Genomic DNA, 72,089 nt, shown 5'->3' on the forward strand with positions numbered 1-72,089 from the left:
CCCCTTTCCATCTAATGCAACTGTGAAATCACCAGAGCAAAACGCAATAAATCTCTGCCTATAATTCCTCTTTGCACACAGAGTCATGTTTTCACATTAGGCACAAAACAAAATTTCTTTGCCAATTTGATAGCACACTTACTGCTCTTTTTTTTTGGCAAGTGAAAATCACTTTTACAGACTGACACATTATGAAACCACTTTTTTGATTTTCTTAAATGCACATGTCCAAACTTCTTTTTCAGACTACCACCATGTGTAACCTGGGTGGCTGCCTACACTCCAGCAAGGGCAACCAGCCTTAGTGATGCTGAATGTATTTGCATTACAGACTGAAATCTGAAAACCCCACTCGCTTGTAAATACTGTGCATGATTATACATGGCAAGCACATGGGTGTGTGATAAGAGTCTGCTTCTTCCCCCAAAAAATCGCTCCCCCTTTTTCCTACTAATGCAACTGTGAAATCACCAGAAAAAAACGCAATACATCTCTGCCTATAATTCCTCTTTGCACACAGAGTCATGTTTTCACATTAGTCCCAAAACGAAATTTCTTTGCCAATTTGAAAGCACACTTACTGCTCTTTTTTTTTTGGCAAGTGGAAATCACTTTTACAGACTGACACATTATGAAACCACTTTTTTTATTTTCTTCAATGCACATGTCCAAACTTCTTTTTCAGACTACCACCATGTGTAACCTGGGTGGCTGCCTACACTCCAGCAAGGGCAACCAGCCTTAGTGATGCTGAATGTATTTGCATTACAGACTGAAACCTGAAAACCCCACTCGCTTGTAAATACTGTGCATGATTATACATGGCAAGCACATGGGTGTGTGCTAAGAGTCTGCTTCTTGCCCCAAAAAATCGCTCCCCCTTTCCATCTAATGCAACTGTGAAATCACCAAATAAAAACGCAATAAATCTCTGCCTATAATTCCTCTTTGCACAGAGTCATGTTTTCACATTAGTCCCAAAACGAAATTTCTTTGCCAATTTGATAGCACACTTACTGCTCTTTTTTTTTGGCAAGTGAAAATCACTTTTACAGACTGACACATTATGAAACCACTTTTTTGATTTTCTTAAATGCACATGTCCAAACTTCTTTTTCAGACTACCACCATGTGTAACCTGGGTGGCTGCCTACACTCCAGCAAGGGCAACCAGCCTTAGTGATGCTGAATGTATTTGCATTACAGACTGAAACCTGAAAACCCCACTCGCTTGTAAATACTGTGCATGATTATACATGGCAAGCACATGGGTGTGTGCTAAGAGTCTGCTTCTTCCCCCAAAAAATCGCTCCCCCTTTTTCCTACTAATGCAACTGTGAAATCACCAGAAAAAAACGCAATACATCTCTGCCTATAATTCCTCTTTGCACACAGAGTCATGTTTTCACATTAGTCCCAAAACGAAATTTCTTTGCCAATTTGAAACCACACTTACTGCTCTTTTTTTTTGGGCAAGTGAAAATCACTTTTACAGACTGACACATTATGAAACCACTTTTTGGATTTTCTTAAATGCACATGCCCAAACTGCTTTTTCAGACCACCACCATGTGTAACCTGGGTGGCTGCCTACACTCCAGCAAGGGCAACCAGCCTTAGCGATGCTGAATGTATTTGCATTACAGACTGAAACCTGAAAACCCCACTCGCTTGTAAATACTGTGCATGATTATACATGGCAAGCACATGGGTGTGTGCTAAGAGTCTGCTTCTTCCCCCAAAAAATCGCTCCCCCTTTCCATCTAATGCAACTGTGAAATCACCAGAGCAAAACGCAATAAATCTCTGCCTATAATTCCTCTTTGCACACAGAGTCATGTTTTCACATTAGGCACAAAACAAAATTTCTTTGCCAATTTGATAGCACACTTACTGCTCTTTTTTTTTGGCAAGTGAAAATCACTTTTACAGACTGACACATTATGAAACCACTTTTTTGATTTTCTTAAATGCACATGTCCAAACTTCTTTTTCAGACTACCACCATGTGTAACCTGGGTGGCTGCCTACACTCCAGCAAGGGCAACCAGCCTTAGTGATGCTGAATGTATTTGCATTACAGACTGAAACCTGAAAACCCCACTCGCTTGTAAATACTGTGCATGATTATACATGGCAAGCACATGGGTGTGTGCTAAGAGTCTGCTTCTTCCCCCAAAAAATCGCTCCCCCTTTTTCCTACTAATGCAACTGTGAAATCACCAGAAAAAAACGCAATACATCTCTGCCTATAATTCCTCTTTGCACACAGAGTCATGTTTTCACATTAGTCCCAAAACGAAATTTCTTTGCCAATTTGAAAGCACACTTACTGCTCTTTTTTTTTTGGCAAGTGGAAATCACTTTTACAGACTGACACATTATGAAACCACTTTTTTTATTTTCTTCAATGCACATGTCCAAACTTCTTTTTCAGACTACCACCATGTGTAACCTGGGTGGCTGCCTACACTCCAGCAAGGGCAACCAGCCTTAGTGATGCTGAATGTATTTGCATTACAGACTGAAACCTGAAAACCCCACTCGCTTGTAAATACTGTGCATGATTATACATGGCAAGCACATGGGTGTGTGCTAAGAGTCTGCTTCTTGCCCCAAAAAATCGCTCCCCCTTTCCATCTAATGCAACTGTGAAATCACCAAATAAAAACGCAATAAATCTCTGCCTATAATTCCTCTTTGCACAGAGTCATGTTTTCACATTAGTCCCAAAACGAAATTTCTTTGCCAATTTGATAGCACACTTACTGCTCTTTTTTTTTGGCAAGTGAAAATCACTTTTACAGACTGACACATTATGAAACCACTTTTTTGATTTTCTTAAATGCACATGTCCAAACTTCTTTTTCAGACTACCACCATGTGAAACCTGGGTGGCTGCCTACACTCCAGCAAGGGCAACCAGCCTTAGTGATGCTGAATGTATTTGCATTACAGACTGAAACCTGAAAACCCCACTCGCTTGTAAATACTGTGCATGATTATACATGGCAAGCACATGGGTGTGTGCTAAGAGTCTGCTTCTTCCCCCAAAAAATCGCTCCCCCTTTTTCCTACTAATGCAACTGTGAAATCACCAGAAAAAAACGCAATAAATCTCTGCCTATAATTCCTCTTTGCACACAGAGTCATGTTTTCACATTAGTCCCAAAACGAAATTTCTTTGCCAATTTGAAAGCACACTTACTGCTCTTTTTTTTTGGGCAAGTGAAAATCACTTTTACAGACTGACACATTATGAAACCACTTTTTTGATTTTCTTAAATGCACATGTCCAAACTGCTTTTTCAGACCACCACCATGTGTAACCTGGGTGGCTGCCTACATTCCAGCGAGGGCAACCAGCCTTAGTGATGCTGAATGTATTTGCATTACTGAGTCCAACCTCAAACCCTTAAACTATTCTTTTTTTTTCCAGTACACCTTAATTTATTGTGAAAACATAGTCCATATTATTTTACATGTTCCTCACATTTAAATTTCTCCCAAAACAGAAAATGATAAACGCAACTTCAACAAAAAGAATTTCCATTTCTATTATTCATTTCTTAATTTACCATATACATCTCCTCTCAAACTCTATCCTCACCTTTAAAATTAGTTAGTTGTGAAAGAAATGTTGCACTCAAACAGCAGATTATCAGAGCCAGGATCTCTGTTGTGTTCACCTCTCTCCTCTCAGCAGAACCAGATAATGGCAAACTTTCCCTCTATTTTTCCACACATATACATGTAAGTTTCAAATCTCAGTGCTTCCCCCTTTTTTTCAAATGTAATCACACATTTCTATTGGTTGAAAACCAACCCTTTTCCAAAAGTACCCTGCCCCCAACTTGACTTCTGCCTAGTACCCTTCCCCCAACTTGACTTCTGCCTGCTACCATAGCAACAGCTCATGGAACACTGCTGTGTGGAGTTAGGTCAGAAGTTCGCCACACAATGTTTCAATTCCACAGAGCAAGAGTGCTTGACTTTTCAAACCTAACAGCAAATCCATAGTACTGTTCTTTGGTAACACATTTTTCTGTACCAATACAAAACATGCTTCTATTATTTTACACATACAGCCTAGTTTTTATTCTAGAATGGTATGAAACAGCCAATCAGTTCTTTTTGTTTTGAAAAAAATATGTATGCCTCCATTTCCAAACTGTCTTTCTTTTCATATTGCCATTCTACTGAAAGACACCTCCTGAGTGCAACCCGTTCTCCTTTGAAGATGTTCACAGTGTGGATTGTAGGGCACAGCTATGTCTTCTGGAGTGAAAAGTTTGCAGAGAAAACAGATATGGTGAGAGACCTTGCTTTGCCAAATGTAGACATTAAATGGATTGGTCAGAGAGGGTTAAAGTGGCACCAGTTGATGCCATTGGTGAAATCCTTCATGCAAATCCAACACCCTGACCTCATAATAGTGCACTGTGGTGGCAATGACCTAGGCACTTTGACTGGGGTAGGTCTGGAAATGCTTATGAAGGGCACCTTTGCACAACTGTTTTCACTTTTCCCTAAAACTGCCTTTGTGTTTTCCAACATATGCCAAAGGCAAAAATGGAACTGGTCCAATCATTTCTGTCCGCAGATTGACAAAGCAAGAACGCACGTCAACAAATCTGTTTCTGCTTTCCTCCGTGACTATGGTATGGGTGCCATTTACCACAACAACTTGCGTTATGACATGCAAGACATTTATAGAGGAGATGGTGTGCACTTCAATGATGAAGGGAACAGAGTCTTCCTTTTGAACCTTAGACTCTGCATCGGTACTTACTTGTAGGTACCACTAAAAAATCACTTCAAAAACACAACGGCTCTTTTTAGAGCCCCCTAATATCTAAACACTTAAATCTGAATTTTATTTCTTTTTATTTTTTTTTTCTACCGTACGCGTACGGTTAGCTTACCGTACGCGTACCCCGCGATTTTTTTAAAAATCAATAAATGTTTTTTTTGTACTTTTCTGTCCTTCTTTGACCCCCTTACAAATGTTAGGGGGTCTGTAACTCTCCTCATTGCCCCCTTTTCTTGTTTTCACTCTTTTTTTTCAGAGTGAAATACACAAAATGGCGGCCGCCGCTTCCTGGTTTCGGCCGATTCGAATGTTTACTAAGATCTAAAAGCCAATCAGAATCGCGCTCGCGCACGCCACCGTACGCGTACGGTAAGCGTACCGTAAGCTGGCTCAGATATATATATTGATTTAAAGGCTATTTTCTCAGAATCTACTGAACAGATTTACACCAAACCTACAAAAGGCACTTCCTTGACCTGAGGACTACCTCTCTGCCAAATTTCTAGTAATTCTGTTCAGCCGTTCGGGCTGTAGCTCGTTCTAAAGGTCCTATGGAAAAATGCATGGGGAAAACGCGTTTTGGGACCCCCCTTTTATCTCAGCCCCCGCTTGACGAATCCCCCCGAGACTTTCAGGGTAGGAGCGGAGTGTAGCGCCCCACCTATTTTGAGAAATTCGCGAGGATTCGTCAACCGGCGCCAAAGTTAATCAAAATAGAATGTTGCTGTTTTCCTATGGAAAAGGGGTCCTAACTATAACTACCTACTGGCGACCGCCAGTAGGTAATATATATATATATATATTGACATCATTATATTTAGTGTGCTAAGGATGACATTTTAGGGGGATAGAATCGTATGTGTCAAATTAACTCTGGTGTTTTAAATCCTGTCTACAACCATTGAACTCACAACTTTAACATTATAGAGGTTGTGCTTTAGTTGGGGTAAGTGTGAAATTGCCTACATCTTGTTATTTTGACACAGCACTTGATCTGTCTCTGTTGATTTAGCCCACAGAGCTCTGGAAACTTTTACTTCGACTTATTTAGTTCTAGCTGCCCATTTTATAAACCATCAAAGCATCAACAATTTCAATGAAATACCATTTGACTTAACAATGCTGTTATTTTTTCAAGGCTTGAATCGATGCTGGATGCGTCCAACAGTCATAATTTTTCTGGGTGTTGCGATTTGTTTAACTAAGTTGCAACCTATTTCTTAAAGATTATGTCATGGACTGGTTTTGTTTTTGTATATATAGACTTTCACTTACATAATGAAATGGCAGGCCTTTACACAGATTGAGTATAAAGTTTGAGTTCAATTTAGTAACATCACTTTATTTCATAAAGCAGTCTCAGAGGGGAAACTGGAAAGAAGACCTGAAATTACAGCATATTTTATAACTAGACAAACAGGAAAGTAAGTTAAAGAAATACCGTCAAATTAGTTTAAGGATATGTTGCTACATGTAAAAGTTTTTAAATTCACTGCAACCACTCAATAATGTGTGGTGTCTAGCTAAGATTGCTGGCTGAGGTCTGAACTAGAGGCATTCCTGTTATTTTGCACATTACAGTAGAGTGCCATCAATGCAAAATAGGGTGGATGGCGTTGTGTGGTACAGACTGGCTCTATAGATTGGGAATCAGACAGAGTGGAATTTCCATGTGGAGTTTGGCCACACCTGATCCAGGGGAGAAGTGGTTTGCACTCCCTAAAGTGCGCATGAATGTTTGGCCGGCCCTCTGGGGCTGGCCAAACATTCATGCGCACTTTGCATGTACTGCATGCAGGCTGCATTACAGCATGCATGGAGAACATGCCCAGTATCCCATTCTCTGGCTGAGCACCGATCCATGGTGCTCAGACAAATCACAATGCTGCATTGCAGCGTTGTGTTTGGCCATCGGGAGGCTGGGACATGGGTGCATCCTGCTTCCTGCCCCGGAATCGGGGAAGAGGATTGAGAGGAGGTGGCCACGACAGTGTGCGACAGCTGCAGACAGGTAAGTGTATATATTCTTTTTTAATTTCTTTCTCTCACCTGCCCGTGACTCACCACCTCATCATCGCCTTCAAATACCTGCCGCCACTGTTGGGTGGCACCTGCTGTTTATTTAGTTTTTTACCAACTAACTCCATCTAAAAAGATACACTCTGCCAACAGAAATCACATTTTACAAATGGCGCTTGTGAAGAAGTGTTTCCTACCTATGAAGCACCTAGCTTTTTTGCATCACGAGATCTGATTCTTGGGTCACTGCCAGACACCAGAATGTAGGAAGTATCACTTATTGCAGTGCTCTTGGAAAAACAAATTTCAGTTGTAAACGTTTAGGGGCTGATTAGGATGGCGGGCGGTGTGGAAAAATGCATTCTACTGCCCCCCATATTAGTATGGCCAAACATAAGCCTTTCCCGTTCACCACGGTGTGACGTGAACCGCCATCAAAGTGCGCCCGCCACTGCGGCGGTGGGAGCCAATGGAGACTCACTGCCGTGCGGAATGACGTCCACCCCGCTCCACAAATTAGGATGCCCCAAACAACCAGACGTACCGCTACGGAGAAACTGCCCAAACAGAGACGGCGGAAGTTCAACAGTGGAGCGCGAAACCAGAGTCCCGGTCCACACCACCCAGAAACGACCGCAATGGACCTAGCCCTACATGTTTTTCCAGTGCTGTGCCTGATACATCACCAGCAACTCATGGACTGCCGTGGGTGCCGCCGCAGGTACGCAATAACACAGTCACAACACAAAACTCATGGGCTGATACAGGATCCAAAGCCACATCAGACACCCTGGTGGGGACAGGAACACATCCACAAGTGCACCCACACATAACCCACCTGCCACCAAGTCAACCCTCCGCATCCTGGACACACATTTTCCACGATCATGCAGCAATGTCCCGGTCACGATACCGCAGCGGTGAAGACAAGGGAATACATGTGCACAATGCAGAAGGCAGGGCCAGCGCCAGGCATGGGCAGGGCACAAAGAGCACAGGGCCACACCTCCACCCTCCACACACTAGCACCCCCCTGAAGGCACATGCCATGTGCCCCTCCTGTGCACCCCCATGCACAACAACAAGCAGGTGAATCCACACCCTGCACCACACAACAAACAACCATGGAGACAGACACAGAGGGAGTGGCTGCAGAGGAACACACAGCACAGAAGCACAGGGCAAGGGAAACACACACACCACAACACCACCACACTCATGGCAATAAAAATGAGTACAAGCACCAAATAAACACACACACATACAAGGAATAAACATCCAACTGGACACACAGCCTGCCAAGTCACACATACATACCCCATACTGACACACAGACACATACACACACCACATGCCAACAGCAATGGAGCACAACCAATAGGAATGCCAAAGTGGGGTGCACACAAATGGAAGGCCATGGAGACAACCAACAAGCATGTGTACATCACATGCAAGACAAGGAACAGAGCACAACACCCTCAGCCCATCATAGCACACATGGCTGGCACGTTAGTGAAGTCAAACCACAGACAGCTCAGTGCAAAAACACAGGGAGACAGCAAGGCAAACCATGTATAGGCACAAGGATGGTAGGAAGGCCCTGACGTCAAACTGTGAACAGCCACACATGTATACAACTACTTCACAGGAGTACACCAGCAGCACAACACACAGGGACCCTTGACACACTCCATGACTGCCAAACGCTAGTAGGAATCTACACACATACCCCCCTCATACCAGCAGCACACAACACCAGTGTCAAACACACTGAAGGCAGGCAATACTTGCCAGTCAATACACAAACAATCACACACCCTGGGGGTAGCCACAAACATCACACACACACAGGGATGCCAGAACAAATGTCTGCACAAAAACAACAGACAAACACATAATCCAACAGAAACACACACAGAATCACAACAAGAACAGACGTGCCCTGTGCAGTTAAACTGTGGAAATGCAATGGGAGCACAGACACAACAGGAGTGCACAACCTCATCACTCAAGAACAATGCACAGACAACATACCACAACACAGACAAGAAGTGCACCATCACAGAAAACCACAGCCATATCAAACAAACAACAGATGCGCAGGCAAATACATCACATAGCAAACACAGCAGGACATCATTGGATGCACACCAGGCAATGACAAGGCAACATACACACACAGCACTGCATGCACAACAAGCAGTGTGTGCACACCAAGCATACCAGCCCCACACAGACATGAGTGACATAACATTAACCCACACAACACCAATCAGCACAGCACAAAGACAACAGCACACTCAGGAAGTGAAGCAGTACCACAGCCAACACACTTACATCCAACACAACACCAACAGATGCACACGTCTGGGACAGAAAGGTGGAAACAACTTGACCAGAGGACTGGGCAGCACACACAGTTGAACTGCATATGAGCAACCATGACTGCTAAACAGCACAAGAACATCACATATAACCCAATGGGGAAATGCCCTGAGTGACACATTGCTCCTGGCCAAAGAACTGCACCACAAGCTGACATCAAAGTGAAGTGTACTGCATGTCAGTAGGGGACATGGCAGGAGTGTACCATACACAAATAGAGGTAGTGCAGACTCACAATGGGTAGGCATCTGAAGCACAGATAGGGGATGGTATGAAACCACGCACAACATGCCATACTGGAGGCAAAAAGGCACCATGTGACAGCAATGCATGAGAAAACACAATCACAATGGAGTGTGGAGCAGCAGGTCTGCATAGTCTCCACAAACAGTAACAAGACACATGGATGATCAACAAAACACAACACTGACTTGCCAGTCACACCCTCTGCATACTCACAAGTGAGAAAAACAACAAGTAGGAGTCATCCAGAACTGCAAGGACACACCAACACACTGCACAGTGCACAACATACAACTCACACATGTGCATACAACCACATCCACAGGGTTGAACAATCAAAACAACAGGCAAACAAGTCCTGGGTGACCCATGTGTGTAGTTGACCATGCAGGGGCATACACACATCAACACTCCCGACAAAGTCCCCCCCTTCACACTGCACACTTCTTGACCACCCAAGAGCACACATTGAAAGTAAGCCATAGAACTAGGATGATTGGCCATCACAAGATGACCACACACATATACACATACATGATGACCATGGCCAGCCTGCCTGCAATACTGTGAATAGAATCCCACTCTGTGCTGGCAGTGCCCCCAACCTGACATGTGTACAATATAGCCAACATGAACAAATTAAGAAACTGACAACTGCTTTCCATTTAAAATTTACATCATTGCCTCCACAAGTATCAGGGTCAGGAAGAACTGAAGTCCCTGTCACCCCTGTAAAAAATAGAGTAAGTGAGCCAAGACATTGGCTATGTTGAAGTGGCACACAGAGCATGTGGCACAGTAAATCATATACACACAGCAAAATAACTTTACTCAGTAAGGACACTGACAAAACAGACAACAGGAGCAACTGTCTTTATTCACATATTGGACAGATAGGCACCACGAGTAGAGAAGAGCAAGGCACAAAATGCAGAGTATGTCCATGAGAAGCTGCACAGGCAAGGGCAAAACAGCTAGGCCAGTGGGCAGTTCAGGGTGCAGAGTATGTCCATGAGAAGCTGCACAGGCAAGGGCAAAACAGCAAGGCGAGTGAGCAGGGCAAAGTGCAGAGTATGTCCATGAGAAGCTGCACAGGGAATAGTTGAAAGCAGCAAAGAGCAACAATACTAGTGGCAAAAACAAACTGCCGAGTATTTCAATGAGAAGCTGCACAGGGAATAGTTGAACACAGCAAAGAGCAACAAGGCCAGTGGCAAAAACGAAGTGCAGAGTATGTCCATGAGAAGCAGCACAGGGAATGTGTGCGATTGTACCTTTCCATGGTCAGCAACACAGTCAGGGGGTAACAATGTGCAGTACAGGCCTCCCTGTGTGAGAGACACGTGTGTGAGGGTGACTACCACTCAGACTTGGCTGTCAGGTAGACTGGGAGCTGGCTGTGTGTCGGGTACAGTTTGAGGCCTGGCCCGGGAAGAGAGAGAGGCCCAGCTGAGGTGGAGGCATCAGTGGCTTGGGAAGCTGGAGGGCTGCTTGGACCAGGTGGTGTAGTGGCATGTGGAGGTGGAGTCATGCAGACGTGAGACACAGTGTGGGTGGGAGATTGCTTTCCACTTCTTCTGGATTCTAAATGGCTTGCCTGACTTTGGATCAATCGGAAGTGGTGTGGACAGAACAGGCACACTCAACACCAAGGCTGCAGCAGGTGCAGACGCTGGCACTCCCACTGGGGACATGCTGGATCCAGCGGAACGCTACGCCTGGCTTCGCCTTTGCCCCTCCATCCCCTGTTTACCAGGTTTTACCCCTACAGTGCCCTCCTCCTCCTGCTTCACTGGGCTTGGAATGGGAGTCGAGGTGGTGGGTGAATCTGCCTTGGAGCCCTTTTTAGGTGTACCCTTGCCATGCACCACCTTCTCAGTGGGCACAGAAACTGTATGCATCTCTTTGCGAGATGCTTTAGTGACAGGAGAGTCCTTGGCTGGCTATACCTCTGTGGCATGTGAGCCTGAGGTCTGCTTCTTTGCTTTTTGGCCCCTGGTGTTGCCGGACAGGCTTTTGTCTTTGCGCTCTGGGGTGGCTTTAGTCTTCTGTGGGGATGGTGTCTGCGCCCAGGACCTCTTGGGTTGCTGCTGCTGTGTGCTTCGTGTGCTGTATTGTGACTTTGAGGTCTGTGGACCGTGGTCACTATCGTCAGACGTGGCTACTGCCAGGGGGGTGGACGAAGGGACCAGAGCTGGACTGTGAGTGTGTGCCTGTTGAAGGGCTGCTGTCATGTAGGAGGACAGAGACCCGACAGTCCGGTGCAGCCCACCCATGTCTGAATGTATGCCCTCCATGAAAGCAACCACCTGTGCTAATTTTTTGTCGTGGTCAATGAAGGCATTGAGGAGAGCTGTCTGGCTTACACACAGCTGGTGCAAAAGGTCCACAGACTCAGCACTGATGGCAGCAGGGGGGACAGCAGCAGGGGCAGCGGTGCCCGGGGTGAAGGACACTCTTCCCCTCTTACTGGTGCGAACACAGGCAGCACCAGAGGAAGTGGCTGGGAGGGTGGGCACTGGCTGCTGTGTGGTGGAAGATGATGCAGAGTCCCCATTCCCTGTGCCCACCAACATGGATGCATCACCGCTGGCATCAGATGACGTGGAACTTTGCGTCTCAGGCTGGGATTCCTCAAGCAGACTCCTGTCCCCCTCCGAGGCGCTGGTCACATCTGTGTCACTGGGCTCCTGTGCAGCTGTTGTGCTTGTTTCACCCCCACTGGTGTCCGTCTCCTGTCCCTCCGTGACCACAGGAGATGCTGCATGAGCGAGGGAGATTTAGGGTCAGTTCAGTGGCAGCAACATGACAAACATATGCAAGCACAGTATCACAGAAGATGGCTAAATCTACATGTTGCACACTGTTGGACTTGGCCCTTCTGGCAGGTTCACCCCTGAACTTTTTTCGCTTTTATTGGTGACTTGGTGATAGTGGTTTTTGGTTCCTGCGCACTTTCCCTGTATCCCAGGGTAAAGTGTGTGCGCACTCTGAGTGCATGTGGTGAGATAGGCCTGCCCTCCCATAGGAATGCATGGGGAATGTATGCGTCCCTGGTAGTTCCTGATGCGTGGGGTGTGCATGGTCGAGTCTGGTATGTACAGATTTGTGTGGTTAAATGCTGCGCAATGATGCGTGCGGCGTGCGTGTAGCTAGTATGGAAGTGCCACTTCTAGAAGTGGGCACTTCGGTGTGCAGTGTAAAATGTGTGCCTTGTCGCGTGATTGGCTGGCTGAGGTCATGTGACGGGCTAGGGATTCCCCAGAGTCAGGAGGAGTCACCCGGTGGTGAATAGGGAGATTAGCATGCTGATGGCTGGGGAGGAGTGCGCCTTGGACCTGAATAGGGCAGGGCTTTCCCCCACACAATGCTGGCTCCGCCCCCTGTAGTGCGACTGACGACCCTAGCCCTGCCAGTGAATAGAGTGAGGGGCTGAGCACATCAAGGGTGCTCCCCAACCAGCTGCGTCTGGTTTTCCCCCTCATCCTGAACCAAGAACAAAGGGCTTTTCTGTATAAAAATGGGGCTGTGTCCCCACAGAAGCTGTTCTCTGCCAGGATCCTACCTGAGGGGGGCTGCTGCTGCTGCTGGACCAGAGGACCGCCACTTGGACTACCTACCTGGCTGGAGGCCCAGTGAGCAGGCTCTGGGTCCAGCCTTGCCCCCCCCCACCCCTGCCTTGCTGTGTGCAGGGGAGAACTTTGCTGGACTTTGTTGATATCTCCCCTAAGCGCTGGGAGCGCTTTATTTGGATCCCTAAAGCGTCTGGGAGCTTTTATTGTCCTTTAGCGCTGAGAGCGCTTTCACTTTTTGTCCTGTAGCGCTTGGAACGCGTTATTTCTGCAAGCCGGTGCCCACCCGGCGTTTGCCCCGTCTTTACTGATCCTGAGGTCCCCTGGCAGGTGCCCACCCTGCCAGGGACATTGCTGTGCTCGTTGGCGGGTGCCCACCCCGCTTATTTAATTATTTAATAGGCGGGTGCCCACCCCGCTTCTTGGTGGTGATTGCGAGGGAGCCTACCCCTCTTATCGCCGAGATTTGGAAATCACCGCCGCGGCCGGGCTCGAAGGAAGTCAGGCAGGCCGGGGGCGGGACTCCGGGACAACCGGAAGTAGGAGGGCGGGAGCCTGCCCCGCCTCCAACCGAACCCTCGCGGCTAATTTCGAGCCCCGGAGCAGGCAGGAGCCTACCCTGCGCCCCGGGGCACTCTGGAGGAAAAGCGCCGTGTCCCCCACCCAGGCGGGAGCTCACCCCGCACTGGACGACACCGAAGTTCCGGAGGAAAAGCAGCAGTGGTTGGCGGGGCTCCCGTGAGGAGGGGAGAGCCCCGCGCCTACCTCGGAGGAGGCGCCCCCGCCGTGAGGAGTCCCGCGTCTGTCCGGTGAGTGCTGGCTGAGTGAGGAGCTCCCGTAGAGCTCCTCCGTATTCTTCCTCCATACCCTGCCCCGAGGGGGCAAGTTCTTTTGGGGCCATTATTCCGCTTTGCCTAGAGCCCAGAGAGGCTCCATCGTCGGGGGCATTATTTGATTCCGAGCGCTAGTGCGCTCCAACGAGTCATAATTGTTAAAGAGCCCTGACAGGCTCTACCGGGGCACATTTGTTCACGAGCCGTGAAGGCTCCAACGCGGCATTCTTGTGTTCAGAGCCCCGTGGCTCCATCGTGGGGGCATATTATTTTAGAGCGCTCGTGGGGCTCCAACACCCCGCATTGTTTTCTTCGAGCGCTGGTGCGCTCCACGTTATTGGGGGCCATATTCATTTGTTTAGAGCCCAGGGAGGCTCCAACAACTGCCCTATTTGTCCCAGTGGTGCCCACGCTCATTTCTCCAGCTGCCCAGCACCTAGTGGGCAGATGCAACGTTTAGGTTGTACATTGTGCGCCTGGTTTGCGCAGCCTGCGCAGTCGCACCCTGACATTCTTGGATATTGGTAATTTCTGCACCCCTGAGAGGCCAGTTGGCCTGGGGACAGTTCTGCTGTGTTGTGCCCTCCCCTAGGGTACCTGGTGATTTTCAGATATGTACTTTTGCGCCTGCGCAATGTCTTCATGATATTTGTCTTCCTAAACTGTGTTTATGCATTGGAGATTGTTTTACTAGTAGTGGTTATGCTAGTGTGTTCATGTTTCCCTGCGTGATGTTTTCCTAGGGTGGTTAGGGTTGCGTAGGTGGTACTTACCTGATACCAGTAGTACTGGTTGTGTGCTACATTTGCTATTTTTTACTACAGTATTTTATATCCTATGTGCTAATTTCTACAAAGTGCTAATTCCTGACAGTGGTCCATGTGGCCCTGTCTCCTGTACATATAATCCCTTGTAAATTCTGCCCGTGCCTGTTGGCACATTGTAAAGTGTGTGTTTTTATCTAATGTGTTTTGGTAATACAAAGGCTATTTTTATATAATACCTTGTGTGGAGTTTCTTTTGTGGTGGGCCTTGGGTGTTGTTGCTGGGTGCGCGTGCAAACGCTTTACACATCGCCTCCGGGATAAGCCTGACTGCTCGTGCCAAGCTACCAAGGGGGTGAGCAGGGGTTATCTTTCGCGTGTAACTCCCCAGCCCTGACTAGAGTGGTGGTTTCTGCCTGGCTTTGGCGCAAGCCCTAGCCAACCAGAAATCCCATTTCTAACACACACCACCCTGTGCAATCACATTGTGCTAATTCACTATATTGACCCAAACAGTGCGAGGAAACTGGAAATTCAGGCATAAGTGAGCCATGTGATGACCACACAGCACAACACCCTGCTAGTGGCTCCGTTCAACCAGACACACAAATAGCTCTGAGCAGACCTAGGGCCATGATGGTGGCACACTACTTGTTTCCACTGACAGATCTGGATGGAACAGGAGGGGACAACACAGACACAGACTATAACATGATATTCCACAATGGCCATGAGCCCATGCCACCCACCATGTTGTACTTTGGGGCACAACGACTGGTGCACATTGGTGTCAGATGTCTAAGCCTCCCTAATCTGAGTTCAGGCAATGAATGCATTTATGAAGGACCACTCAGATTGGGCACACTGCCGTTCCCTCCCATGGGATTCCCCAGACCACCCCAATGCAGACGATACCTGAAGACCACGACTCAGAATGCAAGGGGAATGCACAGTACTCAAATTACTTAGTAAGTACAGGTAGGGCAAATGCATAACACCTGCACCCAGCCCAGCAGCTACTTACAAGCCACTGCATCACACTACCAACATCACATAGGCCAGCGCTGGCACAGGCTCTGTACACATGCAGCCACTCCCAGCCAAAGTCACCCTGCCCAGAATACTCACCCCTGGTTTGCTGCTGATGCTCCTTCAAACGTGCATCAAGCTCAGGGCGTGTCACGGCCAAGATGCGGCCCATGAGTGGTTTCATGCTGCGCCGAACCAACCGTCCAGTGCAAGGAAGCAGCCCCAAGGTAATCTCCGCCACGTTCTTTGCCAGCCGGCTGATGTCATCCCACCTCTTGTGGCAGAGGGTGCGCCGTTGGTTTGAGACACCCAGAGCCCGCACCTTGGCTGCAGTGTCCCTCCACACGGCCTTACTCTGGTGTACCTTGAGCTGCAGGCATGGGAGACAAGAGGGGGAAATGATCAGTGACACATTGTCATGTACTTTCATCTCTCAGTACAGTAGCATGATACAAACACATCCCAAATCCACAGATATGTCTAACAGAGACAAGGATAAATCTCACATGGTACATCTGCATGGGAAAAGCGGATGTAAATGCATGCAGGTGTGAGGGGGAACACATTCCCTGCACATCTCACACACATGCAGGATGCCAGCACTGAAAGCACTGTGTAGCCTGTCCACATCTCCAGTCCATTTCTCGGTTCAGCAAGAAATACACCACATATCAACATGTGTTTGGGGTCAGACTCACTGTGCCCAAGACTGCGCAGCCCTCAATGTCCCTGCCCTGTGAATAGATAACTGTGTCATGGATGTCACATTGAGGTACATGATCTCACAAATACAAAATCCTTTTCCCAAGGCTGGTCGTGTGCAGTCTACAGTGCTGAGATGGCTCATAGCTGGAGTGCAATGAGAAAAGACAGATGCAATACTCTGTAAGTGAAGTGATGTGTCCTTGTCTTTTTGGGGGGACTGTGCAGGCCAGGTGGGCTCACACTGAGATGGACAACAGGAGCACACACAGCCATTTAGCCAAGCAATCACTGTTGTTGACTGCTGCATGAACAACTTGCTGCATCACTGTATGGCTGACAACACATGACAGGTCTCTCACACTTACATGTGCAGGCAGACAAACGTGTGGCATAGGGTACACACACCTTCCTTCTGGAGACAGCATGTTAGGCAGTGCATGACACAACCCCCCAGCTCCTCGCTTGTGAAGGGACTGGCACGGATCTTCTCAGTCCTTGCCATCACTGTGGACATGAGACAGCAGTGGCAGAATTGGGTGGTGAGGGGTCTCTGGTAGCAGTCCCTGGAGGCAGCTGCAGGGGAGGGGTCTCTGGCAGCGGGCTCTGGAGGCAGCAGCAGATGAGGGGTCTCTGGCAGCAGTCCCTGGAGGCAGCAGCAGGTGAGGGGTCTCTGGCAACAGGCTCTGGAGGCAGCAGCAGGGGAGGGGTCTCTGGCAGCGGGCTCTGGAGACAGCAGCAGATGAGGGGTCTCTGGCAGCAGTCCCTGGAGGCAGCAGCAGGTGAGGGGTCTCTGGCAGCAGGCTCTGGATGCAGCAACAGGGGAGGGGTCTCTGGCAGCAGGCTCTGGGAGCAGTGGAAATGTGAGACTCCCTCCCACACATATGTAGCCCCCTGGGGTCATTTCAAAGGTGCCAAGCTGCAGCAAGTGGTGGTCCAGGTCTGCCTTTTTCAAATGCAGCCAATGACCGCCACCGCGGTGGCGGAGCACGCCTACCGTGATTTTCAAAATAGCATCATGCCACCACAATCATGGTTCCCATTGGCTGTAAGGCCATGCTCCATGGCGGTGACACACTGCAGGGGCCTGGTGTGCGCTACCGCGATGGTACATCTTTCAATTGCATCCAATGACCGGCTCCATAGTGGTGAAGCACGCCTACCGCGATTTTCTAAATAGCATCATGCCACCGCAATCATGGTTCCCATTGGCTGTAAGGGCATGCTCCATGGCGGTGACACACCGCTGGGCCCAGGCGGCAGCTACCACGATTTGGGTGCCATACATCCACAAGAAGCACCGGGATTTGGGTGGCGAAGCATGTCAACCGCCATTTGGGCACGTCTCCATGGCTATCACTACCACACTTGTGTATATGGAAAGTGCTGGTGACACACCGCTGGGGCCAGGTGGTAGCTACCGCGATTTGGATGGCAGGGCATGCCCACCGCCATTTGGCAATACATGGATATGCATCACTACCGCACCTGTGTATATGGGGAGTGCTGGTGACATGCAGTAGCTACCGCGATTTGTGTGCCATACAATGGCAATGGCCATCTGGCAAACATCAACAGTGCACAGTGGCCACATGGTAAATAGCACATCATTGTGCACAGAATGCCAATGCTCCATATACTCCACTGGTGACTACACATGCCATGTTTGTGTATGTGACTTCATAGATTGGCAAGTACTCCCTCACATGTCACTTGTGATATTGATGGTCCTGTACACAGGACAGTGTTGTTATGGACTCTACAATGTGTATCACACATGGGGGAGGGACCTAAGAGACATTAAAGGTCCAGTGTCCATGCTCCTAATGCATAAAATTAAACCAACAAAAGGACACTGTTCCTAAAGCAGGGTGCAAAAAGTCACCCATAAGTGCATTTAAAAAGAAATTTGAACAAAGAAAGAAAACCTTAGGTAAAGAGTACCCACAGGTGAGGGGAAAGAACACTTTTTGTCCTCTGATGCCCTCACACACCCCGAGGGGTGTCATGCTTCATCATCGGGCAGTTGCTCCTCGTAGGGCCGGCACTGCAATTCGCTACGGGCCCCCCGAAGGGTCACTTTATCGGAGATCTTTTATAGGACTGCCAGATGGTGTATGAGGGTGTGTGGGGAGTGGATCCAATGAGGGTAAAAAAGGAGAAAGTGTGCGTGCAAAAAAATTATGAGATTAAAAAAAGGGTCAACATGCAGCTACATTGTAACTGTTGTACCCTTTGCAGTCTGAAAACCGCTGAATAAAACATTGCCCCAAAGGCACACTATGCCTGGGTGTCAAGGGTCATAGGTCAACATGTTTCGCGCTTGTCTCACCCAAACAGGGTCGTTTGCGCTTCTTCAGGACCAAAATAATTCAAACAAGTGAAGGGCACGTGAACAGTGTCAATAGGATAAAATACCCTCTGTCTCAATCAAGTCGGAACAGCAACCTGCATACCCCTCAATGTGGCAACAGCTGTATGATGGACGCCGCTCATGATTAATACCTAGCCCTGTTGAGACAATCCCTCTAATGGCAAGTGCAATGGACACCGGAACGTGGCCGGGGGGTTAATATGCGGGCTACCTCCTCCGCTCTTACTCCTACATTACGTTTGCCAACCGCCATTTGGCAATACATGGATATGTATCACTACCGCACCTGTGTATATGGGGAGTGCTAGTGACACACCACTGGGGACATGCAGTAGCTACCACGATTTGTGTGCCATACAATGGCAATGGCCATCTGGCAAACATCAACAGTGCACAGTGGCCACATGGTAAATGGCACATCATTGTGCACACAATGCCAATGCTCCATATACTCCACTGGTGACAACACATGCCATGTTTGTGTATGTGATTTCGTAGATTGGCATGTACTCCCTCACATGTCACTTGTGATATTGATGGTCCTGTACACAGGACAGTGTTGTTATGGACTCTACAATGTGTATCACACATAGGGGAGGGACCTAAGAGACATTAAAGGTCCAGTGTCCATGCTCCTAATGCATAAAATTAAACCAACAAAAGGACACTGTTCCTAAAGCAGGGTGCAAAAAGTCACCCATACTTAAGGGTGCAAAAAGTCACCCGTGCATTTAAAAAGAAATTTGAACAAAGAAAGAAAACTTTAGGTAAAGAGTACCCACAGGTGAGGGGAAAACACTTTTTGTCCTCTGATGCCCTCACACCCCCCGAGGGGTGCTATGCTTCATCATCAGGCAGTTGCTCCTCGTAGGGCCAGCACTGCAATTCCCTACGGGCCCCCTGAAGGGTCACTTTATCGGAGATCTTTTATAGGACTGCCAGATGGTGCATGAGGGTGTGTGGGGAGTGGATCCAATGAGGGTAAAAAGGAGAAAGTGTGCGTGCAAAAAAATGATGAGATTAAAAAAAGGGTCAACATGCAGCGACATTGTAACTGTTGTACCCTTCGCAGTCCGAAAACCGCTGAATAAAATATTGCCCCAAAGGCACACTATGCCCGGGTGTCAAGGGTCATAGGTCAACATGTTTCGCGCTTGTCTCACCCAAACAGGGTCGTTTACGCTTCTTCAGGGCCAAAATAATTCAAACAAGTGAAGTGCACGTGAACAGTGTCAATAGGATAAAATACCCTCTGTCTCAAGTCGGAACAGCAACCTGTATACCCTCAATGTGGCAACAGCTGTATGATGGACACCGCTCATGATTAATACCTAGCCCTGTGCACAGGACAGTGTTGTTATGGACTCTACAAGGTGTACACATGTCAATGTGTTGAGGTACTGTGACAATCACAGCAATGTTTGTATCAATTAATGATTTTCTTTTTTGCATGTCCTCTCATGTCTGATCATGCACCCAATCGTCATTTCTGCTCAGACTGTGTTGTTGATGTGTGCCAGGTTCAAATGACGCATGAAGGTGTGTCAGGTACAGCAGCTAGGTATGAGACAGTGAGGTTGATTTGTTACACATATGCTGGATGCTATACTCCCAGGCGTGCCCATGCTAATTGTGGTCATATCCCTATGTGCATTCACATTGACCAAGGTGGTGCTTGAGGTACTTGCTTTGTGTAAGTTTACAAGTGTGCCATTTGTGTAGCTGAAGGTGTCCCTACATGTAGGCTGGTCTGTAACTCAATTTTGATGATAGTCATTGTTGGCGTTGTGTCATCCAGAACGTGAGATGCTGTGCCCATCTCATGATGTATTGCATTGACATGTGTCCACTTTCCTCTCAACTAGGAGGAGACCAAATCTGCTTCGTCACTTGACAGTGCTGGAAGACATGGAGGATGAGGCGATCATGCGGAAATGCAGTCTGGATAGAGCCACCTTAAAGACCCTTTGTGATATGTTGGAGCCCCACCTGCAGCCTCGCAGAACATATCCAACCGCTTTCACCCCAAAGTATAAGGTGATGGCGGGCCTGCATTTTTTTGCCACTGGATCGTTCCAGCAGACGGTGGCCAGCGCAGGTGGGATGTCACAACCGATGTTCAGCATGGTGCTGCGTGATGTACTGTCCGCCAAGATGATCTACAAGGACAGATATATCCATTTCCCCAGGGGGCCTGAATTGACAGCTGTGAAGGGAGATTTCTATCCCCTCGGACACATCCCCCATGTTGTTGGTGCCCTTGATTGCACCCATGTTGGGCTTGTGCCACCACAGACACGTGAGCACATCTACAGGAATCGTAAAAATTACCACTCCATAAATGTGCAAGTGGTTTGCATGGCAGATATGATCATCTCCCACGTGTGTGCCAAATTCCCAGGCTCAGCCCATGACTTCTAAATCCTGCGGAACAGCATTGTACCCCAGCTGATGGCTAATCTGCTTCCCAAGCGTGCATAGATTGTGGGTGAGTATGCCTAGTCATATGGTGTGCTGGATGTGTGACCTGCTGCCCTCTGCCTCCGCGACATAACAATGTTTATTTGGGTTTGTCACACCTAGGTGACTCTGCATATCCCAACCGTCCCTGGTTGCTGAGCCCACTGCTAGATTCCCAGGACCCCGGCTGAAGTCCGCTACAATGATGCCCATGGGAGAACACGTCATGTGGTGGAGCGTACTTTTGTTCTTCTGACGCCACGTTTCCGCTGCCTGGACAAGACCGGAGGTGCACTGATGTACTCGCCCGGGAAGGTGTGTCAGATTGTAGTGGCATGCTGCATGCTCCACAACCTAGCCATTCGCAAGAAGATTCCCCTGAGTCTGGATGATGATGATGAGGACCCAAGGCCCCCGCCTGCAAACCAACCCGTGTCCAGTGTTGAGGAGAGTGGAGAGGAGGAAGGTGTTGACCTGCGTCAACAGCGCATCACCTGCTTCTTCACTTGAAGGTGGGTGACAATGTACAACATAACCATTGTCTGATGATGTTGCAGTTGTTGTGAATGTGTATGTGAGATTTGAGACAGCAGCCGGCTGCAGACTCAGTGGTGGCTGACAATGTTTCTGGGAGAGTTAGTTTAGGAACATCTACAGAATGTGTATGTTGACACTTGTTGCCCATTGTGTGCATGTGGGATTCTCTTGTTGTGAAGTGTTGTGTGATGTCTGTGATGCTACACCCAGACTTGTGAATGTTGTTCTGTTGTGTTTTCCTAGGTGCCTTCAACCTCTCCTTGCCTACATACACTCCAGTCTCCTGGTACTTTGTAATCATTGTGAAGACTGTACATCCTGGAATAAAGACGGAGCAGACACAACGACTTGTGTGTAAGGATTTTCATTTACAATGGTGACATGTGAGGGGGTGAACATTTACATTGAGGTGATTAGTGGAGCAGTTGTGGTAAATGAGATAGTCGAATAGTCACAACATTGATGTGGTGACCCAGTCCAACAGACAGATGCCATTCACAAGGCAGTGTGGGGAAGGACAGTCAATGAAGTCAATGCAGTGGTGAAGAGGGTTGTCATCATGTCTGGCTCCGTGACTGGCGATTGGCAGGTGCTTTGCCTCCTGTTATTGCCAGTGTTTTCTTCGGACGGCCCCTTCGTCGCTTGGCAGGGGGAGGGGCCCTGCTATAGGGCCAGTGGGGTCTGCGGACTCACCCCTCTCTGTGGCCCCAGGAGAGGATGGTGAACTGTCATCCTGCAGACCACCAGAGGGGGGTGGAGGTGTTAGTTGTGACGCAGGCCTGTCCCTCAGTACCGCCACTTGCTGGCCCAAGATGTCCACAATTTGTCCCATGCGGGTGTCGGTGGACCTCATCAGCAGGATGTGCTCGCGCAACAGTTCATCTGACCGGCCCGTTCGTCCCTAAGCCCGTTCATATGCCCCAAGGACTCTGGTGATGTGGTCCAGGAATTGGCCTCTTGTTGTCTGTGGGTGACCCTGCACCTCCCACCTTCCCTGCTGCCACGGACCTGTTGCCTCACCACTGTAGGTACCCGCATCCTCTCTCTGCCCTCCTCAGTCTGTGGTGTGGGGTGGTCATCCTCTGGGACAAGGACGGTGTTGCAGGCAGCACTGGTGGTGGTGGTGGTGGTGGTGGAGGTGGACGCACAGGCCGTAACAGCACTCCTCTGCGTTGACGTTGTTGGTACAGCAGATGTGGTGGGGGGACGATGGGGTCCTGGGACCTGTTTCTCTCTGGCACACCAGATGGGCCGGCTTCAAGCTCATCGTTCAGAGAATCCCGGGAGTCAACATCTGAGAGTCCATGTACCGGGGGGGGGGGGCTGGATGTGCAGGTTGCTGGTGTGGTCCTCTGCAGTGAGACACCTGTGGGTCAGATGGGAGATAGTCATTGCAGTGCACACTGAAAGCTTTGTGTTAGCTGTATGTTATTCACTGTTTGTACACCACACAGTTGACTGGTCATCACATTTTGTTGTATGTGCACTACTGTGCCTCCAGACATGGTGCTGTGGTACATGCATTACTTGTCCATGGTGTGAGTTGTCAATACCTACCATGTGCTATGTGCATGATTTCTGATTACAGGGACATGTTGCCTTCTAGGGACTAGCGCATGGAAAAATATCTGTGAGGACTCTTTTTTGCTCACTCAGCCCTGTCAGACGTTACATCTGGACATGTACAGACCATTGTCATCTCCTGCATACCTTTGTCTTGTCATGTGCAGATCTGGATTTGTACCTCAAACCATGCTTTCTAGTTTCACATTTGGTCATTGCTGCTCTGGCCCCATGGCACTTAGACATGGAATTCAGTGCTGTGCATGAAAGCTCCCAGACTTTCTCTTACATGTGCATTGGTGTGTCACACTTTGGTTGCTGTGACAGTCTCATTGTCTTAACTGTGTGCACGCTGTGAGTGGCAATAGGATCTGTGTGTATGTGTGTGCAATGAGGGGGCTGGTGTTGTCATGTGTCACTATGTTTTTTGCGGACATTGGCTGTGTGCACATACTGGCTACTTACCTGTTCTGTTTTCACATTTGGCTTTGACTTGACACATCTGTGTGTGTGTGGGGGGGGCGTGCATCCTGCTCAGGGGTGTGACTAGCAAGCATGATATGTCTACCTACCTGTTATTTTGTTTGTAGTGATACAATGGCTGACACATGCATCTGGGTGGGAAGGGAGGCTCCATCGTGATGGTCTGGGGAACCAGTTGGCGTGGGGTGAGTTGCTGTACAGGGAAGATGGCTTCCTACTTGTAAGTTTGTTTTGTGTACTGCAATGGTTTCCAACTGCTTCAGGGTGGGGGAGTGCTCCATCCTGCTGAGGTGTGGGACAGGGGGCATGGTGGGAGTAGTGGTACAAGCCTCCCACCCACAAACACCCTCCCAGTGAAGATGGCTACCTACCTGTATGTTTGTTTGGTGTACTGCAATGGCTTCCAACTGTTTCTGGGTGGGGGAGTGCTCCATCCTGCTGAGGTGTGGGACAGGGGGCATGGTGGGAGTAGTGGTACAGGCCTCCCACCCACAAACACCCTCCAAGGGAAGATGGCTACCTACCGGTTAGTTTGATGAGGGTAATGTAATGGCCGACACATGCTTCTGGGTGGGGTGGGGGGAGAGCTCCATCTTGCTAGGCTGTGGGACAGGGGGCATGGTGGAAGTAGTAGTGCAGGCCTCCCACCCACAAACACCCTCCCAGGGAATATGGCTAACTACCTGTTAGGTGAAGGTGAACAATGCACTGGATGCCAGATGCTTCTGGGTGGGAGTGAGTGCTCCATCCTGCTAAGGTGTGGGGCAGGGTGCATGGTGGGAGTAGTGGTACAGGCCTCCCGCCCACAAACACCCTCCCAGGGAAGATGGCTACCTACCTGTTAGTTTGATGTGGGTTATATAATGGCTGACACATGCTTCTGGGTGGGGTGGGGGGGAGGGCTCCATCTTGCTAATGCTGTGGGACAAGGGGGCCTGGTGGGAGTTATAGTGCTGGCTGCCTGTACACATGCCCCCATGGTAATGTTGCTAGCTATGTTTGGGGTGAATGGGAGTGAGTGAATGTTGGATCTGTGAGACATATTTTTGTAAGTGTGTGGTGCAGATAAATGGAATTTGTCCTAGGTGGTGTAGCTTTGTAGTTGTACAAGACAGTACACAACAGTGTGGTGGTAGTCATTTGTTTGTACTAACCAGCCTCCACTCCCCCGGGTACTCCTGAGAGACTCTCTGGATGCAGTATGGCAAGCACCTTCTCCTCCCATGGAGTGAATGGTTTTGGTGGAATGGGACGGCCACTGCCAGTACTGTCAGCCAGCTCATGGTTCTTGCTCCTCCTCTCTTTAACAACCCTCTTCAATTAATGCCACTGCTTCATGATTTCCTTTTTGGGTCACGGGGTGGTCCCTATTGCATTGACCCTTTCGACTATCCTTGCCCACATTTGTGTTCCTGTGGCTAATGGTGTCTGTTGGACCAGGCTACCAAACAGTTGTGGTTCCACTATGACTATCTCATCTACCATGACTGTCAACTCACTCTCTGTGAATTTGGGCATTTTATGTGTTGCCATGGTGTGTGGTGTGCAAAGTGGTTGTGGGTGCAGGGGTGTGAGTGGTGGATGTGGTTGTGATGTGCATGGTGTGTGAAGTACAGGGGGGTTAGTAGTGCAGGTGTGGTAGTGATGGTGGTGGTGATGTGTGTGTGCTGTATTCTTTTGCCTCTCCTCTCTGATCTGGTGAATGCCCTTCTCTTCTGGAGTATTGCAAAGGATTGTGGTCAGGGAAGGGGCTGCTTTTATACTCATCTATGTGGGTGTGACCAAATGGGGTATTGCTGTCAGGTGTGGTGTGTGTGTTGTCCTGGGAATTGTATTTTTCTTTTTGTCATGTGGTTGTGTCATTGGGGTGTGTTTTGTGTTTTTGGGGGGCATGGCTAGTTTGCTGTGTGCACTTTTTGGCCTTATTTTGGGTTTTTTCATTAGTCCGCCATATTTTTCATGGATCGTCCACAGCTGTAGCTATGCTGCAGCTATGCTGCAGCTCTTCCGCCAGCTCTCCCATTCATCACTGTGTGCGACTGCGGCTGTCGGAAACAGCGGAACGTACTGCAGGACCATTGGGGATATACCAATTTCCTGGGCGGTGTCTCCGGTATACTTGCGGCGGGTCGGTGTTTTTCTGCCTCGAATCCGACCGCTGCGGATAGATATTGGCCATCTCCGCCCGCTACGGGTGGTTTTTCTCAGCCCCGTTCTGCCACGGTCGGTGTTTTTTGGCGGTTGATCCTAATTTCCCCGCCGGTTTCTCCACGGTGCCAGCGGGAGATGGTTTTCCACATCCATGGCAGTCGGGGTGGTTTTCCGCCCGCCATCCTAATCAACCCCTTAAATCTTTTAAAACAAGGTCAGCAACTGGGTATAGCTGGAGTCAGGAGTAAGGGTGTATATATTCATGTTTTAAATACAACTGTGAACTTGTTTTTCCGACCACAAAATGGCAAGAAAATGCCGGAAATCTTGCTTAACGCTATGGATGCAGGTGACTATTTTGGGTGTGTCTCTTCAGTCCTGCTACCTGCTCCTGCCTGCATATTAGGTTTCCTTTTTATCCTGCCCATTTGTCATTCATTTCAACAACCGGCCCCACTTTAAAAAAAAATGTAATTTTACTTTTTGTTTTGTTTCCCTGCCTCTGTGTTTTAACTTTCTTTCCATTTATTTTCCCTGCCTGTATTGCCATCTATGCCTGCCCCCCCAGTCATAGTAGAGGCACGCAGCATGTCCAGAACCTCCACCCACTCCCGAAGGTGTGATGCAGGGATTACGTTGTTGAGGAGGAAGAGATGGCAACACCAATATTTTACGTGCTGCGCCATTTTGGAGGCAGACCGGACAAGCGTTATCCTGTGGGGAAGTGGATACTTGGCTGGGAGCAAGTGGGGGTCATTCACCGATGAGCAGATATTGTTAACAGGGAACATGGCTTGCTTCACCTGTTATGAATCGAGGTGGCATCTACGGTTAACTGATGTTTAACATTTTTAAATGTTATTGTGATTACTTTTTTGTATTAGATATTTCATAGCAGGGAAATCTAAGTGAGATTTATAAACATATAGAGCCTAATCACAAAATGCATTTTGTAGTATTCTTAGTAATACTACAACAGCACTACTAGAGTACTACAAAATGCTAAACAGTAACCTACAAGTGTAAATATCCTCCTCCTGTTTTCCTATCTTTTCTATTAAGAAATCCTTGCACATATAATATTATACTTAGTAGTACATATGAGATGAACAAGGGGGAATGGCTGGAAAAGGGGGCCTTCTTCCTACTAAATGGGAGGGGTTAGGGAGGAGTAAATATGGGTTTAGGAAGGATTATGGAGAGGTTTTAGGCCCCATTCACAAAATAGTAAGCCATTGCTAGTCACAAACTGCACTTCTAAAGTTACTACAACCACAAATTAGCCCAAAACAGTAGACAATTACTCTAGCTCAGAAATGAAGTGAATATAGCACCACTTATGGTCCACTGCTGGTACTCTAACATTCTCCCATGGAAAACAATAGAGGTAGGGAATAATTATGAAAACCCATAGCCAAAAAAGTAAAATAAATTGGCGTTATTTAAAATTGTTACAAATATAAAGAAATACAGTTTAATGTTAAAAGGATCGAAAAATATAACATGTATTATTTAATTTTAAACTATTTTAACAAACTGAATTTATAAATTAATGTAATATTTTTTTACAAACATTTAATTAAAATTGTTTTATTTAATTTCCATACAATACTTTTATTATTACTAATTCATATTAAAAAGGTAGGAGTTTATTTTTTATTTAAAGTTAAAAAAAAAATCTGTTTATTTTTAGATATTTAAATTTAAATTTGTAATTCAAAGTTAAGTTAATAGTGCTGTAGAATTTATTTTATTTTACATTTAAATACATCTGTAAATTAATGTGCGTTAATATTTATCATAATGATAGTTTTAATCATTTTTTTGGCATTAAATAATCTTTCTTTTACTTTTCCTCATACTATACCATAAGAAGGCTTTACATTCAGAGTGGAGATCTACCCATGGTAAAGTATAGAAGATAATGAAAAAGCAAATATTAAACTTTATAGTAAATAAACTTATCTAAAATAAACTTTCAAAATGCCCCAAACAAAAACCACAATAGGCCTCATTTAACCCTCAAATAAATTTAAAAGTTGAAAAAACACAATTAATCACCCATCTCACACAAACACACAAAAAAAGTGGACAAGAACATGTGGAGGAACAAAGGAAAATGTCTAGATTCATGGACCTGGACTACAGGATCACCATGACTATCGAATAACAGGCACATGTGGACAAAAAACTTAATTTAGCATGCATACAAACCCATCCGCAAGCCCTTAAAACAATTTTTAATAAAAGCAAAAAATAATAATAAATATCTCCAGCACCGAAGCAATTAGGATGTGAAAAAATATATTAAAAGAACACATCCAAGGCCTACAGCAAGTTAGGCCCCACAAATTAAAACACAGTATGAAGAGAAATCTGGACAACATTCACAAAATCAAAAGGAAAATTAAGAAATGTTGCTAACCCCACACCTCCAACAACCAGAAAAATGTCCATTATACATGTTTTTTTGGGGGCATTAAATAAACTTTTTGACTTTTCCTTATACTTTACCATAAGAAGACTCCACAGTCACAGTGGAGATTTCACTATTTAAAAATGCCACAAACACAAATGGCAAGAGGAATCAATTAACCCTCCAAATTAATTTTAAAAGTTGAAGAAAAACAATTAATCAACCATCTCACACAAACACACAAAAATAGTGGGCAAGCACATGTGGAAGAACAAAGAAAAATGCCTAGCTTTATGGATCTGGACTACAGGATCACCATGACCCTACCCAATAACAGGCGCATATGGACAAAAAAACGTAATTTGGCATGAATACAAACCCATCCGTAAGCCATAAAATACATTTTTTTAAATATATGATAATAAATATCTCTAGCACAGAAGTAGTTAGGATGTGAAAAGATATATTAAAAGAACACATCCAAGTCCTTCAGCAAGTTAGGCCACACAAAGTAAATCACAGTATGAATACAAACCTGGACAACATTCACGAAATCACAAGGAAAATGAAGAAATGTTGTTAACCCCACACCCCCATCAACCAGAAAAGTTTCCATTATCCCACCACTCCTCCCCCATAAACAGTGTCAAGTGTAATGTTTTCACTGTGCACTCCATCTGTTAAATAGTGATTAAGCTGTAACCTTGGATTGGAACATGATATATGGGTCAGTGTTGCTACCATCTATTACTTCACTGGAGTCAGAATATACAAAGCCATCATTCTACATTTGCTTGCTAACCCAGAGCATGGCTGAACCCGAGACTTGAAAAAAGAAGTGACCAGTATTTTGCCTTTGCTTCCCAGCAGTGGTTCCCCTCGAACAGCGAGATGGGTCACAAGAATGCCAGGATGGTGAAGAATGGCTCAGAGAGAGTTGTGCCTCAAGGTGGGATTAAGCTGCCATTTTCAGAACTACTCAATAGATACTGGTTTGATTCCTTTTGGTGACATCAATGGTTGTAGAGAAGAAATGTTACTTACATTTCTAAGTGCATGCTCAGAATACTGAGATGATCACAATAAAAGAAGAAGGTTCAGCATAGAAGATGAACCCCTGTCAGGAGTCTGGGGTGAGCCCATTCCTGACATATATGCTGGAGTTTGTGAACTCCCTACAAGGCTGGTCACACCACCTTTCTCACTTCCTACCAGGAGGAGTGGAGGGAGGACTCACTGAGGATCCTGAAGGAGTGAGTGATCTGGACTTCTGTTGGACTGGTCCTTCTGTGGTGTCCCAGGAATGGGCACATTGGAAAGTTGATCATGCATACAGTCAAACTGCAAGTGTTTCAAGGCGTCAGTAGTTGGACTGTGCAGGCAAGAAAAGTGGTCTGCTGTTGAGGACTGTAAAAGTGTCAAAATAGAAATAGAAAAAACCTCTCACAAGAGTAGGTTTACAAGTATGCGTTAAGTGCATTTATTTTTATATATCTTCTCAGTCATGAATATATACATCAATTCTTAGCGATTATTATGCATTACTTATATCTTGAAAGAGCTACGGTGCTCCTACCAAGTGATGGCGCAGTGAAAGGGATCAATAATTAAGTTCCCCTTTAATTATATTTGGTACATCAATGAGCAGCTTCCATTGTTTCCTTGAGCCAGCTCGCATCTGCGATGCGCGTTGGCTAAAGGAAACAATGGAAGGTGCTCATTGATGTACTGATTTACCGAATATAATTAAAGAGGGAATATAATTTCAGATGATTTAGGTATCCAACATTGCACCTGTTTTTCAACTGGTGGAAGCTGCTTAATAAAGTGTGTTGAATGGAATGTGTTGAAAGAAAGAGCTTATTTTCAGATGATTCAAGCATCCAGCATTGCACCCGTTTTTCACCAGGATTTTGTGATAAATACCCATCTTGAAGTTGTTCCTCTACTAGAATTTGAATTTCCATTTGACAGTGCAGTCTCCTGCCACAGTTTTTGGTGCTAACTGTATATTTTACGTTCTGATGATGACCCAGCTTTAAATAACTTATGCCTGGGGTCGAAACGTTGACAAAACAACATATGTGGGCTGTGTTTTTAAGAATTTGATGGTGGATCTCAATACTCACTTGACGAGTATTGACTTCAAATACTCTATTATCCCTATCAACCACATGTATATATTTTTGTACATACCACGTATGCATCGTTCTATGGACTGGAATCTAGAGAATGCTAAAGTGATTCTGGTGTTTTACTGACCTCTGCTGGTTGTTTTCTATCAAGAAAGTTAAATAGAGGCAGTTGCCAGAAAAAAAAAGTCCCTAAGCGGAAGCAGACAAGTCCTAGGGCTGATCTCCAAAGCCCACAAAGTACATACACATATAAGTATATACTAAAGTATATACTAAAGTAAATATACTAAAGTATATACTAAAGTATATACAAGAGGTCTTGAATGCTTGACCTAAATAAATGCACTAAACGCATAATTGTAAATCTACTTTTGTGCCCTCTGTTTTGACACTATTGCCGTGGAAGTCAAGGGCTACACTTCCCCCATGGGGACCAACTTCACATATTTACTGTCCAGCCCAGGTCCCTGGGTTCGGGTTTCCCCTTTCGTTCTACAGGAATATAGGACTGTAAGGACTTAGGCAACTCAGATGGATGATGCAGGTGAGGGGTGAGAATCCCAAACTGTTGAGGAGGTCCATCTTCCTACAGGGAATAAACTTTATGGAGGAACACTGTCTTGGGTCAAACAACGCCAGTGTTGATAGCCTCACCAAGTTGTTCTGCCTCAGAGATAAGAACTCCTGGGAGGTATGGTAGTTCTCCGCACTTTCAGCTGGGGGAAAACGTGTTAAACCTGTCAGCCTTACGGTAGTCTTCTCGTTTTTTGTTGGCCTTAGGACACTCTACACTTTACCACTGCTAGCCAGTGTTAAAGAACTTGCGCTTTCCATTTTAAAACATGGTAGAATTAGCATTCACCCAATTAGCATATTTAATGTACTTGTAAGTCCCTTGTAAAGTGGTATTACATTTACCTAGGGCCTGTAAATTAAATGCTACTAGTGGGTCTTTAGCACCTATTGTGCCACCCACTTAAGTATCCCTGACAACATGGTTTAATCCTACCATTGCAGTGTTTGTGTGCAGTTTTAAACTACCATTTCGGCCTGGCAAAATAAACCTTTGCCAGGCCTAAATCTTCCTTTTCAATACTTATAAGTCACCCCTAAGATAGGCCCCACAGTGCCCAGAGGGCAGGGTGTAGTGTATTTAAAAAGTTGGACATTCACTTTTCAGTTTTACATGTCCTGGTAGTTAAAGACTCTTAAATTTGTTTCTCACTACTGCAAGGCCTACCTCTCCCATTACAATAACATTGGGTTTGCTTATTACACTTAAATAGGGATATCTTTAATTTGGGAGCAGGTAGATAGATCAAGTTTGGTGTCTAAAGAATGTAATTAAAAGTCATCTTTAATGGTAAAGTCGGATTTCTAATCACAATTCTGAAAATGCAACTTTTAGGAAGTTGCAAACAGAACAATTGATGGACGGAATACTGAAAAATGTCAATTACCCACCCCCAGTCAGAGATCTAAGCCTAAATCCATTGTTCTTCTGCTCATCATGCCATTCCAGTTTGGACCCAGCCATATGTATTTCAGTCTTGACCCTGCTCTCCATGGGAACAGTCCAGCCCAAACTGCCAGGCATGGTCCTCCCTGCACTGGAAACAAGCATCCTAGGACCGGTTTCGGGGTATCACCACGTATCAGCCAGGATAGCTTAAATCCAGTGAAATGTTGAGCAAGGGACTCACGTCTGGGCATACCCTTCCCACTTGGGTTGAAAAATGAAAAATAACTGTTTGGTGGAAGGAATGCTGAACAATGTCAAACAATCACCCCCCAGTCAGAGATCTGGGCCTAAATCCATTGGCTTTTTGCTCACTGCGCTATTCCAGTTCGGACCCAGCCAAATGCAAATCAGTCTGCCCTGCTCCCCATGAGAACAGTCCAGCCCAAATTGCCAGGCCACATCCTCCCTGGATCAGAAACAAGCATCCGAGAACCAACTTTCAATTGGGAGCAGATAGAAATGTTAGGTTTGGTGTCTAAAGAGTTGCAATCAAAAAACGTCTTTAATCGCGAAGTTGGATTTCTTATCACAATTCTGAAAATGCCACTATTAGAAAGTTGGTATTCTTCGGTCCCAACCATTTGGTTTCTGCTGGCTGAATCCTGGGTCACATGACTAGGTGTGGTCTTTGTGTATTGCTTCCAGACAGCAGGACAAAGGAAAGCTAGGATGGGCCACTCTGAGTTAATGGGAGGGGGGAGCTGTCACCTACCACACTTCCACATCACAAACACTCTGCCGGAGCACTCTCACAAAGGAGTTTGACACTGGTCTTTTGTGACCCCAGACAATCAAAAGCTGGGGCAGGAAGGCAGGACATTTCAAACACCTCTGGAGGGTGGAAACCTCTAGAAGCTTCTCCTACTTTAAAGTGGGCACCAGGTATACATTTTGGACCAAAGACCTCAACTCTTCAGTACACATCTAAACCTGTAGGGGACTCAGAAAAGGACTCATGTGCTGCTTTGCTGCATGAAGGACTGTCAGTTTGCTGTCCTGCTGTGCTGCCCAGCTGCCCTCCTGCCTGAGTAAGAATGTCTGAACCTGATCAAAAGTCTCAGGGACAGAACAGGCGTCCTCTATCTTCGACACTGCAAATGAACTCTGCCAGCTGGGAGTCCTGCCCTCCCAAATGGTGCCATCCCAGTTCAGGACCCTTGGAAGTGGGCCTGAAGGTGCTCTGCCAGCCTAGCCGTGGTCCTCACTGGAACTGACACGAAGTGACATGAAGCCCCGCAAAGCCTCGCCCACAGCTGCCAGCCTAATTGGAATTTGTGCCAGATGAGACAAAGCCCTGCAAAGACTTGCTGCGCCCCTGCCAGCTCCATCAGAGGTGATGTAAAGTCCTACCAGCTACGCCACACAGCTCACCTAAACATCTGCATCTGGACCTGTAGAGGACTGCTGTGCTGCTTTGCAGCAAGAACGACTACCATTTTATTGCCTTGCTGTGCTGCCCTGCTGCCCACCCATCTAATTGAGAATGATTGGACCTACATCTTGAACCAAGGACCACCTGAATAACTCCAAGATCTAGTTGGCTGGCCTCCTGATCAGAAGCCTCAAAGATAGAGTAGGCTTCCTTCATGTTTAACTCCGCATCTGTACTCAGCCAGCTCAGAGTATTGTCCTTCCAAGTGGTGCCACCCCAGTCCTGGACCCTTGAAAGTGGGCTCGAAGGTGCTCTGCCAGCCTAGCTGTGACACCCATCGAAACTAATATGAAGGGCAGCAAAGTCCGCCACACAGCTACAAGCCTCATTGGAATTGACACTGAGCAACGCAAATTCCTGCAAAAAATCGCTGTACCGCTGTCTACTGAGTCAGAATCAACGCAAAGCTACGCTGTGCAGCTTACTGAAACTGACACAAACTGATGTGAAGCCCCGCAACTTCTCACCACACAGCTTCCTCATAACCGGCGCCTGATGACGTGAAGCCTTGCAAAGCAAAGCTGTACAGATTGCGATGTAGAGTACATTTGTTCAGCCGGCCTAACTGGGTCCCTATAGCCTGCATGCCCTCCACTGCGGTTCTCCTGAATTGGTGACTTTGTTGCGGTCTGGCATAACCAGATAACCACAGTTGGCACTTTTTGCTTTTTGGCACTATTTTCACTTAAATCTTTAAAACTTCCTATCTCCGTTATACAGATTGGATTTTTGTAATTTTAGTATTACATTATTAATTAAATGTTACTCTATTTTTCGAAATTGGTGTGGGATTTTTCTTGTGTTATGTTTCTCTTCAATACTATTTGAAGTGTTGAATAAATACTTTACACATTGCCTCCAAGTTGAGCATGACTGATTTTGTGCCATGCTACCAAAGGGTTAAGCACAAGGTAAATTTTGGGTTTCCTTGTGATTTCACCCTGACAAAGATTTTGGTTACTGTTTGAGTAGGGTTTTACCGCCCTCAACCAACAAGCCAAGTTCTTACAAGGACCTAATAAGGTGCAGATGGAAAAGACTGTGGTTCACCACAAATCATCTAGGCTAGAGAGGAAGGTAAGTCCAGGGCCCATTCAGCCAAACTGTAGTTTCAATTCAAGCATTCCATTCATCACTTTTGTATTCTTTATTGCAATGCACTAAGAGCAACAGTTATGCCTAGATGTGGGTGCTATGTTCACTGTGCCACTGCAACCAACCTGCACCAATTGAAGAGGCACTAATAGGCCGAAACTGGTCTTAAGTTGCTTGTGTTCTGGTTCGGAGAGCACCTGGTTGGTGGTTTCGCTGGACTGTTCCTATTGGAGCAGGACCAAGGATAATTTGCAAGTCGATGGATCTAATCTGAGGTGGTATGGTGGACAAAATAACAATGGGTTGGTATGCATCCCCAAGTACTAGTAGCTGAGAATAATTCAAGGATTCCATCCATCAATTTTAGTATTCTTTAATGTGATGCCCAAAGTGCAATAGGTATGGCCAGACAGAGTCCAGTGCTTACTGTGCCAGAGGCACACAACTGCACCGACTGAAGAAACCAAAATAAGGTAAAACTCATCCAAGACAGCTTGTGTTCTGGTTCAAAGAGAACCTTGTTTGATAGTTTGGACTGGTCTGTACCTACTGGAGCATGACCAAGGCTGATATGCATACGGCTGGGTCTAAATTGAGGGGTATGATAGGCAAAAAAATAAGGGACTGGGATACAGCCCCGGGTACTTACCAGTGGTGGAGATTAAATTAAGCATTCCATCGTTCACTTTTTAGGTCTCGCCTACGCAGCACTCAAGCGCTGCTTAGGAGGGGCCCTTTGAACTTGCTCTGGGCTTTTGTGGAAACTCGTGCATGTTCTGCACTGTTTCCAATGGGCCCTCGTGCATTTGCGGCAATTCCCTTGTGGGAGCGAGCAGCGGCGCCATCTGTTAGCAATTATCGCGCCTGCTGCTGCTCGCTCCTGTATGGTAAATAAACGCTGTAGATGCTTGCGGGCTGCGCTGTTTTCTTCACTTGCAGAAGGGCTGTTCTTTTGATATGCGCGTTTTCTCCCACTTTCTATGCACTCGCATTTAGGACTAGCAGGTCTGTGTGTTAACCTTGTAGGGATAGAAGCCGACTTCAGGAAACACTAGGTGTAACCTTTGTGGTGATTTATTACGTACAAAACTCTCAAATCAACACGCAACAAGACTGGCTCAGCTCTGACTTTTGATCTTGCACTTAATCCCTGAAACTGTTGCTATAACAAGATATTTATTGTGTGACCTTGTGTTTAGTTTACCTTTGGTAGGTGAGCTGAGAAAATGAATCCGAACCTGTCTAGAACAGCAAATATTTCTTTAAAATGAGAGGTTATTTGGTTGTCGGCTGTGACCGTAGGCTGCAAATTCAGGGGGAGACATGTCGGCTGATGTTCTTGCATTGTGCCAGTTACCATTGAGTCTGGGTGGTGTTGACCCTCATTTAACAGTGACTAGTTAGCACTGCTTGGTATATTTTCTGTTCACACACCTTTTTAATCGAGATGTGCAGAATGAGTGAATTATATCGTACTCTTCACACAATCTCCTTTTAAATTTCACATTTTTCTTTTGCACTGCACTTCTCTTGTCTGGTGGTCACAGTCTGTCACGTGACTCCTGGACTTCTCTTTATCAACCCAAATGAGCAATAGAGCCTTGCACTAACGAGGAAGTCTCTATGATCAAGAGGCATACCTCGGCTCTAGGTGGAGACCACATGATATAAACTGATCGTGAGAGGTGACTTTGCTCTCAATTTTGGTCTCGTTGGTTGAGTCGGTTTGATGGTTTTCCGTGCTCTGCTCTGACTATGTATGGGTTTGATATTTCACACACTATTTTTCCTTTTCTCTAATCTTGTGCTGTCGACCATTAGACCCCCTATTCTGTTGTGTTTATACATGGTGTTGAGTTCACACAGTTCAGAAAATGGGTCCTGACCCCTCCCCCATCCTACTTTGCTGTATGGTATCTGGTGCTTGGGCAAAGTCTCTCTAGGGGGCAAGGACTAGTGTCCGGCCGCTTGTTCCGATTGGTTAGCCTGTTACTACCCGGAAGCATGGAGAGGAGAGGAGGCAGTGGAACAGCTGACTGAAGTGACAAGAACATGCTTCTTCCTGCCTCGGGGACGAGTGGGGGCCCTGTGGGCCCAGGGGAGTCTAGCTGAACAAACACCGTGTGAGCTGTAACAGGGCAGAGCCGGGAGTACAGCTGTGCTGGCACACAGGGCTCGGATGGGGAGTCTGCGGCCTCAACTTTAGTTAAATGCGATCGTGGAGTTAAGCATATGCTGGTATTGAGAGAGTATTGTATATTCCAGCCACGGTTTACCAGATATTATGGCCGATTGCTCTGAATGCTTTAATGTACTTTAGAGACTCACATGGGGCCTGTGAAAGTTTAGGCTCAAAAGTACACGCATTGTCTTGCTGCCCTTCCACCTGTAATCACTTATATCTTTACGCGTGGCAACTTTCGTTTGTGCCTAATTGTATTTTCTTTCTTCTGCTAAATATTTCACATTTCTGTGGCGTATGGTTGGCACTTCACATCTCCAAATTTACCTTGCTTGAGCTCTCGCAGAATAGCCATATAACTTTTTTATTCGGCTCTCAACTGTAGTACCGGTTAGAGGTTTTTTTCTGGACATGCTTTAGACATGTTTAGAATTTCAGCACTTACTGTGTGTGTTTTTAATCGCATACGCTTCTTAGCAAAGCAGAATATTTTGTATAAACCAAACGGTGTTTTTACCATTGCAGCTAGACCTGTGTGGGTCCAGTTCTTCATTTTGGATCAGACCCGGGAACTGAAACAGTATTTTCTTGTAGCTGTAGAATAATAATTTTTGTATCACGAGCTGAGGAAGAAATACCCCACTTGTAATCTTCTTAATGTTGAATTTGTGCAAGCAACGAAGTGAGGTTGTGACACCTAGGACTTCATCCAGCAGGTGCTTAAGGCACTGGAGAACACGCCCGGGAAAAACGAATTTGTATGCAGTTGTTTCAGTCGTCCATAATTGTGCTGTTAAAACGAATATTGGCTCACAAGAGCCCCTCCTGTATTGTAGCCCTCGGATTAGCATCGTGGGCATCCCATTCACTACAGAGATGAACTTTTAATACCTCGTGAAGTCGACACACCCATACTCGTATTTATCCGAATTCAAAAACAAAGGCACAGCCAACGTGAAAAATGCTTTGAGGCAAATAACGCTAACATGGAAATTTACTAAATGTTGTTTAGGAATAAGCATAGCAAAAGCACAATGTACTAGTTTGCGTGTAGGAATTACTGTGTTGCAGTGTGCGTTGGAAAATAGCAGCCTTTCCATTGTGGGATATGTTTACACACTTGATATAAACTTTGCAAGTGTGCAAACAGTGTTATTTGCCATGAAGCAAATTTAACTCCTCTGTTCTTCCCAACTCATATGCACTCTATTCCCTTTGCTCTCTCTCCTCTCACAGTATCTTATCGTGCTGAGTGTGCTCCCTGGCTCCTGTGCAGTCTCGCCCCTCCTCTCAATAGCTCCTATGCGGTCTGTTTCCTTTTCTTCTTCTTCACTCTCACTGGCTCCTGTGCAGTCTCTCCCATCTACTCCCACTGATTTCCGTGAAGTCTCTTCTTTCTGTTGTATTCCCACTGGCTTCTAAGTTCCCTCACACCCCTCTCTATTTTCACTTGCTCGTGGGCAGCCTCTTCCCTCCGTTTTGTTCTTGCAGGTTCCTGTGAAGTCTCTTCCCTTTGTGCCCCCCTTGCTCCTGGGCAGACTTTTCCATTCTTTCTGTTTTCGTTGGCTTCTACACAGCCTATCCCCCAACTTCACTCTCACTGGTTCACATGCAGTATCCCCCCTCTGCTCTTACTGGAGAGATGTTCTCTTTCTGCTCTCACTGGCTCCTGTATAAACTTTTTCTGCTCTCACTGGCTCCTGTATAAACTTTTTCTGCTCTCACTGGCTCCTGTAGAGATGTAGAGATTCCTAGAATAACGATTGACACGGAACTGCACCCAGCATAATATGCTGCATGGCTACAAAGGTCCATAAGGCGAGACCTGTTGGCTATGCCAATGCTTGTTTGTATTTATCAGCTTGCTGTTCACATAATTGAGGAAGCAACAGTGTCAGAACCAGTAAGGTGGCCAGAGAGTTTCTGAAGGAATCCTGAGGTCAGAAGGCTGCTCAATAACATGGGAAAAATCGTAGCGGGCCATAACTATCTGCTTGCTTTTTACTTGTTCCCGGCCTGAAGAAATCCAATTTGGCACCTGGGGGATACCCACCAACATCGAGAAAAGGTAAGAGCAATTGGGATTTATTTAAGAAAGTGCTTGGTCAAGTTAGTTCTCCCTCAGGCGATGGGTTCAATCCATGTTGCCCTTTTTAAGCCGAGGCGTCCCACTTTAGAGGTGGATACCCTCAAAGAACCTAAACCACATATACTGCACCTCATAGGGACATAAGAGACATACCCAAGGGAAGCCCCTAACCTCAGCACAGAAGCCATGGCAGAACCGGCCCCCAAGGCACCAGGATTGTAAATCACCACTTCATTGCATGGCAAACCCAGCCCTCAGGAGGCGAATAGGGAAGGGAAGAGCAGCGTGCCTGGCCACAAAGCTCAATAGCCACAGCCTCACCATCATACTTTGCCTGTCTTCCTCCTCTTGTTAGCTCTACTAGCCCTATACACAGCAGGTAGGTGAGAAGCCCAGGGGCCATATACCCGAGACACCTCTATGAAAGTTGCTGAAAGGAGGTGTATGTCATGTATTGCCACATCAAAACTGTATGCCCTCCGGTGTCATTAACAGTGTCATTAACAAAAGGAAAAGAAAAGAAGAAACCATTCAAAAATCTGCACCAAGTCTCCATGGAGAGGGAATGTGAGTGCCCAGGAAAGCCCACATGAGCCTGAGTTTCAAGGGCCCAGGGGCTGTTGACCGCTTCAGTGGTGGGGTCAGAAGCTTTTGTTAGGGAAGCTGTAAACAGGTGCATTTTATAAGACGCAAGTCTTGGTTTTTGCATGGCGAAAAGCATATGCTTATATTGCAGCACTTAGGCTTGTCTTGATCATGAATGAAATGTAATGTTATAGGTTGTAGACCTATTTTATTGTGAATAATCTGAGAAAGTAATAGAATGTCACTTCTGAAAAATGAAAATTCCTATAAATTTCTGTAATAGGTCTACATATATTAATGGGTTTTAACGTTGTGGCCTGTTGATGTGCAAATCTGTCCCATTACACGTCTCAGATAACGTGAGACTAATTGTTCTCTTTGAAATTTCTTTAGTGTACATGATTTGCACCCTGTTTATTCTGCAAGGCCCCTTTAGGAGGGGGTTCACATTTGTGGTTTCATTTGAAATCTTCTGAATATTTCACATTTTGTGCACTGGATTTAGATCCTGATTTAGAGTTTGGCAAACGGGGTACTCTAATGAAAATGTGACGGAGTGCCCTGTTCGCAAAACCATTGGTCTACCTGCCTCATTTACCACCAAGTTTCTGTTGGCGACACTGCGTAACGAAAGTTAAGGGGGCCCCCCTTCAAGGTACATAAAAGGGCCCCCACTCCGTATTTACTATGGAGCTCACAGAACTGAGTACGGTGCTGAGGGGGCCCCCTGCAGCTCAGGCCCCCACGCACCGCGGGGGCTGCGGGAGCCTGTGTTACACCACTGGTTGGCAAAGCCCCCGTCGGCTATGTCAATGGAAACCTTCCTCTGATGTCCCGACAGAATAGGTGCATTTGGAAGAAGGACCTACTGCTGCAGATCAGAGCTTATAAATTCTCCCTACTTCCACGGACAGAGTAATTTCACAGTCATACGCACATACACTCATCATACGCTGGGGCCCATCACACCCACATTCATTCTATTACTCTATCCACACTGAATATACGAGAGAACTCCTAAATCAATCTGCATCTAAACTGAGGTCAATGCAACCTAATTGATTTGTCTCGAGTCATGATTTAAACAATAAAACACATTTGAGATCTCAATAAATGACAAAGAAATAACCACCCGACACTGTAATTCAAACAAAGATTATTTTATCTAAATTAGTTCAAATGAAAGTCATCCAATAGCAAAATCATTATTCTCATAGTTACCTATTCTAGCTAAATGTCGTATTTAAATCAGGACAGGTCTCTCAGTAAAGTCTCCCGAGTCGCCGTCCTTTCAGTCAGCATCGATCCTCTTGAGCATAGGTTCAGGAATAAGTGGCCTTAGACCCTCGCTAGTCTAACAATATTTTAACAAAAACTTACATATTAAAAGTAACAAACAAGCTCTAAGCGTCCGTTGAGCAGAGCGAGCAGGAAAGGATGTTGGCTCGCAACATTTAGAAAAATCTCCGCTCTCGAATATCTCAAAAATAAAAACACGGAAGAAGGAAGCACAAACTAAATCCGCAACATTCATGGATGCTCTTCTCCGGAATTATAGTGAAGCCACCGCCAGTTTACCAAAATGTTCATTGTGACAATTGTTCTCTTCCAAGGATATCTGGCGATGAGCCCAGAGCTGCTGTGCTGTCCTTTCGGAAACTTTTAGCTCAGACAGAGGCCGAGGTCATGTTCAACCATATTCAGCGAGGCCTCTCTTCATATTTCATCTACTCAAACGCAGGCTGTAAATGTCGGCCATTTTCCAATAGGCCAAAATGGACAATCTTAATTAAACGAAACACAAACAACGTTACTACATCGTAATGATTATACAGTGTTAATTCCCACCAATACCCTTATGTGTATGTATTTATCTAGCCATTTGCGACATAAAGAAGCGTTCAAGCATATTATTCTAAAGCGTAAACACATAACAAATAGCACTTTAGCCACACATATTTAATTAATTTGTTCACCAACTTAGTTCACGTATTAATTAAGCCATGCAATCGCATTCCCACGTATAATTCTTTCATTAATAAGGTTGATTAGTCAGAACACTCGACAAAATTAATATCTAGTAATTATTCTTTAGTAATTTTAATTATGACATACAAAAATATAAGCTGATGTTCGGGTTTAAACAGAAAACCCTGCTCCAGCACTACCACCATCTGCCTTAAATAGGATGGACATTGTAATGTCTTTTTTCCATCTCCCTCAGTGCCAATTTAAATCTGGCGGTGAGGGACAGGACAAAAATAATAATGACTCCTCTCCCACTCATATTGGTTTTTTTTTAAGTTTGGAGTATGTCGGGCGAAAACTACAGTCATTGACGCTAAACTTTCTGTACATCGAAAACAATTGCCATGGCACCAGTTCCTTATCAATGAAAGACTTGTCACCTGGATAGTCAGAACAACTAAATTTAGAGGGTGAAGTACCCTCGGAATGGCAGAGGTATTGTTCATCCCAGTGGGCCCTACTCCATCCGCCAAATAGTAAATCTGGCCCTTAGTTGTATGGGCATTAACACAGTTTTCCTTTTCAAGATAAAGTACTAACTGGACAAGTATTTATAATATTTTGTGGGTTGCCGAGTTGGGTTTCTAGCACACAGCACCTCCCTGAAGTAATCCTTGGACTGTTCTGTCTCATTACCCTGAAAGTCAAGTACTAACAATGACACTTGTTTCCCAGTTCAAGGGGAACAGTACAGAGTCCTCAATATACCAGAGGTGAAAGTAACCTAATAATTAATTTGTGACCAGTAATGTCTCATTAACATTTAATTGCCCTGGGACCTGTCACCTCCCACCTTATTACTTTTAGTTTTGTTTTCTGCACATACATCACCCAATGGTCCTTGTGAGACAGCACAATGACTCCATGTTGCTATTCACATTAGAACTGGGTGCATCCAGTCCCAAAGAAATTAGGATAATTAGCCAATAGCTCAGAATGCCAATGGGTCACAAGACAGTTCTCTTTGTAAAAAATGTTAAACTTCTTGGCTTCCTTTCTTTCCTTTTGTCGTGCTGATTGATTCTTATACCCTTTCCATATCCTCGAGTGAATGAAAGGTATAATTTATTTAAATTTCTGACCATCGATCCCCTGTATCCTTTATATCTGTAGTAAGTTATCTTTATAAAGAGTAAACTGGATCACGTACCAGATCTTTGTCCCCAAGATGTATAATCAACAAGCCATGTGGGAACCTCACCCCTAACAACTTAAGCATAAGCATCAACTGTTCCCAGTGCATCCCTAGCAGAACCCTACAACATTTAGGTCTTGTAATGGAATCCCATTTTTCTTTCAAAAGATCTCATCTTCCCTCAACCCATGGCATTGATGAATGTAAGGTATTCCCAGATCCACATCAACTTTATTATTTCTGAGACACAAACTGGGTTTCAAATGTGCAAGAAAACAATAATCATTGTCTATTCTCCCACCACCACACCAACGCTTGCCCCATGTAGCTTTACAAGCTGGATTATCTCTACCCCCACGTAATCTTCCAGACATCCTCTTCCCCAAGCCTAAGCATTGCCCTTCCGGTAACAGGCTCACCTCTAATAGAAAGGGCTCCAAACTCTGTTTGACCAAACTTAAATCTCCCAAATATTTTTCTCAGCGTGACCAAAACCTTGTATCTCATTGCTCGTGTCAAATTCCAATACACAGATCACATAGACTTCAGGTTCCCTGAAAGCAATACAGTCCTGCATTGCTAGCAGCACAAATGTCCTATTTTGCCCAACCTACCAAGAGAACACTGTACCGCTTTCCCCTTTTGTTGCCCTGGCCAACCACACACTTCACTATTTGTCCCTGTTGTACCTGCTCAGAAAAACTCCCCCACTCATGATCTCAGAAACATCATCATCATCAGTCTTTATTCGATTACAAAAAACATCATAAAAGACACAAACATAAAACAAAACTTGACATTTTGTGCCCAAGGAAAAACCATCAATAAATACTTTAAAAGTTTAAAAAAGCATTAAACAGATCAGAGGACTGATAATTTAAAATACATGGTTAAAATGACTAAAAAAGGTCTACTGCAATGCATAAATTACTGGATATTTTGAAAATACAGATCATAATACGAGGGGAGGAACCCGAGCCCCGGTTTTTTATTTAAGGACTGCAAGGGTTTACTTTATGGCTTTATTCCGTAAAATCCACGCCCATCCCAGAAATTTGGCCAAAGCAATGGAGATAATTGGTAGGGTGCTTGTACGCAAAATTCTTAATGCCACAATACTACTCCTGGTATCCAAAGTCTTGCACATTGGGGTCAACCAGACTCGTTTTGGAGTAGCAAATGCAGGGCAAACAAACAGGAAGTGGGCAATTGTTTCTACTTGCAACCCACAGGCAGGACATTTGTCCTCGCATGAACTAGACCACCTTCCTGTCAGAGATCTGAGTGGTAACGAACCAGCTCTAAACTGAAAATAAAGTTTCCTGTCTCCAGGTTTGGCAACCAAATCCCAATATGGTTCTAGAGCAGGTGTAATTTTTGCCTCCAGATAACGGCCAGACATCCCCGAAGGGTTAGCTCTATTCCATATCTGATATTCAACTCTTTCCCAGTATGCCATTTTTAGGGATGTCTTTGAGGGGAACAGAGCAGCCACCGGGTCACTCCATAACCCCTCCATACCCATATCATTCAGGGTCTCATGGAGATTCTTCAGCCATCCAATCTTGTGGAACACATCTAGTTTGATGATATCCATGAGACCTTTAGCATAATGGGAGAGCTCAGGAGTGGTCCAAAGTCTCCGCCAGTATAGAACCGGCCGAAGTTTTGCTATATCCGAAATGGCCTTCCTACCTAATTCATATCTTAAAGGTACCAAAGGAGTACTCTGGGGAAGGCCAGTTATACTTTGAAGGAATTTATTTTCAACTCTAGTTAAAGAAGCCATCTGGTCAAACCCCCAAAGCTCAGCCCCGTAAAGCACAGAGCTTAAGGCCTTAGTCTCATAAACTTGGAGCACAGGACTTGTAGGCTTCGTGAAAGATTTTTTGTGCTCCCTGCTTAGGGCTCCCGACAGTTGCCTAAATTTCAGGGCGGCCATCTCTATGTGCTTACTCCATTTGTTATCATTTGCTACGTGCATGCCTATGTACATAAAGTTATTGACCATCTCTAGTGGTTGACCATTCATAAATAGCTTTTTCCCTTTATAACTTGGGTGCGGATTAAAAACCATAAATTTCGTTTTAGCCACATTTACCTCCAGGCCGTGGCCAAGACAAAAGTCATCAAACACAAGCAAAGCTCTTTGCAAGCCACTCGGGGTTTTGGATACAATAAGCGTATCATCCGCAAACATCAATATTGGGATGGTGACTCCGGCCAACCTCGGGGCGTCAGTGCTAGCACAGAGCATAAGATCAACTATCCCATTAATATACAGTGAGAAGAGCGTGGGTGCCATGGTGCAACCTTGACGCACATCACGCTTGACCGGAAATTCAGGAGTGACATCACCAGGCCCACCCCACTGGATCCTGGCAAAATTAGACTCGTGTAACCTCATTACCAGGGTCAAAATTTCTATGGGGAGACCTAGTTTATCTAACACTGCCCACAACCGTTGGCGAGGCACGAGATCGAAGGCAGCTCTCAAATCCACAAAAGCGGCATAAAGGCTGCCTTTTCCCAGAGTAACTACCTTCCAGTGGAGCTGGACAAAACGGAAGACCTGGTCCACTGTACTGGTTAAATTACAGAAACCCGCTTGAAAGGGGGACAGAATATTGTTGTCTTCGATCCACTCTAGTAGTTGGTTCAGAACCATCCTCCCTATAACCTTCTGGATGGAGTCTATCAGGCTAATTGGCCTATAGTTACCTGGGAGTGCCTTATCTCCCTTCTTAAACACGGGGATAATAACTGCCTTTCCCCCCCATGACTTAGGGACTGGGGCACCCTCAGCCACAGCATTTGCCAACAGAGCAATATACTTGCTCCAACGATCTTTGTTGTGGAGAAAGATGTCAGGTGGGACCCGATCTAGTCCCGGAGCACCCCCGCTTGCAACAGATTCCAGGGCCATTAAAGCATCTTTCCTACTAAAAGGGCCCTGGGAGTAAAAAACATAGGTTGTTGCCCAAATAAAATTACATTTCGGGTTACAGGCGTATTGGGGTTTGAAGTATTTTAACCATTCCTCTTGAGAGACATGGTTTGAGGGTCTATCAGGCAACCCTCCTCTATCCCACTTCATTATATTCCAAAATAGTCGGGTGTCCCTGGCTTTGCACGCTCCCTTCAAATCAAGCCAATGGAGCTCGTCCCAGTTCTTTTTGGCCTGTCTTACAGATTTTTTATATGTTTGCCTGGCCTTTCGGCCACAATCGTTATGTCCACTAGAAAGGGCTGCAGCCAGGTCAACCCTGGCTCGCCTACAGTCACCATCATACCATCTTAACCGCTTTGGTGGGGCCTTATTGTGTTTTCTTACTGGTTTCATGAAGTATAAACTTATTCCCTTGAACAATGTTTCATGGAATCCAGTAGCTAGAGCACTCAGAAACATAATATGCCATGAAAATCATGCAGAGGCCATGCCCCTTTATATCACAGTTTGGCCCTTGATTGTGCTTACACACAATCTATGATGCAGGCTTTTTCTTGAAAATGTACCCTTTCATAGGCACCATGGTGCAAGGATGCCTGTGTTGGCTCATGGCAGCCATTAGTGCGCCAGCGCACAGAAGGAGGAGCAATGCGCCATCTTTGTAGATATGCAAACAAATGATGGACGGTCCTAGGATGCTTGTTTCCAGTCCAGGGAGGACCAGGCAGGCAGTTCGGGCTGGACTGATTTGCATATGGCCGGGTCCAAACTGGAATGGCATGGTGAGCAAAAACAAAATGGATTTAGGCCCAGATCTCAGTACTGGGGTGAATGTATGACATTGTTCTGCATTCTGTCCATCAATTGTTCTTTTTGCATTTGTCACCCGAGTGGAACGGGTATGACCAGACGTGGGTCCTGTGCTCTCCATGCCACTGGAGTCAAGCTATCCTTGCAGATGAGGGCTGAAAGCCCGAAACCGGTCCTAGGATGTGTGGATTTGGGGGTCCTTTGGGGGACCACCCAAAGTTGCAGGGTCACCCTATAGTCCACGGGTCCGAAATACCAACTGAGACCAACACTGGAGAATGGAGAGAAAGGATATTTATTACAATCTCATGAGAAAAAATGCATCAACAACAGACACCCATAGCGGTCTGAGGAGGCAGTCTGCCAAGCACTTTGGTTCCATGTCCTATATACCCTTCATCCCCACCCCTGCGTGTACAGTAAAGAAATAACACCATGATTATGCAAAGGGGGGGGGGATGTGTACAGTAAGCAATAAACACCATAATTATACAAAGGGAGACGTGTACAGTAAAACAATTAACACCATAATTATAGGTCAATCTGATAAGTTAGCAGATGGTGACTGTTGGGCCCCTGCAGGGCATAGGTGAAAAGCATGTTTAAAGCATGTTTATACAACAGATAGAGGTCAATCTGATAAGTCCGCAAATGGTAGTTGTTAGGCCCCTGCAGGGCATAGTGCACAAGGTGAAGACGATAAGCATCTGGGAAACTCCCTGTCCGACTGGTTGAGCATGTGTTGGTCAGTTTGTGGTCAGGCCAGAGCACGAACAGGGCGTGTATGTCCTTGCAGAAATGAGGCAAGTCAAGAGTGAAGTCTCAGAGCGTTCGTGATACAGAGAGAAGGTCAGTAATGAAGGGTGAAGCGCAAAATGGCAGAGCGAATGGCAAGATAACAGACATACTTTTTCACAGAGTACAAAATGGCTGAGCGAGTGTCAAGATAAAGAATACATTTTCCACAGTCCCTCCTGTTGACAGAAGCGAAGCTGAAAGTCTTGAGGCATTGTTCCAATCGTTGGTACGTGTGGCTAGTGTGACTAGTTGGAAGACTGTCTATCTTCTGTTGTACTTTTACTCTTTTAAAAAGTTTCCTGAGGAATAATGCAGAGCCTCAGTGCTCATACCTGTAAACAGAAAAAGTAACCGTTGGTGCCTGTCTTCAAGTAATTTGAGAGGTTACTAGCACTTCTATTACTTAGGCACTTTCAATATGAAGAAAACAAAAGGGATGAAGAAGGTAAAGATGTCTGTTGTCACAACTTGTAGACTGAGGGGTTGGGGCGTTGATGTTTCCAGACTTTCTTTAGGTGATGTATCCTTGGGGCCCGCTTACATGCTCTTCCGTTCTCTGCTGTGTGGAGCATGTGCAATCCTTCAGGATGAGCTTGGGATACCATTCTCACTTGGAAGTTTCTGTGGAACACATGTAGTTTCTGTGTGGCTCCTAGCCCCTTGCGCCACCCCTCAATCACATGTGAGATGAACGCCAGTCCATTGTCAAAACCAATAAAACATAGGTACTTTAAAGAGCAGTATGAATTCTTTCAGGAGGCATTTGGCAATTGTTTGTACATTGCAGTTCTTGGATCGGTATGCCTCAGTCTGTGTGCTGAACATGCACATAATAACCAACACGTACTTGTAGTTTGAGTAGGGGGCATGCTGAGGAAGTCCATTTAATGTGGGGAAGAGAAGTGGCCTGGGGCAGTGGAAGTACCCTTTCCAATTTAAACTTTGTACCAACATATGGAAAAACAGTCTGATCATTCCATCACGTCCTACAAGTGATGAACCATAAACAAGGTCGGGCCACGGGAGCAAGCATTATCGTTGGTAAACATATCTTTCCATTTGGGCCTATCCATATTCCTTTTCTGTTTCAATACATCCTCCCCTGTTCCCTTCTTTCTTTCTTTTCTTCCACCCAGCCCTTTCAATAATATACTTAGGGTCTGTTAGACAGCAAGCATCCTGCACCATACAGTGTAGAGTAAGGACGATATAGAGGTTTGCTCTTTGTGAAATTGCAGCACTTTTCAGACGGTCCCTGAACGTTGCACTCGAGGCGGAGTTTGTGGATACTCCCCAACCTTCAAAAGGCACGACAGCTGGTGAAGCCGTTGCTTGGCTTACGAGTCACGTCGTGTAAATCCTGCTACCTTGAAGCTCTGAATCTGTATGTATCCAGCCTTGTTTCCAGTCTTGTTTCCCTAATCCTTGAAGCGGTACAAGAAGGACGCCGCCTCTCCGTGTAACATTCTCTGGACTCGCATTTCAACCGGGTGCCTCCAGGACACGAGTTCTCTGCTGCAAACAACTTTCCGGTTGTGGCGGTTCTCCTTGAAAGAGAACCTTCTCCCCTCACGTCCCTGCACTGAGTCTGTGCATTAATTCAGAAATCACCTTATGACTTCCTCGTGATTATCAGCCAATGAAACGGCCAGCGTCGCTCTTTTGAACTATTAAGGCGACCAACGAACTCAGGATTCTCTGCGCCTTAGGTACTGGCCTGACAGCCTTGTCGCTTATGGAATCCTTCCGAACAATGTGAAACTGCCAGTTCTGTTTTTTAATTTTTCCGATTTCGTCTCAAGGTGAGAGACGCGATCGTTAGTTTTACTTTGATTCAACAAAAACATTGTATCTCTCAACGCACGCTTCCCGAGCGTTTTGGTTGGACTTTGGTGATACATTGTATCTCTCAACGCACGCTTCCCGAGCGTTTTGGTTGGACTTTGGTGATACATTGTACCTCTGTATTCAACCTTCCCAAGCGGTTTATTTTTGACTTTGGGGAGCGACGAAACATTGCATCTGATAACTAACGCTCAATATTTGCTCACTATACGGAGGACAGAAAGCAGCATTTCTTTTGGATTAAAGGGCAGATTCTTGCTTTACCGGACTACAGTTGCCCTTCCTGTGTTTTGCCTTTTACATATCTACTGCTACAGCTGGTTCCGACTGTCCTTCCTTCATTCTCGACAACTACATCTGGAGGCTACATTTAATCCTCAGGAGATCTTATGCCGGTGAGTGTGGTCTTAATATCCAAAGAGAAAATACCTCTATAATTCACACCTAGTAGTACTGTTTAGTCAGGAATAGGGGGGGAAGGAACACAATTTGTAATTGTCTTATTCTTCTTTCTATAGGTTATCACCCTTCCTGTTATAAAGACCATATCCTTAAAATCGGCTGGGGAAGTTACACTCGACACCTCCAGATATCTCATCCCCACATCTCCTCGAGTCAGTTTATGAGTGTGGAAGTGAAGTTACGGGTCACATACATACTGTGGTTTGAGGAGAGTGGGGAATTTATCATCGCTCCCGTGGATTGAGCCCCGCTGGAATTGAGGTTAGTGGTATCGGCAACAGGGTCATAGTACATATCATCATCTTTTATCTTTATATCATGATATCATGTGTAATAGAAGCAACCTGAATCATTATGTACTCACAACCATGATACATAGTCCTCGGAGGAGGTGGGTGCAGCACATTTTACAATTTAAACTTTGGTAGCAACAGGCCTTGCAATAGTTGTACTATTAATGGTGCATGCAGTATTTGTTGGCTTAAAAAGAAATCCATTATCTCCAAAAGCAAAAGAAGGATTAAAACATTGTACTATAGCTTGTCCCAACAGCAAATACAGTTGAAAATCTCTGTCATAGTAACACCTCTGGGAATCAAAATAGTCGTAGTTGTCAAACTGTGCCAATCCTTTATACCTTGTAATCCAATTGCAAACACCTTTAAAGAGTGCACCTGTATTCTGAAAGACATTAAATCTATACTCACTGTATCCCAAAACAGTATAATATGAAGCACAGTTATTCGTTGCACACTGTCCTTCTGTATTTACATATACTCATATTCTCATTACTAAACCTCAATACATAAATGTATTCATCCTATATATTATCCATCCTTTGTAGTCCCTGGTGAATGCACTGCATTTAGAATGCATTTTAGCACAATGTAATTTGTTACAACAATATTCTCTTCAACTCTGAAGAATATAGAAATAAAAACATTAATATACATACACATTATTTCTTTTAGATAGATATATAAAATAGTACTTTGAACGGGGATGCCAGAAAATCCCACAGATGTATGAAATTTACCTGAGCGGGGCGACCTAGGAAAGGGATTATGAACTAGAGAGGTACAAGTAGCACCGGTATGTACCAGGAACTCATGTCCCCCCGCATCCCCCAGTGGTACAGTAACATTGGGGCCAGCTTTATTAACTGGAATCATGAACCTTCTTCAGCCCTTACTAGACTGCCCTATGGAGGGTATTCATAGGGTATTATAATCAAATGTCAGTAGTCATCATTGTAAACGCTTCTGTCTGTTTGTATGCTTATAGTGCGGAAATCTTTGCTACCATATTTTGATTCTTAGATTCTCTCATAGAATCCAAGGCCAAGCAAATACGCCTTGGCAAAAGCTGTCAATACATAGAGCTTGGTGTTTTCAATAAAAAGTCAAAATGTAATACATGGCCTTCATCTAATCTGTCCTCGTCCTAGCTAAATCTACCTCCCTCTGTTCGGCTTCATCTTAATCTGTTCTGCTCTTTCATCAAAATCTGCCCTCTCCTCTTCTGCATCTGTTCTCACCTCTGCTTCCTTCATTTCTACATCAAAGTCTTAGTCTGAGAAGTGTGATTGCACCACTTCTGCTTGTACTCCTTGTGAATGAATTACCCCTTCCTCTCGCCACCGTTGTTTGACCCTGGAAATTAGGGCATTCATGCTTTCAATGACCCTTCCTGTAAGCAGTAGGCATACCCATTTTGGCCTAATCCTCCACTACGTTGCTGCGCCGGATCCAGTGAAGGTCGACCAGCCCCTGTTCAATTTTCCTCCTCCTCTTCTGCATCTTTCCCATTAATTTCTGTCTCCCCTACAAAAACCTGCTGCAATAACACTCCATCAGGATTTTCTTTGTTCAATTCTAAATAACTTTAATAATAAGAATACGTCTAATGAGAACAACCCTGTGCAACATAGTTTATAAAAGACAATGCTAATTGTACTTTTTCATGTTAACTGTGTTTTTATAGTGCTTAGCATCTAGGCATTATAATACTGTCTGGGGTCAGAACTCTGGCCCAGAAGGTTGTAGAGACATCTGGTTTTCACTGTTTGTCCTAATTTAATGTGTAATATAATACTCCTGGGTGTAATAAAATGTTGCTCTTTCATAAAAAGTAAAGCACTGACTGGACATTGAGTTCATCAGCTGGCAGTACAGTGTGAGCTGTATTCTGAATGTCTAACCACATCTCACCTCTTTGAGTAAGCCTAAGTCTTGCTATCCTAAGAGTCAAAACGAGTAGGGAACACTCCATTTGATGCAATTGTAGCATAGTGACCCCCGAGTGCCCTGGTCCCCAGAAAGCTTGTTCGAGCAGGCTATGAACCTGGGGCAGAATGCACCTTCACTGAAACAAAGGGCCCAATTGAATGGGCTAGCATTTGCACATATCCCTGTTAGAGCACAATGTTTTGCGCATCCTGGGCAAGGGGTGCGTCAGGCTGTGGACTAGCTGGACCTTGTGGTGGTTGACTTGGTTATAGCATAGTCATCTGGACAGAAGTAGTAATAATTTAAAACTCTCCTATCACAAATATTTTAGTAAAACTAAGCATACTGTAGGAGTGCACTGTCATTACAGATAGCATAGTCTCCATTGAAATGGCCACTAAAGGTTTCCCACTAACGTGTAGTTTTATTGATAAAGATACACAGTGCACAAACAATGTTTTGAAATCGGCATTCAGCAAGAATACCTAAAAGTTACACATCACCAAGCAAACCATTCTAATTTGTTCTGATCCTATAAAAATGTATATATTTTTTTTTCTCTCAATACCAGTTTACAAAAGCGTGTCTTCATAATTGATGAAGCATATTTGAAATGTTTGAACAGTTCATTTATTAGCTATTTCAGTGCTGTGTTGGAGAAGCAGAAAGAAACCTGGCATCTTACAGCCTTTCATTTCACATGTTTTGCACAGTGCAATCGTAACGCAGTTCACTTTACAAAATCCTTTAATTTCTGTCACAGAAAACAAACTGACTTTTGACTTTTGTTTCTGAAAACTGAGCAAATGTTGCAAGATAACAATATTTAAAAGCATGGTTATTTCTTATTCAGTTTGCTGAGTAAGCAGAACACCCGTTGTCACCTCGCTATGATAATCCCTAAAATAGCTTGTCCATATTAAATCTTGCTCGACGTTGTGAGTGGACTTTTTCGTTTTTTTTTTTGTTCTTTTCAAGCCCTGCTAAAGTGGTGCATGTTCTTCTCATTTTCGAAAGCTTTCCCATTTATCTACCTTTTCTTTCCTTAAAAAAAACGTAAATACTGTATTTTTGTTTAAATCTAAGGAGCCGTCCAGCAGCCACTCAAATCTTCATTGTCCTTTGTATATTTTATACCAAAAAAAACCTATTCCAAAGAATCCCTCCAAATTTCATCTACATCCTCCAATTTGAGGTGGGGAGTGGAGCAATTTGTCCAAATACGGACTTCCAAAACAACAGAACAATGAGAAATGCATTTCCTTAGTTTACTCATTGTCCCCTAAAATTGGAGACCCTCAATAAATGAGAAAACTAATAATCCCAGTCTCCAATCTCCAAAATGACAAGTGTCTCCAATTCAATCAATTGCACAAGCATGCATTTAGAGCAACCTCACCAAGTGAATGTGGGGGTGTCCGTCTCTCCGCACTTTGGACAAACATGTCAATCTGCAATCAACCCTGGACCAGAGAGAGACGGGGGTGGAGCTGTAGGGTCGAGACGCAAGTCTGGACTGGGAGGTTGTTGTCCGTTATCGTCGGGGAGTTGTTGTCCGACAGCGGCAAGTAGTGGGGGAGGTACGTGATATGGTGGTGGCGGGGGGTAGGAGCAATTCGTCCTCATGGGGGTCTGACTGTGCTAAGGGGGTATATTGCATAGGATACTGGCCAGAGGCATTTAGCCGGTGTTCTCTATCTAAACAGGCAATATTTGAAGCCACCTTTTCTTGTTGTAATTCCGCCAATTTTTGTTTCTATGATTTCCATACTGCCTTCTGGGATCGAGCTTGAGCTCTCCTCTCCCTTTCTATAATTTCCTTTTTCCATAACCCCAACGAATCAAACATGGATTGTCTAGATCTGCGCCTATTGTAATTGTAAAATATTTGTAGAGCGCATGGTTACCAAAGGCATCCCAGCGCTAGAGGCCAAAGCTAATTAAATAGTATCAGTTTATGGAAACAAGAAAGTTTTTAAGCGTTTCCGGAAGACCAAATGGTTAGTTACACATCGAATGTCTAGGGGGAGCGAATTCCATAGCCTAGCTGCATTATATGAAAAAGAGCGACCCCCTGCACGTACTTTCCTAATTCTAGGAACAACTGCCAGCCACTTGTTGCCTGAAGGTAAGTTTCTGGCAGGATGATAAAAGGAAGTGAGGGAACAAATGATAGAAGGGGCAGAGCCTGATAATATCTTATGTAGAATGCGCAGAGCCTTAAACTGCACTCTCTGCTGGATGGGTAGCCAATGCAGGGTGGCCAATGCTGCCCGTGCTGACTGTCGCTTGGGAATGTTCAGGAGTTGGCGTGCCGCACAATTCTGTACTACTTGCAATGTCTTGACCGTGGAGCAAGGTACTCCTAGGTAAAGAACATTGGAATAATGAAGCCTGGACACAATGAGGGACTGAATCACCACTTTTCTTGCACTGAGAGGGAGGAGAGGAATAATTTTCCATGTCATCCTCAGTAATCCATAACAGCTGCCAGCAACCTTCCTTGCTTGTTCCCCAAAATCAAGGTTACAATCCAACCACACCCCCAAGCTTTTAATATGATCTTTAGGGAGTGGGGAAGGGCCGAAACAGTTTGGCCAGGATGATATTAGATTAGGTACGGAAGAGTTACCCAGAAACATCAGCTCTGTTTTGGATCCATTCCGCTTCAGGAAAGAACATTCCATCCATGCTGAAATTCCTTCCAGACACGAGACAACGTCCGAGGCAGAGTTGTTCAGCTGATTGAAGGAGACAATCAGCTGCGTATCATCGGCATAAGTAACAATTTGAATGCCGAAAGGTTCCACAACACCTGCCAAGGGGCTCATGTACACATTTAAGAGCATAGGGGACAGGGAGGATCCCTGAGGGACCCCACGCCGAAGCGGCTGAGGATCAGAGATACAATCTTCATAAAATACTTGAAATGACCGATCCTCCAGGAATGAACGAATCCATTTAAGGGCCAAATTAGTCACTCCTACCTGTTTGAGCCTCTGGATAAGCAACTGATGATTGACTGTATCGAAGGATGCACTAACAACTAAAAGAATAATAGCAGCGCAGCCTCCGTTGTCTAAGATTTTTCTAGTAGCCTCGACTACAGTCAAAAGGGCAGTCTCTGTGCACTGCAAGGGTCTAAAACCAGTCTGGGACGAATGAAGACAATTATTGCTTTCCAGGAACCTGGACAGAACACTGTTTACGTGTTTTTCAGTAATTTCCCAATACCTCCGGGTCCAAGTTTGGTTTTCTCAACAATGCTTTAACCATTGCTTGCTTCCAGGAAAGGGGAACTATGCCTTTCTGAAATGATGCATTAATCCTACCCAAGAGAACAGTGACAACTGTATCAAAAATTCAATTTAAAATAGGGGGGGAAACTATCTTTAGGGGAGCCTGATTTCAACTGGCCAAGTATACCTTGCAGTGTAGATTGGTCCAAGGTGGGAAAATCAGTTAAAATACAGTTATCAATGCATCCTTTGTTGTTAAATGAGGGAGCATTGATAAAAACTGTTTGGTGAAAGGAAGTGTAAATCTCTTGAATTTTATTAGAATAAAAGGCGGATAACTGATTACAACGACATAACATATCCTCGCACAAGATGGGTGAGGGAGGGGGTTTGATAAGAGATTTTACTATGCGAAATATTTCACGGGAAGAATTGGAGGCTGACAATATTTGATTTTCATAGTAGAGAGATTGAGCATGCTTAATTTCTTCCTTATACTTTTTAATGTCCACCCTATAGATCACTTTATTAATAATGGAGTAGTCCTTTGCAATAGGACTTCTACTGCCTCTATTTTGTGAGGATCAAAAAGAGCCATATTTTGGACAGGTATTATCCCTATCCTTTGACGTGTATTTGTTCCATAATGTGCTGTACATTATGGGAGGAATACCGTATTGTATGTACATTTCTTTATTCGGGGTACCCTTCGGAGGGGCTGGTTGACTTTCTTCCAAAACATCGGACTGAGATATACAACAGCATATCCCTACAAATGTACTACACAAAGGCATGTTTACAATATTAAAAAACATCTCTACAAGTTTCTAGGCCAATCAAAAAGTCCACATTACCCGTTTACCTTCACTATTTGCAAAGAGTGAACAAAAGCCAGATAACCAAAACCAAACAAACAAAAGGTATCGCCAACCGGCGATCCTACCAGAATCCTTTGTATCGTTCTCCAGGCGGTCTCTTTACTGCAAAGCTCATTCAAATCTATCGGGGGCCCCACTCAGGACCGGCGACACTTGCGGGGGTCTCCTCAGATGCAGTGAAGGTCAGGTGGCGGCTACGAAGATGAGGGTCTCTTTGCGTAGGTATACCCCACCACCGTCCGTTCAAACTTCGTTGGGACCCCTCGACCGGGCAGCCGCGTCACTGATGGGCCCCACGTTTGGGCATCAATTGTGGATTTGGGGGTCTTTTGGGGGACCACCCAAAGGTGCAGGGTCACCTTATAGTCCACGGGTCTGAAATACAAACTGAGACCAACACTGGAAAACGGAGAGAAAGGATATTTATTACAATCTCATGAGAGAGAAAGCATCAACAACAGACACCCATAGCTGTCCGAGGAGGCAGTCTGCCAAGCACTTTGGTTCCATGTCTTATATACCCTTCATCCCCAGCCCCGCGTGTACAGTAAAGAAAGAACACCATGATTATGCAAAAGGGGGGGGATGTGTACAGTAAGCAATAAACACCATAATTATACAAAGGGAGACGTGTACAGTAAAACAATTAACACCATAATTATAGGTCAATCTGATAAGTTAGCAGATGGTGACTGTTGGGCCCCTGCAGGTCATAGGTGAAAAGCATGTTTAAAGCATGTTTATACAACAGATAGAGGTCAATCTGATAAGTCCGCAAATGGTAGTTGTTGGGCCCCTGCAGGGCATAGTGCACAAGGTGAAGACGATAAGCATCTGGGAAACTCCCTGTCTGACTGGTTGAGCATGTGTTGGTCAGTTTGTGGTCAGGCCAGAGCACGAACAGGGCGTGTATGTCCTTGCAGAAATGAGGCAAGTCAAGAGTGAAGTCCCAGAGCATTCGTGATACAGAGAGAAGGTCAGTAATGAAGGGTGAAGCGCAAAATGGCAGAGCGAATGGCAGGATAACAGACATACTTTTTCACAGAGTACAAAATGGCTGAGCGAGTGTCAAGATAAAGAATACATTTTCCACAGATGCTTGTTTCCAGTCCAGGGAGGATCTGGCCAGGCAGTTCGATCTGGACTGTTTCCATTGGGTGCAGGGTCAAGACTGATTTGCATATGGCTGGGTCCAAACTGGAATGGCATGGTGAGCAAAAAAACAATGGATTTAGGCCCAGATCTCTGTACGGAGGTGAATGTATGACATTGTTCTGCATTCTGTCCATCAATTGTTCTTTTTGCATTTGTCGACGGTTGGGACGGTTATGCCCAGATGTGGGTCCCGTGCTCTCTGTGCCACTGGAGTCAAGCTATCTTGGCTGATGAGGGCTGAAAGCCTGAAACCGGTCCTAGGATGCTTGTTTCCAGTCCAGGGAGGACCTGGTCTGGTAGTTCGGGCTGGACTGTTCTTATTGGGCACAGGGTCAAACCAGTGGCGGCTCCTCAAGGGAGTGCTGCGGGGTGGTGGGGTGGGGCGGGGGAGGGGCATGGTGGGGAGTAGTGAACTCCGGCATATGGCCGAACGGAGTTAAGTAAATAAATAAAAAGAATTTCATAGCGCACGCTGCAATGCCAAATGGCGATGCAGTGCGCACAATGTAATTTGTTTTTATTTATTTATTTACTTAACTCCATTTGGCCGTATGCTGGAGTTTACTACCCCCCACCTTACCCCTCTCCCGCCCCGCCTCACCGCGCCACAGCACTCCCTCGAGGAGCCGCCACTGGTCAAGACTGATTTGCATATTGGCTGAGTCCAAACTGGAACGGCATGGTGAGCAACAAAATGAAGGATTTAGGCCCAGATCTCTGAATTGGGGTGAATATATTACATTGTTCTGCATTCTGTCCATCAATTGTTCTTTTTTCATCTTTGTAGATATGGCACATTACTGCCCTCTCCATTTGATGATGCACAGCAAGTTGTCTTGCTGCATTGTACATCTTCAAATGTGAGTAAATCCATCCCCTAGTTGTTATATCACAACTCTTTTCGAATAGCCGAATTTAGGTATTGTGGAAGTTCTAACGGAGTGCCATATATCTCTACTTTACCGCCTATAAAAAATAATAAAACCTGCCCAGGGGCTTAATACTTTAAGCAAATCCGTTGGGCAACCAGCGCTTAATTTGAGCCAGTGGTTCTAATAACATGGTGGTGCTGTTTGTTGAATATAAAGATGAACACAACAATAGTTGTTTATTAATTTTATGTGCATTTTAAATGACTAGCCTGCCACCTAAGCCATTATTGTAGCTTTGGAGGCTGAAATAGTGTGAACTGTCACACATTTAGGAATGTGATGGTTAGTAGTTGTTTTGATACTGTAATTATAGCAACGGCAGGGGGTAGTGAAAACTGCAGTGGCCTCCTGGCGAGGCCACTGCCACTTACTGTATTTCCTTACAAATTAAGTTCTGTCAGTGCAACAGGACCCGAAACGGAAAATCAGCCTTCTTTTAAAGCTCGCTCAAGGGGGAGGCACGCGTGGTTTTTTTTTTACAACGGAATCAAACCACTCCCATTTCTGAACTCTGCCCTGGTTGTGAAATATCGATACAATACTCACTGTGACACGCTAATTCAAATACTCGGCCGCCACTCTGCAAAGCTTACCCAAGTCTTCTAGAACACTCTCTGTAGCATCGAACATGTTCACCAACTCATGGGTTCCGGCGACACTGGGGGGATAAAACCTAACATTGGAGAAGGGCTCTGACTTTATTATGTCCTGAGGAGGGGCGATACCCGCAATGAATGAAGAATCTTGTTTTTGTTTTTAAATGCAATGGCTAAATATGTAGAGGCATTTCACACCTTGCCATGTATGCCCATGCCGCCCAAGCAATCATTTGATGTATAACTGCGCATTTCAGTAATTGCTGATTAAAGAGCACCCATGTTAATAATTATGGGAGCATTCCACACAACGCATGTGTTTTTTACAAGGACTTTCATTATATGAAGACAATCCCTTTTGACAAGAATATTGAGTGATTAACTACAAAATCAATAGAGGATTCAGCCACGGTTCCTGCAGGAAGCATGCTGTGACATGGGTACAAGGAAGCCCAGTGGAAACACGGCCCCCGGTACTCCCTCCACAGTGTGACTCACGCAAAAACACTTTCCCAACTGGTGGTCAAGCAGAACATGCTCAGAATGCAATGCATCATTTTAGGAAGGCATGACCTCGGAGTGACCCTGTACCATCCTGGAACAGGCTCTGCATTCCACACTCCTCCAGCAAGGGCATATTTTACAAGTGTGTGTAAATGACAGTTCGCTCTGCCTGTTTGCTTATGCAAAGGGCTCTTCGCAGGATAAAACAGAGGACAACGCATTTACAATGTTTCGTTGTTCAGACTCCAGTGCAGTTTTATGAAAAAGCTTGCATAATTAAGTTTCATTGTAAGTTATAGTGCCGAGACCTATTCAAGAGAGTTACTAATTCTAACACAACTTGCTAAAATGCAGCACGAACATCTGTTCCTTCAACTATGTATTACCATATAAGGCACTTTGCAGGCAGGCTTGTGACCTCGCATCCCTTTCTGAAAGATTTCCAGAGTATTTCATATTCCTTTAAACGACTGGACTAATCCCAGAAACATGTAACTTCATCAGATATATGGTCTCTTTTAACGGTTGTGCACGAATGCCAGCATCAAAAATAAACAACATGCCAGAAAAGGTTGGATTGGATTCTCATTTGATAAGTTAATTCTAGTGTAAACGGTGGTCTATAAATGCGGTTTTAGGATTGACATGTCAAAGGAGTAACATTTGAAAACCCACTATGCAAGTTCCAGTTTACAGAAGAGAAATCCTCCTCTGCAGAAACCAATGCTGAAGTAAGTAGTAAGAAGAACAATCCTGTGCACACATACAATTAATTAAATCAAAATTGACATGAGTAAGTACAACTTGACAAAAGAAACATCCGTATATATATTAGTAATTCTGTTTAATATGCGTATCCAGCCGACACGTGTTTCATCGTGGGACTTGTAAACCACGACTCTTCAGGGCTGGAAAGAATACAAAACATTTCATGCTAAGACATGTGCCACAAGCCAAACGATTGCAAAAATTATATTACATAATCCAAACGTAGAATACCACGCCAATGCGGAGATAAAAAAGAAGAAAAACACCACTGCTTCAAGAAGGTACTGAAGTGATGATAAGACAAAGGTATAGAGTAAGCCTGCACCACCAATCGGTGAAAAGACACAAAGAGAGGGAAGGAAGGAAAAAAGAACGAAATTATCCCCAATGCACCAAAATCGAATGAAAGGTACAAAGGCTATGTTCCCTGTGAGTACAAATTCCACAAAAATAAAATAAAACGTCCATACCTGAAGCTAATGCCAAAATGACAGTAGATACTGAAAAATAGAACAGTACGAACAAATAGTAAAACGAATGTGTGTTCATAGGTGCCAAGACAATAATCCAAAAAGCAAGTCTAAAAAACAGTAAACGAGAGTATCTTACCCCTCCACCGGTGATAATTCCAACCCGGTAGGGTAACGCAAAATGTGAGCGATGGGTCAGTAGATCTGAGCAAATAGGTATAATCTCTGTACAAATGAAAAATAACACACCCGATGTAGATTGCACGAAAAATCGTATATGATACGTAGGTCAGAAACCAAATACATAAATACTTCGTACCTCCAAAAATTCAGCAAAAACAAGGGTCTTAAATGACTTCCTGCCGCCAGTCACGTAAAAATCAGTGGTAAAGACAACGTATCCTTAAATAGTAATTCCAGCCCGTAAGTGTCAGGCAACGATTTCTGCTAGAAAACGTCTATGCAAACAAGTGTCTGAAATAAAGACAAAAGCAGGAGCCAAAGTCAGGTAACGATAATGCCTCCCACGATGTTTAATCAAAGATAGAAAAGGTACCAAGTCAGCATCTATGTCGGAATCAAAAGAAACAAACAAAATTAGAAATTAATTCGGTACTTACAAGTAGAAAGATGTATCAAAACATCCTGGCGGCATCCATTCCGTATGCGAGTGAATTCGAGACCCGTGACCCGGAAGGGCTTATATATCAGGAAACGCCCAAACACTAGAACGTTGAAATAAGTATATTGAGTAGCACCGGAAGAAGACGGACCGTAGTGCGCTGTAGCCGATCGAAACCGAAGTGCCGGAAATAAAGGAAATTAAATCTACTCATAATTTATTTTTATTAGGATAACCCCCACAATATTTACATAATCCAGGCACCACGCACGATGTGTCACAAGCTATTGTTTACCCGCCGTATGTATAAAAGAGAAAAACATCACAAAATACCACAGCTGCAAAACGCGAGTGGTACAAAGTAATCCCCTAAAAGAGACACGGTTCTCTAACCTCGATATAAGTCTCTAATGATCAAACAAGGGAAAAACAAAACTCGGAGCATACGGTGTAAAACAATCCATTAAGCTCATCAGAAAAGTGTCAATCACAACCTGGAGCCAATCTAGTCTACGATAAAAATATCTGATTCAATCCCCTCGATAGAGGATAGAAAAGAGGGAGGTTAAAAGAGAGAGGCAGAAAAAAAAAAAGAGAGAAGGAGGTAGGACAGTGAATACCAGTGGCATCCCCGTCCAGCATTAGTAAAACAGAAAACTAGTCAAAATGTATCACTAATTGTATATCCTAGACTAACACAAAGGTCAACTGAAACACGAAGTGTATGACATGTAGCGCATTCAATCACACATGACTGGACAGACAGTTATCAAACATTACACCAGTCAATGAAAAAATATGAATACAGTAAGAAATTATACAGGATAAAACACAAGTGCCAAATTATAGGCACTAAAAATAGTTCAACAACAAGAGAGAGTATGTACTGAAGCACAGAGCACTTAAAACGTCATCGTTCTGAATTACATAAAATGAAGTAGAAAGTTCAATCCACAAGATATAGCAGAATTAAGAGAGTAAGAGAGTACATAAATTACAGCAACATTTACAAAAACTCAAACTTTCAAAGGCAATAGGCAGGCCGGAAAAAGGCAAGTATATGGAAGTGGGGACATGACAAATTTCGAATACAGTTGATGTCACGAAAACCAAATCACAGAAATAAAATAGCTAGATGGCATTTATCAACCCACATGTATATTGCATTTTGAGACCCAGCTATTATTATGTTACAAAATCAAAACTTGTACAGGGCAAGGGAGCAACACACAGTATTGCAAACTAGCAAAAGGAGCAAAAGGAGCAACATCACATTACATCATTGACGGAACGGCTAGAGAGCCGAGACCAAATCATTGTGTGTATGTTCGTTTCAACCCAAGAAATATTGCATTTCTGAGTCATAATTGAGCCCGTGCTCAACCGTCTGTAGGCGCATTATCCACATAGCCTCACACTGTCTTAGGCGAAGTTCTCTGTTGCCCCCTCGCACCCCTACATCAATAGTTTCTATCCCAAAGAATTGGAAACCTTTCCGGCTATTCTGTGTAGAGCAGCTAGCAGTGTGTAGAGCTACTGGGTATCTGGCATCTCCCTGGTGAATTGCCCTGGTGTGTTCACCAATTCTTTCCTTAAGCGCCCTGATGGTGCTACCCACATATTGTTTCCCGCAATTGCACTCTATAATATAGACCACAAATTTGGTAGTGCAATTGATGTTGGATTTGATAGTGTATATGTTACCATTATGTCCAGCAAAAGATAAAGTCTTATGTTTTGCCCATCTACACACTCCGCAGCAGCCACATTTGTGAAAGCCCAATGTCAGAGGTGTAAACCAAGACTGTTTCCTTTGAACTTTTGGTACAGTAGGACTCAGTCTACACCTCTGACATTGGGCTTTCACAAATGTGGCTACTGCGGAGTGTGTAGATGGGCAAAACATAAGACTCAATTATGACTCAGAAATGCAATATTTCTTGGGTTGAAACGAACATACACACAATGATTTGGTCTCGGCTCTCTAGCCGTTCCGTCAATGATGTAATGTGATGTTGCTCCTTTTGCTCCTTTTGCTAGTTTGCAATACTGTGTGTTGCTCCCTTGCCCTGTACAAGTTTTGATTTTGTAACATAATAATAGCTGGGTCTCAAAATGCAATATACATGTGGGTTGATAAATGCCATCTAGCTATTTTATTTCTGTGATTTGGTTTTCGTGACATCAACTGTATTCGAAATTTGTCATGTCCCCACTTCCATATACTTGCCTTTTTCCGGCCTGCCTATTACCTTTGAAAGTTTGAGTTTTTGTAAATGTTGCTGTAATTTATGTACTCTCTTACTCTCTTAATTCTGCTATATCTTGTGGATTGAACTTTCTACTTCATTTTATGTAATTCAGAACGATGACGTTTTAAGTGCTCTGTGCTTCAGTACATACTCTCTCTTGTTGTTGAACTATTTTTAGTGCCTATAATTTGGCACTTGTGTTTTATCCTCTATAATTTCTTACTGTATTCATATTTTTTCATTGACTGGTGTAATGTTTGATAACTGTCTGTCCAGTCATGTGTGATTGAATGCGCTACATGTCATACACTTCGTGTTTCAGTTGACCTTTGTGTTAGTCTAGGATATACAATTAGTGATACATTTTGACTAGTTTTCTGTTTTACTAATGCTGGACGGGGATGCCACTGGTATTCACTGTCCTACCTCCTTCTCTCTTTTTTTTTTTTGCCTCTCTCTTTTAACCTCCCTCTTTTCTATCCTCTATCGAGGGGATTGAATCAGATATTTTTATCGTAGACTAGATTGGCTCCAGGTTGTGATTGACACTTTTCTGATGAGCTTAATGGATTGTTTTACACCGTATGCTCCGAGTTTTGTTTTTCCCTTGTTTGATCATTAGAGACTTATATCGAGGTTAGAGAACCGTGTCTCTTTTAGGGGATTACTTTGTACCACTCGCGTTTTGCAGCTGTGGTATTTTGTGATGTTTTTCTCTTTTATACATACGGCGGGTAAACAATAGCTTGTGACACATCGTGCGTGGTGCCTGGATTATGTAAATATTGTGGGGGTTATCCTAATAAAAATAAATTATGAGTAGATTTAATTTCCTTTATTTCCGGCACTTCGGTTTCGATCGGCAACAGCGCACTACGGTCCGTCTTCTTCCGGTGCTACTCAATATACTTATTTCAACGTTCTAGTGTTTGGGCGTTTCCTGATATATAAGCCCTTCCGGGTCACGGGTCTCGAATTCACTCGCATACGGAATGGATGCCGCCAGGATGTTTTGATACATCTTTCTACTTGTAAGTACCGAATTAATTTCTAATTTTGTTTGTTTCTTTTGATTCCGACATAGATGCTGACTTGGTACCTTTTCTATCTTTGATTAAACATCGTGGGAGGCATTATCGTTACCTGACTTTGGCTCCTGCTTTTGTCTTTATTTCAGACACTTGTTTGCATAGACGTTTTCTAGCAGAAATCGTTGCCTGACACTTACGGGCTGGAATTACTATTTAAGGATACGTTGTCTTTACCACTGATTTTTACGTGACTGGCGGCAGGAAGTCATTTAAGACCCTTGTTTTTGCTGAATTTTTGGAGGTACGAAGTATTTATGTATTTGGTTTCTGACCTACGTATCATATACGATTTTTCGTGCAATCTACATCGGGTGTGTTATTTTTCATTTGTACAGAGATTATACCTATTTGCTCAGATCTACTGACCCATCGCTCACATTTTGCGTTACCCTACCGGGTTGGAATTATCACCGGTGGAGGGGTAAGATACTCTCGTTTACTGTTTTTTAGACTTGCTTTTTGGATTATTGTCTTGGCACCTATGAACACACATTCGTTTTACTATTTGTTCGTACTGTTCTATTTTTCAGTATCTACTGTCATTTTGGCATTAGCTTCAGGTATGGACGTTTTATTTTATTTTTGTGGAATTTGTACTCACAGGGAACATAGCCTTTGTACCTTTCATTCGATTTTGGTGCATTGGGGATAATTTCGTTCTTTTTTCCTTCCTTCCCTCTCTTTGTGTCTTTTCACCGATTGGTGGTGCAGGCTTACTCTATACCTTTGTCTTATCATCACTTCAGTACCTTCTTGAAGCAGTGGTGTTTTTCTTCTTTTTTATCTCCGCATTGGCGTGGTATTCTACGTTTGGATTATGTAATATAATTTTTGCAATCGTTTGGCTTGTGGCACATGTCTTAGCATGAAATGTTTTGTATTCTTTCCAGCCCTGAAGAGTCGTGGTTTACACGTCCCACGATGAAACACGTGTCGGCTGGATACGCATATTAAACAGAATTACTAATATATATACGGATGTTTCTTTTGTCAAGTTGTACTTACTCATGTCAATTTTGATTTAATTAATTGTATGTGTGCACAGGATTGTTCTTTTTGCTTGGTTTTAGGTCAAATTTTATTTGTCCTACACAATTCGAGGGGTTTCAGGGGTCTCCCCTCCCTGTTTTGCACCATACAGACATTGAAGTTCACATCACCTACGTTTATCAGCAGAGCGCCATTTCTTCCTAATTTTTGAATACCCCGTTCTAACTTTTTACGCTGAAGTAAGTAGTGTTGTAAAGAGCTCATGAAAACCCTGTTCCTATGTTGAAAGCTTATATTATTTCTGTAAGAGGCGAGAGAGCAGTATTTACCGTGAATATCTTTGTGTTTGTCAGTGCTTACTCTGTAAGAACAACAAGTGCTGGGGCCCTCGTGGGGGGGGGGGGGGGGGGCACCGTCCATTGCCCCTGGCAGCACTGCCAATGACTGTACCAGCACAACTCCTAACCATCACACCCTACAAGTGTGACAATTCAGACTATTCCAGGCCCTCACTGTTATAAGAGTTGCTTCGGTGGCAGGTTTTTATCATTTTAATGTACTTTGAATTTATAAACACCTGTTGTTGTGCTCATGTCTAAATTTGACAAACAATGTCCCAATGTGGCAGACTGTCATAAGTGTTGGTGCTGACAATCAAGTGCTGGTGCCAAACACTGGCAACCACTGGCTCAATATAAGCACTGGTGTTTATGCTTCCTTACATGTAACAACTTTGAAGTATTGTTTCACTTATCCAACATTCCTACACTTTTATTTGAACTACCCGCCCTTTTTTAGCAACAGGATATCTGTTCATGCTCCTCCCTCTTTGCACCAGGGTCCTTTTAATAGGGCTGAGTTCAGTTTGCTCCACCTTGAGTGCCTCCTACTGATTACTTCTTCCTCAGTGTTTGGCTCTCACTCTACTCCCTCACAATATACAGCCTCAATCACAGCCTCTTTACTTCCTATTTCCAGGATATCTGTCCCCTTACCCCCAATGATTGAATCTATGTCAAAACCTCGGCCCTCATTACTTTACCCACTGTTAAATGTAATACACCTGGCCGTTACTTCATCTTAGCTGGTTTACTAATGCAACAGTGGTTTATGCTTTATTTGGAGCAAGAGCCTTGTTAAAATAAAGGTTTGGGGAAATTGGGATGAAGTAAATGTGCAACGTCATATATTGAAAATAATATGGCAAAATATTGGGGAGTACCTAGAGCATTTTCCCCATTCTCTATTGTGTGAAGGTTATGACACACTAAGTGGTGTAACATTTTTCACCAGCAGCACCACTGTGGTACTTGTGAAGAGCTCACTACGTGGCCTCATCTCCACAAAAGGTAGGTAAGAATTCAGACAGTGGGGTATTAGAGTTGTGTAAATGTACAACTCTACATATCTGCGAAGTTGTAAACGTTGTAAAGTTCCACAATTTAACCGGATGGCATCATTTCTCATTCAGGTTTTTGTGGAGGATATTTCTTAAAAAATCTTTTCAGTATAATTCTCCCTGCAAGTCAAGTTTTGAAGATTTTGTATTCCACAAAATGGTTGTGCAAGTTTGATGTGCTTTATTCTGAGTTCATTGACAGTTTGAATTTCCAGAAGGTGGCAAAAAAGAAACCACAGCCAATGTTGGCAAAAGCAAATGTTAGCGTCTTGGCACACTGAGAAACGATGAAACATTCTGCCACCCTTACTGTGCCACTAAAATGAAGCATGAACAATAGATGGAATGAGACACAAAGACCGCCAGTTGGCTTCTTGAAGTTACCAATTATTATCCTTCAATGTACATAAAAGGTTTCACTTAGGCAAGATTTCCTACAAAAGACATATTCTTGATTCTATAGTCCAATATGCAAAATAATTCATGTTGAAAGATCATTTTGATTACTATAACTGGCCTAAAATGTATTTAGATACACTCCACACGTTAATCAGTTGGAAAACAAACCCCACCCATTCAATGCACAATGAGCAGGAACACTTGAGAACAAGTTCCTTTCCATGAATCAAACAAACATGGGCGATTCCACTTATGACATTGGCTGTTACCACTTTAAATGCAACATTGTGTTATACAAATGATTTGCAGGACTTCTTGCCAGTGAACTGATTCTATGGTTTTCGTATTTATCAGTGCTTTCCATGCGCCTTGCAAGGCCCAAAGTGGTTTTTGACTGGTCTGACAGTTCTATTTATAAAATGCTTCACCTCCCTGAACATTATGATATGTATTAGGTTCCAGGACAGGTTTTGAAGTGCTTAGTTGAAAGGGTATTTTTAGGTCTCGCCTGACCCAGCGCATGCGCTGGTCTAGCGAGACATTTTGTGAGGGCTCCAAAAAGTGCTACTAGGCCAGCCTAGACCTAAAGTGCATGCGCGCGGGCGCACGCGTCGCGCTTTACCGCGATTACTTTCACTTTTGCGGCCGCTTTGATGTTTGATCGCGATCACTTTCGCGGCCGCGTTGATGTTCTCCGTGAGGCTTCAATAGATTGCAGCAGTTAAAACAAGCATTGGCATAGCCAATAGGTCTCGCTTTTGGGACCTTATAAGTGTTTAGTTATGCAACTGTTGCATGGCTAAAAACGTATAAGGTCCCAAAGGCGAGACCTATTGGCTATGCCAATGCTTGTTTAGTTTGACTTGCATAGGATATGTTGGGTGAGTTGTCTGAGGTTTGTATGACGTAGTGGAAGCACAGTGATTCTAATGTCGCTGTGTGCAAACATGGAGTGAAACAAAGAATGAGAGACTAGACAACGTCGCACATGCGGGTACTTATCAACTTAAGAGTGAACAATATCAAAGGTATTACCTGGCCTTGATGTGCATCTCTTGGGTCCACTAAAGTATATCGAGTCCAATCAGCGGCATCAGAAACCCCAACCCACTGGGCACACTGTTCAGCCACAGCAGGAAGTTCTTTGAGGTGCTGTTAAGCCACTAAGGAAGAGCTATATGAACTCCACCCAGGACTGACAATTGGCCCATATACCCACTAGAGGCACCCAGGAGTGAGTAGGGTGAGTGAGAAAGGTAGACATTCTACCACATGGCCCTTTCCAGACCCACGTAGGAAGGTCACCACAGTAAGATGCCCTTAGCTTGTCGTCTCTTTACGTGGAAGTTTGGGCTACATGTCCTAGGAAGAGGGTTTAAGAACAAGTGTGAAGCGTGGAAGGAGAAGGGAGAAATTGAGGCCCATTGAAGGAAATCTGTGTCCCAGGCCCTGCAGGTAAGATTGCGGAGTGAGGGTTGGTCATGGACACAGACCAGCCAGAAACTGCTCTAGAAAGAGAAAATGGGACAGCAGTTCCCAAAACGCCCCAAGTACTGCCTGAAAAGGATTCATAGAGGTAACATAGTCCACTAACTATATAACGTAGATGCCTACCTACCACTTGCAAGTACTTTCCAAATTCATTTGACCTTAACTTCTTTTTAGGATTTGATTCAAAGCAGGTACTGTACAGGAAGCTGCACAGAAGGGATGTCACTGGAAGCTGTCCGGGGTGCAGAGCCTTGTCTGCTATCACTGTAGGTGTCGGTCAAAGGGCAGCATGGCAGACTCATTGCGTTCCTTGTGGTGGTGGAGCATGCAGAACTGACCAATTCACGATATGGCAAAAATTACCACCATACTTCCAGTGCCATCACAGTGCCCTGGATTCCCACAATACATCCAATTACCACGAGTGTGTCAGGATGAACATAATGCAAAGATTGGACATCATTTTGCATTGTATGCTCACAATATACAAAATGTTATCACCAAACTGCCATAGTACCATGATGCCATAGGTGGGCACCACTATGCTCAGGATGCATTTAATATGCATTGTAGGCTGTGGGTAAATGTACAGCATTACTGGACTGATCACTGGGAAGGAAAGACATGTCCAGATGAAAAATATAAAGGGATAATGCTCCAGCCAGTAACAAATTTAAGAAACTATCAATTAGGCAACTACTGCTATTGGCTGCCTTAGGACTCTCCGGCTTTGGCTGCTACAGATATGCAGGGATGCAGCTGCAGTGCAGTGCAGTGCAGAGCAAGAAATACACAAACAGTAAGCATGCTCGTAGACAAAAGATGCAGACCTCAGTTTGCCTTGATCACAACTATTTCGTGACATCTTCTTAAGAAATCAAGATAGCTGTGAACGAGCGACAGAGGGGAAATCTAAGGGAAAATATAACAATGCAGTGATACCGGCTTCAAGTTACATAAAATGATGAAGATGCAGGAGAATGATACCTGTAGGCAGAGCTAAATTTGAGCCGTGGTTTCCGGTGGGGCCCACTGACTCATTTTTGGGGAGATGCACTTTCTTTCCTGCACCAGTCTTTGATCCAGAGTAAGAAAGAACAACACAGAAAGGGAAAATAAGGAGGAAGAGAATGATAGAAAAAATGTGACAAGCGAGAAAGCATGGATGATAAGAAACATTAAGTGTGAAATAAAGAGGCAGGGATGGTCTGGTGATGAGCGGCATAAGGTGGAACCAACACTACACAGCCTTGGTATTTGGCACCCCGACCTTTGACTGCAGGCTTCTGAACAATATTTTTGGCCCGCAACGTAATTTTTTTCTTACAAATTAAGCACTACGTATAGGTCATGCCTGTACTAGAAATATTGAGGGCTTCAGTAAACAAACCGTCACTCTCATCCATACATGCACCCTCGCGTTCATTGTTACAAGCACTTACCTACTTATCCAGCTGAAGATCCACATTGACCTCATTGACTAATTCATTCCTCCATGTACTCACCTACACATTAATTCATCCACTACTTAACTATTTGTGACAATCAACTACTCACGAATCCATACATACAACCATACATATGAAATCCCCATCCAATAAAGCCGCACTTTCATTTAGAAGCGCCTAGCCTGTTGTCTTTGCAGCTTGCCATCATTCGACGGAAACTCCTGGTGCCTAGCCGGGATCTTGCATTCTTAGTGCATTATGTATAGGAAAACAACATTGCGGGTCTCTTCTAAGCCCAGAGCTAACAATGTCAGTGTGGTGATATGCATTCCTTCCGCACAAAGGCGGTCCTGTGTGGACAAGTATCACATCTGAATGAGTTCTACTGCACGGCAGAATGAGGGTATTTGAAGAAAAGCGCTATCTATGTCTGCACGCTGTAGGCACTAGTAATAACACTCTTTGAACGGAGAAGGAAATCCTATAATCTTCAGTTTTCTTAGAAATGCCTCTCATTTGTTGTCTCTTCAACTGATGTGCAGATTTCAGTCCTGTTTGAAATGTGATAGTGGAACTTTCGTTTCTTTGCCAAAAGCTCAGCATGACTTTGTGCAGCATTAGTAGCTACATTGACTTTATCGAGGAGGGAAGCTTGCACAATGATACAGAGGGTATATGAGCTGGCCCCCAATTCATGTATGCTGTAGTGGCCCAGGCCACGTGGCTGGTGGGCTGTCTTTCCCAAGGCTGTGAAATCACTGCTCGAAATATTGATTTGAAATGGCGAATACTTTGTTGTTTGAATGCGTGCTTGCTGATGAGTTCAACAACTAGGTATAAACAAGCAGTTTCGCTTGATTGTCGTGATTTATAAATACTTGTCTCCTGTTTATGCTTCGCGTTACAAGAGCTTTAGCCAGACATACAGTACAGGAGAACACATGTTGCGCTCAATAACAATGAAAACAAGCATTGGTAAAGCCAATCTTCTAGTTTGCCAATGGTGAGGGAGAGACTGGATTGGCTTCGGTAGTACCCTACTTGATATGTTAAAAGGATAGAAAGCATTTTTCTATGCTTTAAAGATGGCTACTATATTGTGATGCAAAGCATGTTGCATCACACAAAGCAGCACCTGTCTCTACTTTTCTCTGTGACAATGCCAGGGAAATTTAAAAGCCTCTGGCACTGGTAAAACCAAAAGCTGCTACTACTATGGACCGAGAGGGGCTGTGCAGGAAGTAAAGAAAACCTGCAGCACTGGTTATGCCCCACTTAAGTACTGATTTTAACATGTCTTAGGCCTGCTGTTGCAGAGCCTGTGTGTGCAGTTTAAACTGCCATTTAGACCTGGTAAAATAAGCCTTTTGCGAGGCCCAAACCCTCATTTTTAATACATATAAGTAACCCCTAGGGTAGGCCCTGGACAGCCCAGAGAGCAGTGTGCAATGAATTTAAAAAGCAGGACATGTACTTTTAAGTTTTACATGTCCTGGTAGTGAAAAACTCTTACATTTGGTTTTTGCTACTGGAAGGCCTAATTCTCCCATAGGATAACATTGGAGTTGCCTTATTAGATTTTATATGTCATTTCCAAATGGGAAGAGATTACCAGCTCATGTTTGGTGTCTCTGGAATCACAATTTAAAATCCTAACATGTTGAAGTCAGCTTTTAAATTGCACTTCTGAAAATGCCACTTTTAGAAAGTTGCCATTTTCTTGCCCTCGCCATTTGGTGCCTCCAGCCTGTCGCTGGGTCACAGGTCTGGGTGTAGCTGACAGTTACCTCCTAGACAGCCACACACAATGGGGAGCTTAGAAGTGACTGGATGGGTCATCACTGGCTGGCTGGGTGGGAGGAGCTGCGCACAGCTCTACTTACACTTGAATAGACTGTGTCCTGCCTCCACACAAAGGGCTGTATACCTCCTGTAGGTAGCCTGGAGCCAGAGCTAGAAAGACAGGGCATCTGTGCACTTCAAAGGCCTGCATCTAGAAGCTTCTCCCCACTACAAAGGCAAAACTGTGTACAAATATTGGACCTTGAACAATACCAGTTCAGTACACATTCTGGCTTGTGGATACACTGCCAGGAGGAAGGACTGCTGTGCTGCCACAAGAACTGCAACTCTGCTAGACTGCTGCTCTAATGGAACCGCTGCCCTGCTGTACCGACCTGCTGCCCCCTTGCCTGGGAAATAAAAGAACTGGGCC

Source organism: Triturus cristatus, chromosome 4_1 (assembly GCF_964204655.1).
Source record: "Triturus cristatus chromosome 4_1, aTriCri1.1, whole genome shotgun sequence".
In the NCBI taxonomy this organism is placed as follows: domain Eukaryota; kingdom Metazoa; phylum Chordata; class Amphibia; order Caudata; family Salamandridae; genus Triturus; species Triturus cristatus.